The sequence below is a fragment of the Solanum dulcamara genome, chromosome 12, assembly GCF_947179165.1.
Source record: "Solanum dulcamara chromosome 12, daSolDulc1.2, whole genome shotgun sequence".
Taxonomy (NCBI): Eukaryota; Viridiplantae; Streptophyta; class Magnoliopsida; order Solanales; family Solanaceae; genus Solanum; species Solanum dulcamara.
Genome location: NC_077248.1, coordinates 57,445,802 through 57,517,890, shown reverse-complemented (window position 1 = coordinate 57,517,890; position 72,089 = coordinate 57,445,802). Strand labels below are relative to the sequence as shown.

The 72,089-nt window shown below is 35.4% G+C and overlaps 2 protein-coding genes and 1 long non-coding RNA gene across 4 annotated transcripts; 2 read left to right on the top strand and 1 right to left on the bottom strand.

Moving 5' to 3' along the window:
• Positions 1 to 35,455: 35,455 nt before the first annotated feature.
• Positions 35,456 to 36,692, top strand: LOC129877049 (uncharacterized). Its single transcript, XR_008763462.1, has 2 exons — positions 35,456 to 36,150; positions 36,251 to 36,692. It is a non-coding gene; the product is annotated as an uncharacterized LOC129877049 (long non-coding RNA).
• A 10,582-nt stretch (positions 36,693 to 47,274) lies between these two features.
• On the top strand, positions 47,275 to 57,793 carry LOC129876890 (LOB domain-containing protein 19-like). Its single transcript, XM_055952369.1, has 4 exons — positions 47,275 to 47,369; positions 51,854 to 51,865; positions 54,046 to 54,262; positions 57,617 to 57,793. The coding sequence occupies exons 1-4, from the start codon at positions 47,275 to 47,277 to the stop codon at positions 57,791 to 57,793; spliced, it is 501 nt and encodes a 166-aa protein (XP_055808344.1).
• Positions 57,794 to 58,982: 1,189 nt separating this feature from the next.
• Positions 58,983 to 62,684, bottom strand: LOC129875964 (vestitone reductase-like). 2 transcript variants are annotated; one of them, XM_055951228.1, is made up of 4 exons: positions 62,431 to 62,684; positions 61,151 to 61,342; positions 60,498 to 60,696; positions 58,983 to 59,246 (listed from the first exon to the last, which is right to left on the bottom strand). In XM_055951228.1, the coding sequence occupies exons 1-4, from the start codon at positions 62,570 to 62,572 to the stop codon at positions 59,102 to 59,104; spliced, it is 678 nt and encodes a 225-aa protein (XP_055807203.1). In that variant the 5' UTR covers positions 62,573 to 62,684; the 3' UTR covers positions 58,983 to 59,101. The 2 variants fall into 2 exon arrangements, with proteins under 2 accessions (XP_055807203.1, XP_055807204.1); XM_055951229.1 differs by having other exon boundaries at positions 61,304 to 61,342.
• Positions 62,685 to 72,089: the final 9,405 nt, after the last annotated feature.

Here is a 72,089-nt window from a genome sequence, read left to right as displayed (position 1 = left end):
GATAACTTTGAGCCATCTTCAACCTTTCTCTAATGATCTTCACCTTCTCTAAAGCATCAAGTACCAAATCGGGGCCCAACAAGGTCATCTTGCCTACTTCGAACCAAACAACTGGTGATCTACATTATCTCCCATACAAAACCTCAAACGGCGCCATCTCAATACTTGAGTGGTAACTATTATTATAGGCAAAATCGATGAGAGGTAGATGACCATCCCAATTTCCTTTAAACTCCAACACACAAGACCTTAACATATCCTCTAGTATTTGAATCGTCCTTTCGGCTCGCCCATCTGTTTGAGGATGGAATGTTGTGCTCAACTTTACCTTAGTACCGAGGACTTTCTAAAATAATCTCCAGAAGTGAGAAGTTAATTGGGTACCACAATCCGAAATAATGGATAACAGCACACCATGCAACCTCACCAACTCCCAAATATATAACTTGGCATAGTCTTCGGCATTATAGAAAGTCTTAACCGGTAGGAAGTGAGTTAACTTAGTCATTCTATCAATAATTACCCAAATTGAGTCATGACGCTTCCGGGTATGAGTCAAACCCACTACAAAATCCATATTCACATCTTCCCACTTCTAAGTAGGGATTTCAATGTCTTGGGCTAGGCCACCCGACCTTTGATGTTCGGCCTTCACTTGTTGGCAATTCGTACATTTAGACACAAACCTTCCTATGTTCTTCTTTATGCTACCCCACCAATACAACTCCTTTAAGTCTCGGTACATTGTCATTGAACCAGGATGAATAGAGTATGTAGAATTATGAGCCTCCATCAATATCAAACTCCTTAGGCCATCAATATCTGGAACACATATCCGACCTTGGTAGTATAGCACCCCATCTCCCCCTTGGGAAAAGACCTCTATCCTCTTTTCCTTTACCAACTTCTTTACCTCGAAAAACATTGGTTCAAGATCTTGCTTTGATTTAACATCCACCACCAATGAGGATTCAGACCTATTTTGAACAACCATACCACCATCGTTAGTACCACATAACTTCACCCCTAATCTAGCCAATCGGTGAACATCTTTCACCAACTCCCTCCTCCTTTCATCCACATGGGCCACACTCCCTATAGACACTCTACTAACTGCATCAGCAACTACATTGGCTTTACCCGGATGATAGTGCACACTCATGTCATAGTTCTTAAGAAGTTATAGCCACCTCTTTTGACTTAGATTAAGGTCCTTTTAGGTGAACACATATTGAAGACTTTTATGATCAGTAATGCCTCCAAATCTTCAGAACAAAAACAATGGCCGCTAATTCAAGGTCATGGGTAGGGTAGTTACGCTGATGCATCTTTAATTGCCTAGAAGCATAGGCTATGACCTTGCCGTTTTGCATTAATACACTACCTAAACCAATCTTTGAAGCATCACAATAAACTACAAACCCTTCTAATCGTTCTGGGAGAGTCAAAATAGGAGTGGAGGTAAGTCGATCTTTTAAAGTCTGGAAACTCTTCTCAAACTCATCTGTCCATATGAATTTGGATTTATTTTGGGTCAATTTTGTCATAGGAGATGAGATTGAAGAAAAACCTTTGACGAACCTTCTATAGTACCCGGCTAGACCTAAGAAGCTCCTAATGTCTAAAGGAGATAATGGTCTAGGACAATTTTTGTCTGCCTGTATTTTCTTAGGATCAACCTTGATCCCATCCCCGGATACTACGTGACCAAGAAATGCCACCTTCTTTAACCAAAATTCACACTTACTAAATTTTGTAAATAATTGCCTATCCCCCAACGTTTGAAGCACAACTCTCAAGTGATTTTTATGTTCTTCCTCACCCCGAGAGTAAATCAAAATATCATTAATGAAGACCACCACAAAGGTATTAAGGTAAGGTTTGAACACCCTATTAATCAAGTCCATGAACACCGCTGGTGCATTCGTCAAACCAAAACTCATCACCATAAACTCAAAGTGACCATACCTTGTTTGGAAGGCTGTTTTGGGAATGTCACACTCCCTTACCCGTAGTTGGTGATAGCCGGACCGAAGGTCAATCTTGGAGAAGTGACTTGCCCTTTGCAATTGATCAAACAAGTCATCTATTCTAGGGAGTGGGTACTTTTTCTTAATGGTCATCTTATTTAATTGTCGGTATTCTATGTACATTCAAAGCGACCCATCCTTCTTTCTCACAAATAACACAGGAGCACCCCATGGTGAAATACTTAGTCTTATGAACCCCTTCTCTAATAAGTCTTTTAATTATTCCTTCAACTCTTTCAATTCTGCTGGGGCTATACGGTAAGGAGGAATAGAGATAGGTTGGGTATCGGGGAGGACATCAATACAAAAATCAACTTCCCTTTCAGGAGGGACACTGGAAAGGTCATCAGGAAAGACATCGGGGAATTCATTGACTATAGGAACTGACTCAATAGGAGGACTTTTGGAGTTGACATCCCTAACCCTCACAATGTGGTAAATACAACCCTTAGAAATCATTTTGCGGGCCTTAAGATAAGAAATAAACTTACCCTTCACCACCGAATCACGACCCTCCCATTCAATAACAGGCTCATTTGGAAATTGGAACTTGACTCAATGAGTCCTACAATTTATGGAAGCATAAGATGCATGTAACCAATCCATCCCAAGAATGACATCAAAATCTATCATGTCAAGTTCAACAAGATCACAAGGAATAACTTTGTGTACGATAGACACAAGGCAACCCTTATAGACCTTTCTAGCAATAACTAACTCACCAACGGGGGTAGACACCAAATAGGGCTCTAATAACATTTCAGGTAAAACATCAAATCTATTAGCAAAGAATGGAGTAACAAAAGATAAATTTGCACCCGGATTTAATAGTGCATACACATCAAAAGAAAAGACCTTTAACATATTGGTAATGACATTAGGTACATACTCAACCTCTTGTCTCCCATGCAAGGTGTAAAAGCGATTGGTGCGTTGGACACCTCCTTGGACTTGTTTACCAAGAGCAATTTGGACTTGAGTCCTACCACCACCATCTCTACAATCCTTAGCATGGTGGCCTAGCTTGCCATATTTAAAGCATGCATTAGAGCCAGCTAAGCATTCCCCTTTGTAATTCCTTCCATACTTCTTGCAAGTGGGGAAAGTTTGAGTAGCAACATTCTCTTTTAGAATCATTGGTTTACCACTCTTGTACTTGTTGAACCTTGGAGGAGGAGTATTGGTGGAACCTTGTCCCACAAATCATTGCCCACCTTGGCCTTTGCTATTGTTACCATAATCGGACTTTTGAGGGTTAAACCCTCCACTATCCACTCTAGCCTTTTTGAACCCCCTTGATCTCTCTCTAAGCTTTTCTTCTTCAATTTGTTCTACGTAAGTCATTAATCAAGATATATCCATCTCCTTGACCAACATGGCTGTTTTTCACTCCTTGGACACCATGATTAACACCAGAAATAAACTTGTTCATCCTAGATCTTGGGTTGGAGACCATAAAGGGAGCATACTTGGACAACTTAGTGAATTTGAGAGCATACTTCCTGATGCTCATACTCCCTTGATTGAGGTTGATGAACTCTTGGATTTTGGCCTCCCTTAGCTCCAATGGGAAGAAGCGGTCTAGGAAGGCACCTTTAAACTCTTTCCATCCTATCAGCCCTATTTCTTTATCCCTCTCAACAACCCATTGTTCATACCACACTCGAACCACACCTTTGAGTTGATAGGCTACTAGCTCGGCCTTCTCATTTGGTAGCACACCTATGATAGACACAATCCAATACACCTCATTAATGAACTCCATAGGGTCCTCATCTAGTTTAGAACCATCAAACTCGGGAGAATTCATCCTTTGGAAATCCTGAATCCTAGAGGCTGGATTTTGCATTTGAGGAGAAGGAACACCTAGATTCCCTTGGTTGGCTATGACTTGAGCTAACAAAGTAATAACACTGCGAAACTCGGCGTAGGTTTCCCCATCCTCATGATGTTGGGCATTAGGAATCGGAGGAGTTTGGTCCTCATCATCAACCCTTGCTCTTCGAGGTACTCTTCCACGAGTCATTATCTAGAGAACACAAAATGGGTCATTAGTTAAGGGAAAGCTTAGGACACTCTAAGGCACGCCTCATAGTCTCCCCTTCATAATTATGGCGCGCTTCACAACCATGAACAAGTCCCTATTCGACGTGGTATGTTGGACTCCAAGGATCATTCAAACCCTCGGGGTCTGATATCAAGTTTGTCACAACCCAATCCTAGGGCCTAGATGTGACATGGCGAATGAGGAACCCAAAAGAAACTCAAACAAGCCTCTTAGCATTCTTTTAGCCTTTCATAGGTAATAATGATAAATAAACAAGAAAAAATCATAATATTAAATCTTCAACTTACATATGTCCAACAATACCTCTAACTATTAGATTTAACGGGGCTAAGACAAGTCCCTAGCTCACCCTCAATCATAATAGAAGAAATGCCACAGTAAAATATCTTAACATATCATAAGCTAGAAAGATAAAGGAGTATTATTCCCGGAATATGTGAACTCACCAAAAGTAGTCTTCAATGAAATCTGAACTAGCCATGTGGAGGAGAACAAGAAGGAGCACTGATTTCTACATGGTGATATCATGTAAGCAAAAGAGTATGCGTTAGTACTTTGAATGTACTAAGTATGTAAGGATGCATGAACATTGAGAAAACATTAAAACATTTATGTAATATGGAACATAATGTAATGCATGCATAATAAATTATATAGATATCCTTTAAAATATTCATTTTGTGGAAAAATAACCATAACCGACATTTAAGATCATGTGAGCTATTACATAGAATCTAATATAACCCCCTACGTTGGCCGGGGAGACTACTTGCCACGTAGAACTCCATCAACTTCATTCATTTATTTAGCTTTAACTTTAAGGGCTATTTATGGATCCATTAGTCTAAGCCTGCAAGGGCTCCTATGTTAGCATATAGTTAATAAGACAAGAGGTTGTTACTAGGATTCCCTTACCGAATCCCTCCTCAATGCCTCATTCGGTGCTAAATCAATCCCACAGAATAGTTTAATACTTCAAAATATTCATAAAATATAACTTGAGAATTCAACATCATATTCACTAGAATAGCTCATTAAAATATTTGATAATTCAAATATGCAAGAATTGTTCTTATTGCATAAAGAATTCATCATTCATATCATTTCATCATTAGTTTAACCATGATTCATTCTATTAAGAATAAATAAGAATTACCCATAAGAAAATATTACTTTAAATCAAGAGGTTTAATTGAAAGAGTTTTTGGACTACATGGGTGGAAAAACCCATGGATAAACATCCACATAACTTAGAGTAAATCTTAAAGAAAATAAACATAGTTTATCATATAATTAAAATACTTTAGGCATGAGAGTGGAAGGAATACTCTCATTGAAGTCTTACATACCTGGAATCCGAAGTTTTAGTCGTAATCGAAGGACTTAATGAACACTCTTGAGTCCTAGCTTTTCTCCCTGCTGGAACGTTTTGTGTACTACCTGGAGTATATGAATCACTAGAATAGTATTTCTTCACTAGAATAAGGTGGATATTTATAGGTGTAGAAGAGGGACTTAACAATAAATAAAATAATTATAAAGAAAAAATCTAAAAATTTAATGGAAAATTGTGATGTTATGGGTGATGTTAAATGGAGGACAATTGATGTCATGAGTGATGTTAAATGTATCTAGATCTTTTAATGGTAGGTGGGATGAGTTCTTTTTAACAGAATATGCTTTTTCGGAGTTGCGTTTGAATACGATAAATTCCTTATTAGGATTTGGTGTCTGTATAATAATTGTAGATATGGAAGTCTAGTTTCATATCGTTTAAGAATAAACCAATTTGGATAATCCTACAGCGAGATATGAGTTTTTTTCTATAAATACTCCATTCCGTCACAGCATCTTATCTTACAATAATTAATTTATTTAACCACTTAACCTCCGAAACTTAAATTATGATCTTCATAAAGGTTGTAGGTAATGATCCTATGGTTACTCAGAAATTTGAATCTCCCAAGTTGGACAATCCTATGGAAAGTTATGTCTATAATACAGAGGCTAAATCATTTTTAGGCGAGAATTGAAACATCGTATACAACGTTTTTAGGGGATATTACAGTTATGACTTAACAGATTCCAGGTCAAGGAGACCTTGAGTTTAAATTTTGTTAGTTACATTGAGTCCGGAATGTCGAATTTAGTAGGAGTGCATATATAGTTTGTGTGTTTGGGATTTCGAACAAATTCTGAGGGTCTGTTTAGGGAATTTTCTTAAGTGTTGGACTGCTATCTAGTGTAATCACACTTCCTTCTCCGCATTCGCTGATTGTGTTCGCATTCGCGGTGTACAGCTGTAACACCCCGAGAGGATATCCTAGGCTTGGCCAGCACTCAAAAACCATCTCTAGCCTCCAAGAGAACCACTTGGTCTCATCACCCATTCATCCATTAGCAGAAGACTTAAGTGAAAATAAGAATACTTATGTGGGCCTGCCATTATCAACATCCAATGAAAGAAATAATCCTTAGAAGAAGTAGTTTCAAAAGAGAACTACTCCAATTACATCATCAAACTAGTCTCTGAAGCCTCAAACACTATCAGACGGTGTCAATGACATATCCATGGCTACCTCAAAGGAAACATAATACTCAACAATAATAAAAGGATAAAGAGTTCCTCCGAATACAAGAAGGACTCACAAAATAGCTAGAAAGTAATGATCTTCAATGACGCATCTATTGAGGATCTCTAACACCTGTATCTGCATCATTAAATGATGCAGGTCAAATGACGCCAGTACATAGAATGTACGAGTATGTAAAATGGCAGGAAAGTAAGGACAGCTATCAAGAAACTCCTCTCAGGAAGACTCGTCTTAGAACTCAATATCATCTTAACATCAATATGTAATGCAAGTTTAAAAATAATATTAATAAGCAATGATTACTCAGTTGGGAGTTTCTCTAACCGACAACCATCACTTATGAGCTAGTGATGATACAACGAAGTGATGTCATTGCCACATCCATCCAATACCTTTATAGGGTAAAGGACATCACCATCTTGGATCTAATCATCAAAGTCCTCTTTTGGGGAATTAAGAGATATAGCCTTCATCCTACGCTGGCTACGTAGTTCTGGGGTTTGAGTCAATTAAACTCTTACCCAACTCGGTGCTTAATACTACTCCCAAAATATGTACTCATATTAACATCATCATCTAGTCTTATTGGAAAAATATCAAACTCATCTTATTACCTCTTCATCAATCATTATATTTCAGAACATTATTTACATCTCATTAAAACATCTTGCTCAAAACATCATTTAAACTCAATTCTTTTGCTCTTTCAAAACTCAATAAAATACATGTATAGTATTAATTCAAATCACTATTTTTGTCAGTAAATATTAAAAGCCAACAACTTTACTCAAAACACGTGTAATAATATTCATAAATATTAAATCAATTAGGGTTCAAGGGAAAGTAACCATGAACAATGATTCCAATAATATGAGAGATAAAAATAATAATAATCTCAATGCATAAATACATCTAACTCAATATAAGAAGAATTTGCTCATTTAGAATTTAAGAATTAGGGTAAAACTCAACTATAACTCAATTATGATGAATTTAATTATTGGGCGCATGGACGAACCCAATCCAATATTATGAATAGCCTTACATACCTGGAATTCGAAACTTTACTCCGAATTGAAGAACTCAATGACCACTCTTGAACCCCTAGCCTTTTCTCTCCATCGAAGCATTTTGTGTACTATCCGAAGTATAAGAATCACCGGAATAGCATTTCTACACTACTAAAAACTAAAACTATATTTGAAAATGAGTAAAGAAGTATATAGAGAAAAGAGTTGCTTGAGAAAGCTTGATGAATAAAATGAGGAAATAAGGTGGGTATTTATAGGTGTAGAGGAGGGACCTAACAATAAATAAAAATAATTACAAAGAATGTTCTTGAAAATTCAATGGAGGATTGTGATCCTATGGATGATGTCAAATGGAGGACTATTGATGTCATGGGTGGTGTCAAATAGATCTAGATCTTTCCATTGTTGGTGAGATGAACCTTCTTTTAACTGAATACCATTTTTCGGAGCAGTGTTTGAACAAGATAACTTCTTAATTAGGATTTGGTGTCTTCATATGAATTGTACATGTAGAAGTATACTTTCATTTTATTCAAGAATTAACCTATTTGGAGCAACCTACCGTGAGATATGAGTTTTCTTCTATAAATATTTAATTTCGTCACAACACCATGTCTTGCAAAAATTAATTTATTTGACCTATGTATCCTCCAAATCTTAAGATATGGTCTTCATGAAAGTTGTAGGTAATGCCGTTTAAGTTATTCAAAAATTTGAATTACCTAATTTGGACTAATATATAAAAAGTTATCCAAAAATTAAGTTACAGTGGCTTTTCCCTTCTCTGCGTTCGTGGAGGGTCTTTCCAGTGAGATCCGCGTTCATGGAGTTAAATGTCCGCATTCGCAGAGAGCATTTTAGACCTAAAATAGTAAAGGTCGGGAAAACCTCTATTTTTCACCATTTTGAGTTCTTAAATCTTGGTAAGGCGATTTGAGAAGGGATTTTGGAGGAAAGTGTAACAACCCCTAAAATGTTGTATGTCGGTATTTCAATTCTCGACAAAAATAATATAGCCTCTGTATTTTGGGCATAACTTTTCATAGGTTGGTCCAAATTAGGTGATTCAAATTTCTGGATAATCACAACATCCTTACCTACAACTTTCATGAAGAACATAACTTCAAATTCGGAGTATAAGTAGGTAAAATAAATTAATCTTGGCAAGATATAGTGCTGTGACGGAATTGAGTGTTGATAGAAGAAATTTCATATCTCACTGTAGGTTGCTCCAAATTAGTTGATTCTTGAACGATATGAAACTAGACTTCCATATCTACAATTCTTATGAAGAAACTAAATCCTAATAAGGAATTTATCTTATTCAAACGTAGCTTCGAAAATGAGTATTCTGTTAAAAAGAACTCATCTTACCTACCATGGAAACATCTAGATGCATTTGACATCATGCATGACATAAATTGTCCTCCATTTAACATCATCCATGACATCAATATATTCCATTAAATTTTCAGATTTTTCTTTATAATTATTTTATTTATTGTTAGGTCCCTCTTTCCCACCTATAAATACCCACCTTATTTCCTCATTTTATTCATTAAGCTTTCCTAAGCATTTCTTCTCTCTATATACTTCTTCTCAAATATAGTTTTAGTTTTAGTAGTATAAAAATACTACTCCGGTTATTCTTATACTCCGGGTAGTACACAAAATGCTCCGGCGAGAAGAAAAGGCTAGGGATCCAAGAGTATTCCAATTCGGAGTAAACCTTCGGATTTAAGGTATGTAAGGCTTTCATAGCATCGAATTGAGTTCGTCCATGCGCCCAATATTTAAATTCATTATAATTGAGTTATAGTTGAGTTTTATCCAAATCTTGAATTCTAAATGAATTAATTCTTCTTCTATTGAGTTAGATATATTTATGCATTAATATTATTATTATTATTGTTATCTCTCATATTATTGGAATTATTGTTCATGGCTACTTTCCCATGAATCCTAATTGATTTGATGTTCATGAATATTTTTACATATGTTTTGAGTAAAGATGTTGGCTTTTTATTATTTTCATTGATAAAAAGAAAGTTATATGAATCAATACTATATATGTATTTTATTGAGTTTTAAAAGAGCATAAGAGTTGAGTTTGAATGAATTTGAGCAAGATGTTTTCATGAGATGTAAATGATGTTTTTTGGAAGTATAATGATTGATGAACATGAAATGAGATGAGTTTGATGATTTAAATTAAAGTCCAATGAGACTAGATGATGAGTTTAATATGAGCACATATTTTGGGAGTAGTATTGAGCACCGAGTTGGGTAAGAGTTTAATTGACTCAAACCCCAGAACTACGTAGCCAGCGTAGGATGGAGGCTATGCCTCTTAAGTCCCAAAAAGAGGACTTTGATGAATGGATCCAAGATGGTGATGTCCTTTACCCTGGCAAGGTATTGGATGGATGTGGCAACGACATCGCTTCGTTGTATCATCGCTAGCTCATAAGTGATGGTTGTCGGTTAGAGAAACTCCCAACTGAGTAAGCATTGCTTATTACTATTATTTTTATTATTATATTTTAAACTTGCATTACATATTCATGTTGAGATGATGTTGAGTTCTGAGCTGAGTTTTCTTGAGAGGAGTTTCTTGATATCTGTCCTTACCTTCCTGCCATTTTACATACTCGTACATTCCACGTACTGACGTCATTCGACCTGCATCGTTTTATGATGCAGATACAGGTGTTAGAGATCCTCAACAGGCGCATCGTTGAAGATCATTTCTTTTCAGCTATTTGGTGAGTCCTTCTTGTATTCGAAGGAACTCCTTATCCTTTTATTATTGTTGAGTGTGATGTTTCTTTTGAGGTAGCCATGGACATGTCATTGGTACCATCTAAGAGTATTAGAGGCTTCATAGACCGTGTCTGATGATGTAATCGGAGAAGTTCTCCTTAGAAACTACTTCTACTAAGAATTATCTATTTTTCCTTTGATTATGACAATCCCACATTAGTATTATTAAGTCTTCCGCTGATGAACAAATGAGTAATGAGACCAAGTGGTTCTCTCGGAAGCCAGAGATGGTTTCTGAGTGCCGGCCACGCCTAGGGTACCCTCTCGGGGCATGACAAAAAGTATTGGGTAAGTGATTTTTTGACCTCAAATATTCTATTCTCATTAATTATTGGGTGATTTCAACTCTTAAATCTTTAGTTTCAAATCCCAAATTTCTCTGTTTTTCTCTAACCCAAATTTAAGGAAAATAGTGATTTCTAACTCGTTTTGAACTCTATTTTTATGGGTTTTTCAACCATGAGCTCCTAATTACTAGTAAAGCATGATTTTGCAAACAATTTCTAGATTCGACCTTTTTCAAAACTAATCAATATTTTGGGACTATTTTACCCCTATTTTCAAAACCCATCAATATGGGTGTCATTGGACTCCTTATGACACATATATTTCATTCTTGCTAGTAAGTTGTCATTCCAAACATTGAATTCGAGAGTTGATCTTCCAGTGGAGGTGTTCGAGTGTGGTTTCGACTATTGAGGTAGACTTAACTATCCTTCTTGGAGTTGAGTCGAGGTAATTAGTCAAATTCTTTGATGTAGACTTTGAGATGGCGTCGTAGTGTAGTTTGAAACTGATAATTAATATTGTGATGCCCTTGTGGGAGCTTATATATATTGTGTAGCCTGTGTGGGGGCCTTATATGATATTTTATTTTTGATTGAGACTGTGTAAAAAAGTAACCCATGATTTAGCTGAGTTAGAGATGTGAAGAGGTTATTTGACTTGGAATGCCCGCCTAAAAGTTTGAGTTGGGAGATTTGAGCGTGTCTGAGTATTGAAATATTGTTGAGTAAGGGGTGAACACTTAATTTGAGGCATTTCCTTCCCATTACTGTCTATTATGGGTGAATATCATATTTAGGTTAAGTTTTGAGAAATTTGAAACTTGTTTTACATGTTGATTTGTAAATTACCTCCATGTGGCATTCATCCTCATTCATATTATCATCGATCATTGGAAAGTTGAGATCTTTGGAAATTCTTTTGAGAAAGAAATATGATACCCTTAAACCCTTGTATCTTGAATCCCTGACTGAGGCACTTTTGCGATAGGGTAGTGAATACATTGTGATCCCTTGACCACGAGTAGGTTTTGAGTGGAAGAGATATTAGTATCATGAGTCCTTAGCCACAAGCTGGGTGGTGAGGTAGTTAATACATTTGAGATTGTGATGACGTATATGGTCTGCGAGACCCTCATGGGTCCTGCTTGGTAGCACAGCTCAGCAGATGTATACGACAGGTTGTGCAATAACATTGATCCCACCATACCATCATATCATTGCATCATCATAGTGCATTGCATTGCATTGATACCTGTGATAATTGTTCTATATGTTTAATAGTGATATTGAACTGTAATTATGTGTTTACTTTATTTGTGCAGTTCAATATAAATTGGCGGCAACATAGCCGGAGTGAGACTTTTTTATATGCAGGTGAAAGCGTTCTTAGCTTATTTCATAGTTTTTGATTAATTCCTTATACTCACTCGATTAAACCTACTGAGTACATGCAGATTGTACTCACCCCTATTTCTGTGTCCCTTTTTTATGCACATCCTACTCAAGGTGTCACGCCTCGAGAGGGTACCCTGGGTGTGGCCGGTACTTGAAAACCATTTCTGACCTTCAAGCGAACCACCTGGTCCAGTCACACTTTTATTCAATCACATTCTCTCTGTGGAAGACTCAATCATAGTAATACTATTCATAATTTAGGGTCGAAGGCCAAACAACTATCAAGTCAACAAACAACTTTAATAGAACTACTCAAAAGAACAATCCAACATTCCCACACTCTAGTCTATGAAGACTCTATCAATAATCTAGGAGGTGCCCATGACAAGTCCATGGCTACCAACAATCAAAACAAAGGCACAAAACAAACCTATAAAGATAATTTTGGTATCCTCCGGAAACTAGGAGGAGTCACCAACTGGCTAGAAGTAAGGGGATCTTCAACGGTGCGCTGGTTGATGATCTTGAGTACCTGTCTCTGCATCATGAAATGATGTAGGCCAATTGGCGTCAGTACATGGAATGTATGAGTATGTAAAATGGCCGAATGAAATAAACACCAAGAAAGTATCAAATCAACTCGGAATCTCGACTTAAGAGAAATAACAACTCAATCAAGTGCCCTAAGTATAAAAAAGAGTATGGTTTAGACGGGACCAATCATATATCATTCAACTCAATCCGACTTAGAGTACTATCAAGACCTATATGGGAGTTTCTCTTATCCGACAACCATCACTTATGAGCCACTGATAGTACAATAAACCGACGTTGTTGCCACGTCCGTTCATACTTTTCCAGGGTATGAACGAATCAACCAATTATGGATCCCATCGATCAGTCAAGTCCTATCATTTCAGGATAATAAAATGGGAAACATCTGACTTTAACAGTTTGATCCCATGGGAAGATCCAACTTTAACGGTTCAATCCCTTCCTATATTGGCGGCGTAGTTCATGGGGTTCGAGTACAGACTATACTCTTACCCACTCGGCGCTCGATACTCCTCCCAAGACTCAATGCTCATAAAACTCCATCCAATCATCTCAATCAAATCATATCGACAAGTCTCATTTACAACCTTGTCAACTCATCAACTCTATCACAATCAAATCTCTCCCAATCATACTATTCGATCAATCCCAATCACGTCTTTCAAGAGTAGATTAAATATGCATTTATAACAACATATAAACCTATCCAATCGTTCCTCTATTCATTGAACAAATCGTTTGGGACTCAACACAAATCCAAGGTTTTAAATCAACAAATTCAAGAATAAGCAACACATTTAAGAAAATTGACATTTTTTATCATAATCAACATAGTTAAGAAATTAACAATATATGTTCGACCTCTCATCTCCATCAACTCATAACAACATGAAGCACATTACTTTCTTGACTACACAACATCCATATAATAGAAATTAGGGTAATAGATGAAAAAGACCTAGTTGGACATAAATCTATCATTAAACTCCATTCTTATGAACAATAAATCTCAAGGAAGATGTAGGGCACATGGGTGGACTCAACCCATGTTTTGGGTAGCCTTACATACCTTATTGAAGACTTTAAAGAAGACCTTGATGCTGGGTCTCCAATGGAAGGCTTCAATTCTTGAAGCTCTTAGAGGCACTCTTTGTTGGAGAAGGATTTGGAGAAGAAGAAGAAGAAGAGAGGGAAATGTTAGGACTTTTAGAGAGAGAGAGAGAGAGGGACTAAAAATGGTCCCAAAAATGTCCCAAGGCAGATATATATATAATTTAGAAAAATTCCCAAATTGCCCTTTCTCCAAAACTCTGGAAAATAGGCCAAAAACACTCTTGGCGCGATAGTGGCGCATCGCGCCACTACAGCGCCAAGTCAAATAGGCTTAAAAACTCTGCAACCTAATAGTGATGCGTCGCGCTAGGGATCAAACTATTGAGGCTGTTTTATAGCATGATAGTGGCGTGTCGCGCCCTTACAACGCCAAGCCTATATTTTATGAGTTCTGGAAAATAGGCTTGAAAACCCTACATATCTCGTAGTGGCGCGCCGCGCCAGGGACCAAACTACTGAGGCTTGTTCCGGGCGCAATAGTGGCGCATCGCGCTACTGCGGCGCCAAGCCCAGGTTTCCAGCAGTTGTCACCCAGGCTTGAAATTCCTGTAGTACTAGTCCGTCTTAGGATAGTCATAACTTTTGACTCCGAACTCCAAAAATTACCATCTTGGCGATGTTGGAAAGAAGACTCGAAGACCTTTAATTTAATAGGCCGTGGTCTACCCAGATCATCATATTTCAAATAATATAGCCATTAGAATTCGACCCTTATACAAACTCCCTCAACAACTTACCCAAGACGAATCCTTTTGGACTTAGCTTGGCTCTAAGGATCCCTTATGACCGCATATCACCTCTAACACTCTTTAATTACTTAGGAACTCATCCTAACTCATTCATATGCTTCATAATAATCGAGTTTGACTCTACACGTATATAAGAAAGGTCCGAATCTTAGGGAAAAATTTTGGGGGGTGTTATAATATCTCGTCCTTGGGATCATTCATCTTTGAATGACGAGTAAACCAAGAATAGACTCGAGGTACAAATCACAATCAGAATTCAGTCATGCAACCAATCAAATTCTCAAAATAATTACTATCCAAACTTAAAATGCACAAACGAATTCAAGTCAAGAAAGTAAGCATTACCTCCAACATTCTCATCGGTAGGCACGAATAGATGGGAATATTTAGACTTCATATCTTCCTCTGCTTCCCATGTGCCTTCCTCAACAAACTGATTTCTCCATAAGACTTTGACTGAGGCGATCTCTTTGTTCCTCAATTTGTGAATTTGGCGATCAAGAATTTGGACCGGAACCTCTTCATAGGATAAGCTATCCTTAATTCCAATACTATCAATGGGGAATACCAACGAGGGATCGCCTAAGCACTTCTTCAACATCAAAACGTGAAATACCGGATGAATAGAGATGAGCTCCAAGGGTAACTCCAACTCATAGGCGACACTTTCAATCCGCCTCGCAATCTGGTAAGGACCAATATATTGGGGATTAAGCTTCCTCTTTCTTTCAAACCTCATGACACCCTTCATGGGTGACACTTTCAAGTATACCCAATCATCCACCTCGAACTCTAAGTCTCTCCTCCTCACATCAGTGTAAGATTTTTGGCGGCTTTGGGATGTCTTTATCCAATATTGAATAACTCTAACCTTCTCCATGGCTTAGTGAACAAAATTGAGCCCAATCAACTCAACTTCACCAACTTCAAACCATCCAATTGGTGATCTACACCTCCTCCCATTTAAAGCTTCATAAGGAGCCATTTGAATGCTTGCATGATAGCTATTATTATCTGCAAACTCTATGAGAGGTAAGTGATCATCCCAATTTCCTTTGAAGCCAAGCACACAAGCTCTCAACATATCCTCCAATATTTGAATGGTGCGCTCCGCTTGGCCATTCGTTTGGGGATGAAAGGCCGTACTAAGGTTCACCTTTGAACCCAGTCCCTTCTAAAAGGATCTCTAGAATTAGGAGGTGAATTGAGCTCCTCTATCTAAAATGATAGACAAGGGAACCCCATGCAATATGACGATCTCCTGAATGTATTACTTTGCATAATCCTCTGCGGTGTCAATAGTCTTAACTACCAAGAAGTGAGCTGATTTCGTCATTCTATCCGCAATCACCCAAATCGAATCATGTTATTTTTGAGACCTTGACAAACCTATAATAAAGTCTATATTGATCATCTCCCACTTCCATTCCGGGATTTCTATATTTTGAGCTAACCCATATGGCCTTTGATGCTCAACTTTAACCTGTTGGCAATTCGGGCACTTGGAAACAAATTTCGCGATATTTCTCTTCATTCCACTCCACCAATAAACTTCTCTCAAGTCATGGTACATCTTTGTAGAGCCAGGATGAATAGAGTATCTGGAACTATGTACTTCGGCCATAATCCTCTCTCGAACACTATCGACATTTGGTACACATAATCTATTTTGGTACCTCAACATACCATCTCCCCCTTTGGTGAAAACCATCACCTCTTGTTTGTGAACAACTTCCTTCAGCTAGAGAAGGATGGGATCTTGGTCTTCCTTCTCTTTTACCTCTGTCACAAGTGAGGATGCAGACCCATCCTGAATATTAACTCTGCCTTCATTGATCTCTTCAAGACAAACTCCCAATCGGGCTAGTCTATGCACCTCTTTAGCCAATTATTTCCTCCCCTCCTCTATATGGGCAGTGCTACCCATAGACAACTTGCTAAGAGCATCAGCAACAACGTTAGCTTTACCTAGATGGTAGAGGATGCACATTTCATAGTCTTTGAGTAGCTCGAGCCATCTCCTCTTCCTTAGATTGAGTTCCTTCTGGCTGAAGACGTATTGTAAACTCTTATGATCGGTGAACACATCAATGTGCACTCTATACAAGTAGTGGTGCCAAATATTTAGAGCAAATACCACAGCGGCCTGCTCAAGGTCATGAGTTGGGTAATTCCTCTCATGATCCTTAAGCTATCTTAAAGCATAGGTTATCACCTTTCTCTTCTGTATCAACACACAGCCCAAACCGATCCTAGATGCAGCAAAATAGATCATAAAACCCTCTGTTCTATTGGGCAAAGTTAGAACAAGAGCAATGGTTAGCTTGGTCTTCAATTTCTGGAAACTCTCCTCACAAGCATCGGACCATTGGAACTTAGCCTTCTTTTGGGTCAGCTTGGTCAATGGTGATGATATGGATGAGAATCCCTCTACAAATCTTCGATAATAGCCGGCCAAACCCAAAAAGCTCCTGATCTCTGTCGGGGATATGGTTCTGGGATAATTTTTCACTGCCTCAATCTTCTGAGCATCAACCCAAATACCATCTCCAGATACAATGTGGCCTAGAAAAGCCACTAACGTAAGCCAAAATTCACATTTGGAGAACTTTGCATACAATACCTTATCTTTCAAAGTTTGTAAGATAACTCTAAGATGATGGGCGTACTCCTCCTCATTCTTGGAGTAAACCAAAATATCATCTATGAATACAATCACAAACATATGAAGATATGGTTTAAATACTCAGTTTATGAGATCCATAAAAGCTGCGGGGGCATTAGTCAACCCGAAGGACATCACCAAGAACTCAAAATGGCCACAGCGGGTCCGAAAAGCTATCTTTGGGATATCATACTCCCTCACCTTCAACTGATGGTAGCCCAACCTTAGGTCTATCTTTGAGAAACATGTGGCACCCTGAAGTTGGTCAAATAAATTATCTATCTTGGGAAAGGGTATTTGTTCTTTATGGTGACCTTGTTCAGCTGCCTGTAGTCAATACACATTCTAAGGAACCCATCTTTCTTTCGCATGAATAGGACCGGAGCACCCCATGGTGAGACACTCGGCCTAATGAATCCCTTATCTAACAAGTCTTTCAACTGTTCTTTCAACTCTTTTAACTCAGCCAGAGCCATTCTATATGGAGGGATTGAGATAGGTTGGGTATCAGGAAGAACATCAATCCCAAAGTCAATCTCCCTATTATGAGGGACTCCGAGCAGGTCTTCAGGAAAGACTTCGGGAAACTCATTGATAATCGGAACCGACTCAAGGGATAGAGACTCAACCTTGTCATCTTTCACTCGGACAATGTGCTAAATACACCCTTTTGAGATTAGCTTTCTGTCCCTAAGGTATGAAATAAACTTACCCTTAGGCACGACAGGACTACCCTTCCACTCTATGACAGCCTCATTTGGGAATTTGAACTTGACAATCTGAGTCCTACAATTAATAGAGGCATAACAGACATAAAGCCAGTCTATGCCATGGATCACATCATAATCAACCATGTCTAACTCAACCAAGTCAGCTAAGGTATCTCTGTGATGAATTGACACGGTGCAATATCTATAGACTTTCTCAGCTACGACAGAATCACTGATAGGAGTAGTTACGCAGAAAGGCTTACGAAGACATTTGAGAATTTTATCAAATTTACTTGCCACGTAAGAAGTCACAAAAAATAGTGTGGCACCCGGATCCATCAAAACATAATAGTCAAGAGAAAGCACTCAAATCATACCTGTCATGACATTTGGAGAGTTCTCCTGATCTTGGCGACTACCCATGGCATATAGATGGTTTGTGACTCCGCTCAAACCTAAAGTAGTGCCCCTCTGATTACCTCTAGCAGGTGGTACGGTGGTAAAATACTAGGCTCTGTTCCCCCCTGTTGGACACTCCCTCTGAAAATGGTCTATTTGGCCTCATTTATAACAACCAACCCTTCCTTCTCTACACTCTCCCAAGTGGAGCTTACCGCACTTGCCGTATGGTGGCTTCCCTTTCAAACCTTGACCCATGCTAACCTGAGATTGAAAATCTTGGGGTCTAAAATTCTGGCGACTATATCCCTGCCGATCATACCTGTTCTGCGGCATAGGTGCACTGGCGGTAGATGAGGCATAGTTGGAAGGCCTCTTCTAGAAGAAGGACCTATTGCCCTTGTTTTGCCTCTGTTCATTCTCATGCCCCGCTGAGTTTGCCTTCTTGCTCAGATGCTCCTCTCTGTCTTTCCTCTTCTCATCCTCCACCTTTTGAGTATACACCATTAATCTTGAAATATCCATGTCGGAGATCAACAATGCCGCCTTGCACTCCTTCTTCACATGTCTTCCCAATCTGGAGACAAATTTTCTCATCTTCGATCTCATATCTAGGATCATCTCTGAAGCATATCTGTATAGCTGGATGAACTTTAGACTATACTCCTTAACGGTCACACCCTCTTATTTCAAATTCACAAACTCTTCCACCTCCGCTTCCCTCAATTCTTTGGGAAAGAAATGGTCAGGAAATGCTCCCTCAAATTCATCCCACATAGAAGGTTTAGCATCCTCACCTCTACCTTGTTCCTATTGGTTATACCAAATGTTTTCCACATCTTTGAATTGATAAGACACCAACTCAACCCCCTCAATATCCGTAGCATACATAGCTTTCAGGATTTTCCATATCTCATCAATAAAATTTTTGGGGTCTTCATCAACCTTAGACCCCGTAAATGCCAGCGGATTCATTCTCAGAAAGTCTCTAATTCTGGTGGCAGCAGATGACTCTTGGGAACTAGATCTAAGAGTTAGCGAACTCTGGTTACCATTTCGGGTAGCCACTAGTTGAGTGAGAATAGCAATCGCTCCTCTAAAGTCTGCTTCCGAAGTTGGTGCAGGCGGAGTAGTAGGCATTTGAGGTGCCTCCGCATACCTCGCAGGTCATCCCCTAGCCCTCGATGGGCGTACCTCTAACTGTGGCATCTCTGTGTTATTAGTATTCCTCTGGCTAGCAGTACGCTTAGGAGGTATTATCTGTAACGTATAAATGAACGAATTAGAAAGAAAGTTTATAGAGTGTAACTCTATTGCACAAATTAAGAGTATGAAAGAAGTGAAATAATTTTTAATGTCGTATAGCCTCCTGATTATAAGTGTGGTGCACAACACACCCATAAGAAAGACTCTACTAGACACGGCTTCATAGACTCCCTAGGACTCTTGAACTCTATGCTCTGATACCATGTTTGTCACACCCCAGGAGGGTACCCTAGGCGTGGCCGGCACTCGAAAGCCATTTCTGACCTTTAACTGAACCACCTGGTCCAATCACACTTTCATTCAATCACATTCTCTCTTTGGAAGACTCAATCACAGGAATACTATTCATAATTTAGGGCCGAAGGCCAAACAACTATCAAATCAACAAATAGCTTTAATAGAACTACTCAAAAGAACAATCCAACATTCGCACACTCTAGTCTATGAAGCCTCGATCAACAATCTAGGAGGTACCCATGACAAGTCCATGGCTACCAATAATCAAAACAAAGGCACAAAACAAAGCTATAAAGATAATCTCGGTATCCGCCGGAAACTAAAAGGACTCACCAATTGGCTGGAAGTAGAGGGATCTTCAATGGTGCGCCGGTTGATGATCTCGAGTACCTGTCTATGCATCATAAAATGATGCAGGCTAATTGGCGTCAGTACAAGGAATGTACGAGTATGTAAAATGACCGAATGAAACAAACACCAAGGAAGTATCAAATCAACTCGGAATCTCGACTCAAGAGAAATAACAACTCAATCAAGTGCCCTAAGTCTAAACAAGAGTATGGTTTAGATGGGTCCAATCACATATCATTCAACTCAATCCGACTTAGAGTACTATCAAGACCTATATGGGAGTTTCTCTTATCCGACAAACATCACTTATGAACCAGTGATAGTACAAAAAAGTGACATTGTTGCCACGTTCATTCATACTTTGACAGGGTATGAAAGAATCAACCAATCATAGATCCCATCGATCAGTCAAGTCCTATCATTTCAGGATAATAAAATGGGAAACATTCGACTTTAACCGTTCGATCCCATGGGAACCAACCGACTTTAATGGTTCAATCCCTTCCTACATTTGTGGCGTAGTTCATGGGGATCGAGTATGCACTATACTCTTACCCACTCGGCGCTCGATACTCCTCCCAAGACTCAATGCTCATAAAACTCCATCCAGTCAACTCAATCAAATCATATCGACAAGTCTCATTTACAACCTTGTCAACTCATCAACTCTATCACAATCAAATCTCTCCCAATCATACTATCCAATCGATTCCAATCACGTCTTTCAAGAGTAGATTAAATATGTATTTAAAACAACATATAAACCTATCCAATCGTTCCTCTATTCATTGAACAAATTGTTTGGGACTCAACACAAATCCAAGGTTTTAAATCAACAAATTCAAGAATAAGCAACACATTCAAGAAAATTGACATTCTTTATCATAATCAACATAGTTAAGAAATTAACAATATATGTTCGACCTCTCATCTCCAATCAACTCATAACAATATGAAGAACATCACTTTCTCGACTCCATAATATCCACATAATAGAAATTAGGGTAATAGATGAAAAAGACCTAGTTGGACATAAATCTATCATTAAACTCCATTCTTATGAACAATAAATCTCAAGGAAGATGTAGGGCACATGGGTGGACTCAACCCATGTTTTGGGTATCCTTACATACCTTATTGAAGACTTTGAAGAAGACCTTGATGTTAGGTCTCCAATGGAAGGCTTGAATTCCTGAAGCTCTTGGAGGCACTCTTTTGTCACGCCCCGGGAGGGTACCCTAGATGTAACCGGCACCCGAAGGCTATTTCTAACCTCCGAGCGAACCACCTGGTCCAGTCACACATTCATTCAATCACATTCTCTTAGAGGAAACTCAATTAATGAAATACTATTCACAATATAGGGGCCGAAGGCCAAACATTCATCAACTCGACAAACAAATATAATAAGACTCCTCAAAATAACCATTCAACCTCCCCACACTCCAATCTATGAAGCCTCTATCAAAGTCTAAAAGGTGCCAATAACAAGTCCATGGCTACCAACAATCAAAATAAGGGAAATGACAACAAAACTGTACAAGAAGGCTCAACATCCTCCGGGAACTAGGAGGACTCACCAACTAGCGGGAAGTGCATGTGGATCTTCAACGGAGCGCCGGTTGATGATCTCTAGTACCTGTCTCTGCATCATAAAACAATGCAGGCCAACTGGCGTTAGTACATAAAATGTACGAGTATGTAAAATGGCCGAATACAACGAACATCAAGAAAGAATCAGTCAACTCAGAATCTCAACTCAAAAGGGATAACAACTCAATCACATGTCCTAAGTCTAAACAAGGATATGATTTAGACGGGACCAATCACATACAATTCAACTCAATCTAACTCAGAATACTAGCAAGGCCTATTTGGGAGTTTCTCTTACCCGACAACCATCACTTATGAGCCAGTAAAAGTACAACAAACCGACATTGTTACCGCGTTTGTTCGTACTTTTCCAGGGTATGAACGAATCAACCAATCATGGATCCAATCCAACCAAGTCCTATAATGTCAGGACAAACATCTTGGGGAAGCATCTGACTTTAACGGTTCAATCCCCTCCTACATTTGGCGACGTAGTTATTGGGTTCGAGTATGGACTATACTCTTGCCCAATTCGGTACTCGATACTCCTCCCAAGACTCAATGCTCATAAAACTCCATCCAATCAACTCAATCAAATCATATCGACAACTCTCATTACAACCTTGTCAACTCATCAACTCTATCATGCTCAAATCTCTCTCAATCATACTATCTGATCACTCTCAATCATATCCTTCAAAAGAAATTTAAAAGCACATTTACAGCAACATATAGACATAACCAATCATTTACTCCATCCATTTGAGAAATCCTTGAGACTTATCATAACTTCAAGACTTTAAATCACACTTTAAAATAAGACACACTTTTTAAGAAAATAATATCTTTTATCATAATCCACATAGTTAAGAAGATCAATAAAACATATTTAACAACTCATTTCCCTCAACTCATACTCATATAAGGGCTTATCTTAGGAACTTCCTAGCTCAACAACATCAACACATATAGAATCAAATAAATTGGGGACACGACTCATTCAAACATAAACCATACCAAGAAATTCCATTTTCATAGACATCTAACCTCAAAGCAAGAGTAGGGCACATGGGTGGACTCAACCCATGTTTTGGATAGCCTTACATACCTTAGTGAAGACTTGAAGAAAACCTTGATATTGGGTCTTCAATGGAGAACTCAAATCTTGAAGCTCTTGGAACTCTTCTTGTTGGGAATGGGGAAGAAGAAGAAGAAAGAGAGAGAGAATCTCCTAGGGCTTTTAGAGAGAGAGAGGCTGTAAAAATGTGTTCCCAAAAGACCAAGGGTAATACATATATAATTTGGGTAAGTTCCCAAATTGCCCCTCCCAAAAGTTCTGAAAATAGGCTAAAATGCTCCTGGCACGATAGTGGCGCGTCGCGCCATTGCAGCGCCAGGCTGATTTCGCCTAAAAACCTACATACTTCGTAGTGGCGCACCGCGCCAAGGACCAAACTACTGAGGCACATTCTTGGCGCGATAGTGGTGCGTCGCGCCCTTACAGTGCCAAGGCCATTGCTCCTAGGTCCTGGAAATTTGGCTTGAAAAACCTGCACAACTTTCAGTAGCGCACCGCGCCAAAGCCCAAACTACTGAAGCATGTTTCTGGCACGATAGTGGTGCATCGCACCACTGCAGGGCCAAGCCCAGTTTTCCAGCAATTGCAACTCAGGCCTGAAAAACTCTGCTGTGCTAGTTCATCTTAGGATCGTCGTATCTTTTGACTCCAAACTCCAAAATGTACATTCTTGGTGGCATTGGAGAGAAGACTCGACGACCTTTAATTTGGTGGGTCATGGGCCACCTAGATTGTTGTCTTTCAAAAGATAGGGTCATTAGAAGTTGACCACATAGACGGACTTATCCTAAAACTTAGCCACGACGAATCTTTTGGACTTAGCTTGGTCCTAGGGTCCTTCATGACCCCACATCACCTCTAATGCTGCTCAATTTCTCAAAGACTCATCTTACTCATGCAATTGCTTCACTATACTCGAGTTCGGCCTTACACGTATACAAAAAAGGTCCGAATCTTAGGGAAAATTTTTGAGGGGTGTTACATTATCTCCCCCTTTGGATTATTCATCCTCGAATGACGAGCAACCAAGAACGGACTCGGGGTACAAATCACAATTAGAATTCAGTCAATCAACAATCAATTTCTCAAACAATTACCAATCAAAACTCAAAATGTACAAATGAATTCAACTCAAGGATATAATCATTACCTTCGACATTCTCCTTGGTAGGCATGAATAGATATGAATATTTAGATTTCATGGATTTCTCCGCTTCCCATGTGGCTTTCTCAACAAATTGGTTCCTCCATAGGACTTTGACTGAGGCGACCTATTTGTTCCTCAACTTGTGAATTTGGTGATCAAGAATTTGGACCGAAACCTCTTCATAAGACAAGCTATCCATAATTCTAACTCTATCAATGGGGGCTACCAATGAGGGATCGCCCAAGCACTTCTTCAACATCGAAACATGGAACACCGGATGAATAGAGGCTAGCTCTGAAGGTAACTCCAACTTAGAGGCAACACTCCCAATCTGCCTCGAAATCTGGTAAGGACTAATATATCGAGGATTAAGCTTCCCTTTCCTTCCGAACCTCATGATACCCTTCATGGGTGACACCTTCAAGTATACCCAATCACCCACCTCAAACTCCAAATCTATCCTCCTCACGTCGGTGTAAGATTTTTGGTGGCTTTAGGCTGTCTTTAGCCTATCTTGGATAACTCTCACCTTATCCATGGCTTGGTAAACAAAGTCAGGCCCGATCAACTCAATCTTACCAACTTCAAACCACCCAATGGGCAATCTACACCTTCTCTCATACAAAGCTTCATAAGGAGCCATTTGGGTGCTTGCATGATAGCTATTGTTATATGCAAACTCTATGAGAGGTAAGTGATCATCCCAATTTCCCTTGAAGTCAAGCACACATGCCCTTGACATATCTTCCAATGTCTAGATGGTGCGCTCTGCTTGGCCATCTGTCTAGGGATGGAAGGCTATACTCAAGTTCACCTTCGAACCTAATCCCTTCTGAAAGTATTTCCAAAATTGGGAAGTGAATTGGGCTCCTCTATCTGAGATGATAGACAAAGGGACCCCATGCAATCTGACGATCTCTTGTATGTACAACTTTGCATAATCTTCTGCGGTGTCAGTAGTCTTACCCGCCAAGAAGTGAGTTGATTTCGTCATTCTATCCACAATCACCGAAATGGAATCATATTGCTTTCAGGACCTCGACAAGCCTGTAATAAAGTCCATGTTGATCATCTCCTACTTCCATTCTGGAATCTCTATGTTTTAGGCTAAACCACATGGCCTTTGATGCTCAACCTTCACCTGTTGGCAATTCGGGCACTTGGAAACAAATTCAGCAATATCCCTCTTCATCCCACTCCACCAATAGATTTCCCTCAAGTCATGATACATTTTTGTAGAGCCTGGATGAATAGAGTATCTAGAACTATGCACTTCGTCCATAATCCTCTCTTGAACATCATCGACATCAGGTATACACAATCTACTTTGGTACCTCAACACACAATCTCCCCCTTTGGTGAATACCATCACCCCTTGTTTGTGAACAACTTCCTTCAATCGAAGGAGGATGGGATCTCGGTCTTATTTCTCCTTTACCTCTGCCATAAGCGAGGATGTAGACCCATCCTGAACAGTAACTCCGCCTTCATTGTTCTCTTCTAGACGAACTCCCAATCGGGCTAATCTATGTACCTCCTTTGCTAATTCCCTCCTCCCCTCCTCTACATGGGTAGTGCTACTCGTAGACAGCCTGTTAAGAGCATCAGCAACAACATTAGTTTTACCTAAATGGTAGAGAATGCTCATGTCGTAGTCCTTGAGTAGCTCAAGCCATCTCCTTTGCCTCAAGTTGAGTTCCTTCTAGCTGAAGACATAATGTAAGCTCTTGTGATAGGTGAATATGTCAACATGCACTCCATACAAGTAGTGCCACCATATTTTAAGCGCAAACACTACAGCTGCCAGCTTAAGGTCATGAGTTAGGTAATTTCGCTCATGAACCTTAAGTTGTCTCGAAGAATAGGCTATCACCTTCCCCCTTTGCATCAACACACAATCCAAGCCAATTATGTATGCATCACAGTAGACCACAAAGCCCTCTATTCCATCGGGCAATGCTAGAATAGGAGCAGTGGTTAGCTTGGCCTTCAATTTTTGGAAACTCTCCTCACAAGCATCGGACCATTGGAACTTAGCCTTCTTTTGAGTCAGCTTAGTCAATGGTGATGATATGGATGAGAATCCTTCTACAAACCTTCGGTAATAGCCGGCCAAACCCAAGAAGCTTCTTATCTCCGTCACGGATGTGGGTCTGGCCCAATTCTTCACCGCTTCAATCTTCTGAGCGTCAACCTGAATGCCATCTACAATGTGGCCTAAGAAGGCCACTAATGGAAGCCAAAATTCATATTTAGAGAACTTCGCATACAATACCTGGTCTCTCAAGGTTTGTAAAATAACTCTAAGATGATAGGTGTGCTCCTCTTCATTCTTGGAGTAGACCAGAATATCATCTTTGAATACAATCACAAACATATCAAGATACGGTTTAAATACCCGGTTCATGAGATCCATGAAAGCTGCGGGGGCATTTATCAACCCAAAGGAAATGACTAAAAATTCAAAGTTGCCATAACGAATCCGAAAAGCAGTCTTCAGAATATCATATTCCCTCACCTTCAACTGATGGTTGCCGGATCTCAAGTCTATCTTTGAGAAACACGTGGCACCCTGAAGTTGATCAAATAAATCATCTATTCAGGGGAGAGGGTATTTGTTATTTACGGTGACCTTATTCAGTTGCCTGTAGTTAATACACATTCTAAGGGACCCATCTTTCTTCCTCACAAATAGGACTGGAGCTCCCCATGGTGAGACATTCGACCTAATGAACCCTTTATCAAACAAGTCCTTCAACTGCTCCTTCAACTCCTTCAACTCAGCTGGAGACATTCTATAGGGAGGAATTGAGATAGGCTGGGTATCAGGAAGAACATCAATCCCAAATTTGATCTCCCTATCATAAGGGACTCCAGGCAGATCTTTAGGAAAAGCATCTGGAAACTCATTGACCATCGGAACCGACTCAAGGGACGGGGACTCAATATTGTCATTTTTCACTCGGACAATATGATAAACACACCCTTTTGAGATTAGCTTCCTGGCCCTAAGGTATGAAATAAACTTACCCTTAGGCATAACAGGACTACCCCTCCACTCTATGATAGCTTCGTTTGGAAATTTGAATTTGACAACCTGAGTTCTACAATCAATAGAGGCATAACAGACATAAAGCCAGTCCATGCCAAGAATCACATCAAAATCGACCATGTCCAACTCATCTAGGTCGGCCAAGGTGTCTTTGTGATAGATTGACATAGTGCAACCTCTATAAACTTTTTCAGCTAAGATAGAATCACCAATAGGAGTAGCTACGCAAAAGGGCTCATGAAGATATTCAGAAACTTTATTGAATTTACTAGCCACATAAGGAGTCACAAAGGATAGAGTGGCACCTGGATCCATCAATACATAACAATCAAGAGAAAAGACTCGAATCATACCCGTCACGATGTTTGAAGAGTTCTCTTGATCTTAGACTACCTATGGCATATAAACGGTTTGTACCTCCCCTCGTGCCTGAAGTAGTGCCCCTCTGATCATCTTTTGCCGGTGGTGCGGTAGTAGAGAACTGGGACCTGTCTCCCCATGCTGGACACTCTCTCTAAAAATGGTTCATTTGGCCACATTTATAACAACCGGCCCTCCCCGCTCTGCACTCTCCCAAGTAGAGCTTACCACACTTGACGCATGGTGGCTTCCCTTGCGAACCTTGGCCCACACTAGCTTGTAATTGAGAACCCTGGGGTCTGAAATTATGGCGACTCTGACCCTACCGATTGTACCTGTTCTACGGCATAGGTGCACTGGCGGTAGATGAGGCGTAGTTGGAAGGCCTCTTCTGGAAGAAGGACCTGTTGCCCTTGTTTTACCTCTGTTCACTCTCATGGCCCGCTGATTTTACCTTTTTGCTTAGGTGTTCTTCTCTGTCTCTTCCTTTCTCATCCTCTACTTGTTGAGCATAAACCATTAATCTAGAAATATCCATATCCGAGATCAACAATGCTGCTTTGCACTCTTTCTTCACATGCCTCCCTAACTTGGAGACGAACTTCCTCATCTTTGACCTCATATCTAGGATCATTTCTAGAGCATACCTGGATAGCAGGATGAACTTCAGGCTATACTCCTTAACAGTCATGCCTTCTTGTTTCAAATTCACAAATTCCTCCACTTTCGCTTCCCTCAATTCTCGGGGAAAGAAGTGGTCAAGAAAGGCTCTCTCAAATTCATCCCACCTAGTAGGTTCAGCATCCTCACCCCTACCTTACTCCCATTGGTTATACCAGATGTTTTCCACATCCTTGAGTTGATAAGACACCAACTCAATCTCCTCAATTTCCATAGCGTGCATAGCTTTCAAAATTTTCCATATCTCGTCAATAAAGTTTTGAGGGTCTTCATCAACCTTAGAACTCGTGAATGCCGGTGGATTCATTCTCAGAAAGTATCGAATTCTGGCGGCAGCAGACGGCTCTTGGGAACCAGAGCTAAGATTTGGCGAACTCTGGTTACCATTTCGAGCAGCCATTAGTTGAGTGAGCATTGCAATCGCCCCCCTAAATTCCGTCTCTGATGTGGGTGCAGGTGAAGTAGCAAGCACTTGGGGCAGCTCTGCATACCTCGCAGGTCAGCCCCTAGCCCTTGCTGGGCGTACCTCTGACTGGGGCATCTTGGAGTTATCAGTATTTCTCTGGCTAGCCGTATGTTTAGAAGGCATTATCTGCAACGTACAAACGCACGAATTAGAAAAGAGTTTTATAGGGTTTAACTCTATCGCACGAAGTCAGAGCATGAAAGAAGTGAAACAATTCCTAATGTCCTATAGCCTCATACTCATAAGTGTGGTGTACAACACACCCATAAGCAAGACTCTGCTAGACACGGCTTCATAGACTCCCTAGGACACATGAACTCTGTGCTTTGATACCATGTTTATCACACCCCGAGAGGGTACCGTAGACGTAACCGGCACCCGAAGGCCATTTCTGACCTTCGAGCAAACCACCTGGTCCAGTCACACATTCATTCAATCATATTCTCTTAACGAAAACTCAATTAATAAAATACAATTCACAATATAGGGGCCGAAGGCCAAACATTCATCAACTCGACAAACAAATATAATAAGACTCCTCAAAATAACTATTTAACCTCCCCATACTCCAGTCTATGAAGCCTTTATCAAAGTCTAAAAGGTGCCAATGACAAGTCCATGGCTACCAACAATCAAAATAAGGGAAATGACAACAAAACTGTACAAGAAGGCTCAACATCCTCCAGGAACTAGGAGGACTCACCAACTAGCGAGAAGTGCATGTGGAACTTCAACGGAGCGTCGGTTGATGATCTCTAGTACCTGTCTCTGCATCATGAAACGATGCAGGCCAACTGGCGTCACTTCATGGAATGTACGAGTATGTAAAATGGCCAAATACAACAAACATCAAGAAAGAATCAGTCAACTCGGAATCTCAACTCAAAAGGGATAACAACTCAATCACATGTCCTAAGTCTAAACAAGAATATGATTTAGACGGTACCAATCACATACAATTCAACTCAATCTGACTCAGAATACTAGCAAGGCCTATTTGGGAGTTTCTCTTACTCAACAACCATCACTTATGAGCCAGTGAAAGTACAACAAACCGACGTTGTTATTGCGTCCGTTCATACTTTGTCAGGGTATGAACGAATCAACCAATCATGGATCCAATCCAACCAAGTCCTATAATGTCAGGACAAACATCTTGGGGAAGCATCCAACTTTAATGGTTCAATCCCCTCCTACGTTTAGCGACGTAGTTATTGGGTTCGAGTATAGACTATACTCTTGCCCAATTCGGTGCTCGATACTTCTCCCAAGACTCGATGCTCATAAAACTCCATCCAATCAACTCAATCAAATCATATCGACAAGTTTCATTACAACCTTGTCAACTCATCAACTCTATCACACTCAAATCTCTCTCAATCATACTATCCGATCAATCTCAATCATATCCTTCAAAAGAAATTTAAAGGCACATTTATAGCAACATATAGACATAACCAATCATTTACTCCATCCATTTGAGAAATCCTTGAGACTCATCATAACTTCAAGACTTTAAATCACACTTTAAAATAGGACACACTTTGTAAGAAAATAATATCTTTTATCATAATCCACATAGTTAACAAGATCAATAAAACATATTTAACAACTCATTTTCATCAACTCATACTCACATAAGGGCTTATCTTAGGAACTTCCTAGCTCAACAACATCAACACATATAGAATCAAATAAATTGGGGACACGACTCATTCAAACATAAACCATACCAAGAAACTCCATTTTCATGGACATCTAACCTCAAAGCAAGAGTAGGGCACATGGGTGGACTCAACCCATGTTTTGGATAGCCTTACATACCTTAGTGAAGACTTGAAGAAAATCTTGATGTTGGGTCTTCAATGGAGAACTCAAATCTTGAAGCTCTTGGAACTCTTCTTGTTGTGAATGGGGAAGAAGAAGAAGAGAGAGAGAGAAAGAAGCTCTTAGGGCTTTTAGAGAGAGAGTGAGGCTGTAAAAATGTGTTCCCAAAAGACCAAGGGTAATCATATATAATTTGGGTAAGTTCCCAAATTGCCCCTCGTCGAAAGTTCTGAAAATAGGCTAAAATGCTCCTGGCGTGATAGTGGTGCGTCGCGCTATTGCAGCGCCAGGCTGATTTCGCCTAAAAACTTGTACACCTTATAGTGGCGCGCCGTGCCAAGTACCAAACTACTGAGGCACATTCTTGGCGCGATAGTGGCGGGTCGCGCCTTTACAGCGCCAAGGCCATTGCTCCTCGGTCGTGGAATTTGGACAGAAAAACCCTACACAACTTTTAGTGACGCGCCGCGCCAGAGCCCAAACTACTGAGGCATGTTTCTGGTGCGATAGTGGCGCATCGCGCCACTGCGGCGCCAAGCCCAGTTTTCTAGCAATTGCAACCTAGGTCGTAAAAACTCTGTTGTGCTAGTTCATCTTAGGATCGTCATATCTTTTGACTCCAAACTCCAAAATGTAAATTCTTGGTGGTGTTGGAAAGAAGACTCGATGACCTTTAATTCGGTGGGTCGTGGGCCACCTAGATTGTCGTTTTTCAAAAGATAAGGTCATTAGAAGTCGACCTCATATACAGACTCATCCTAAAACTTAGCTACGACGAATCTTTTGGACTTAGCTTGGTTCTAGGGGTCCTTCATGACCCCACATCACCTCTAACGTTGCTCAATTTCTCAAAGACTCATCTTACTCATGCAATTGCTTCACAATACTCGAGTTCGACCTTACACGTCTACAAGAAAGGTCTGAATCTTAGGAAAAATTTTTGAGGGGTGTTACATCTTTGTTGGAGAAGGATTTAGAGAAGAAGAAGAAGAAGAGAGGGAAATGTTAGGGCTTTTAGAGAGAGAGAGAGAGAGGGACTAAAAATGGTCCTAAAAACGTCCCAAGGTAGATACATATATAATTTGGGAAAATTCCCGAACTGCCCTTTCTCCAAAAATCTGGAAAATAGGCCAAAAACACTCTTGGCGCGATAGTGGCGCATTGCGCCACTGCAGCGCCAAGTTGAATAGGCTTAAAAACCCTGCAACCCAATAGTGGCGCATCGCGCCAGGGACCAAACTACAGAGGCTATTTTGTGGCGCGATAGTGGCGCTTCGCGCCCTTACAGCGCCAAGCCTATATTTTCTGAGTTCTGGAAAATAGGCTTGAAAACCCTGAACATCTCATACTGGCGCACCGCGCCAGGGACCAAACTACTGAGGCTTATTCCTGGCGCGATAGTGGTGCGTCGCGCCACTGCGGCGCCAAGCCCAGGTTTCCAGCAGTTGTCACCCAGGCCTGAAATTCCTACAGTACTAGTCCGTCTTAGGATAGTCATAACTTTTCACTCCGAACTCTAAAAATTACCATCTTAGCGGCGTTGGAACGAAGACTCAGAGACCTTTAATTTAATAGGCCGTGGGCTACCCAGATCATCATATTTCAAATGATATGGCCGTAAGAAGTCGACTCTTATACAAACTCCCTCAACAACCTACCCAAGACGAATCCTTTTGGACTTAGCTTGGCTCTAAGGATCCCTTATTACCCCACATCACCTCTAACACTCTTTAATTACTTAGGAACTCATCCTAACTCATGCATACGCTTCACAATAATCGAGTTCGACCCTTCACGTATACAAGAAAGGTCCGAATCTTAGGGAAAAATTTTGGGGAGGGTTACACAAGGTATCCCCTGTGGCGGTTGATCTTTTTCTATCACAGATATTTTATCTTTCAGATTAGTGTTTAGGTCTTAGAATTTGGACTGCACTTTTATTTATAGTCTTTACTATTATTCGAAGACTTATAATGTATATCAGACTCGATCATTGTACTAGATGTTCTTTACACTTATGACACCAGGTTTTGAGATATTTTATTTGTGTCTAGCTTTTTTTTATTTGGTGGCCTGACTTCCCATTTGCGAGTCTCGTATGATTTTACTTTAAGTCTTACACATCGGGGTGGGGTTTGAAATGTGTGCCATCATGACCTCTGTTTTGGATCGTGATATTATTCTAAGGCGACAGAGGAGAACTTTCGAAAGTAAATATTTTTGGTGTTTCTATATTTCTAGTGTTTTATAGGAGTAGGTTTTAAGGGCTCGAGAACTTTCAATGACAATCGATAAAGCAGTTGTTGAGGCATCTAGTGAGGTATGTTGAAGTCGAAGGGGTGAAGACACGGTTTGGATCTCTATATCCATGTGTATCAACTATAGAACATAACCTCATCACATAATTTTACTGTGTTTAATTAGAATGTTCATTTAAAAAACATTCTATTTTTAATTAGAATGTTCATTTAAAAAACAATGCAGCAGGCGAGGTTTTCTTGAAGGATTGTTTTTTCAAACAGTGGTCAATATTTATTTATTTTTATCTTTGAAACGAGCATTATCATAATGTGTGATTCGTCTACTATAATCGTCAATGTAATATTTTATAGGCATAAAAATTAATATATATTAACTCGATATCGTAGTAGAAATCAATCATAAACAATTTCTCTATCCTTTAAAAATATAAATAAAAATTGTGTACACTTCATTCTCCTCAAACCCTATTTATGAAACTATACTGAATCATCCTCCCCAAATCCTATTTATCGTTATTAATATCATTATGAAAATCTATAAATTTTAAATTAAAGATCTTATTTTGAGTCACATGGAGTAACATCTAACACACAAGCATAATCTTCTCCTTTTTTTCTTAGGACTCTGTATGTGTGAAGTGATGGAAATGACTAAAGAGAAGGAAGTTAGGCAGAAGAGTGAAAGAAGGAGCTAGCTAGAAATGGATGATTGATGTAATTATGGGATGGATATATGTCCCACGTGGGAGTGTGCAGTAACACACTGTTTTTAATCCACCTTATCGGTAAGTTACCTAACAGAACTTGATTTGAAGAAATGTTTCATAAAAAAGGGAAAGAAATTAGTTATTCTATCTTAATTTATGTGATATCATTTGATATAACATAAAACAAGATCCAAAAAACTTGTAAAATTTATGGTCTAAATTCTTTTTGATCATTCCTATGGCTATATATTATTTCATTGATGATTAAAGTAAAATTATTGTCAATTATAAAACAAAATATTTGTTTTGAAATAAACTAAAAAAATGTAACATAAATTGCGACATGATTAACTTAAAAAGTAAGAGCTAACTATTACTGTCCAGTGTCCACTTACCGCATGAATGTTTGCTTCACGCTAACTGCTGCTTGTTTTCCTCCCTTTTTTGCTTCAGAGTTTTCACCAGTATGCACCCGTAATTAGTAAAGAAGATTTAAAACTTAATGTGAGTGTATTTGGTATGTTTGAAAGTATATTTTAGAATATGTTTTATAATTTTTTTTATGTTTGATTTTAAGTTTTTCTTTAGAAAAATAATCTTAAAAATAAAAAATAAGTACTTTTTCCTAGTGGTAGTTAAAGTTGCATAAGTGACTATTTAAAGTTATTGCCTCCCACCTATCTATTCCCCCCCCCCAACCCTTGAATTTTCAACTCCCCCTTTTGTTCCGTCTCCATAATATTTGTGTTAGATAACATATAAATTTTAGAGATATTATTTTCTTGTTTAGTTATCAAATATTAAAAAAATAAGTAAAAAATTAAATAATTTTTTTAAAAAAAAAACTTTTTACTTTTTAGAAACTCATTTTTTATGGAAGAAACAGTTTTCTTCTTACAAAACACATCCGTAGTATATTTTTTTTTTGGTAGTGGGTAAGTTCGGGAAAATGAGTTAAAAGAGACTCTCAAGTGTTGCAATGAAGGATGAGGAATTTTTATTTTTTTAAAAAAAATTCTTTTGTTATAATATCTTAATTATGTAAAGATGGAGTGGATTAAAATATTTGAAAGTTTAGGATTAAATTTAAAAAAACTAAAAAAATATTAAATCCATCAAAAACCCTCACTTTTCTCTTCATTTTCTTGACTTTCTTCGCCTGTTCCCTTCTTTCCCATTCTTCAATATTTTTCCACTCTCTTGTTCTTCTCCCTTCTCTTCTATTTCACAAGTACAAGGAACAAAGAAGAAGACTACCTCTTTTTTGCCTCATTTTTCATCTCTTCACTCTAATTTTTTAAGATAATTTTACTTTTTATTTTTATCAAATCTTTTAGATTTTTAAAATTTGAAGTAAATTCACTTATTTGAAGAAGTTGATTCACTAATTTTGTATACTCAAGTTCTTGTTTCTATTACTAAGCCCCACAAAATAAAGTAAATTCAAAAATCAGAAATCTCTCTTTTCCATCAGAAATATAGAGAAGAAAAAGAATAAAAACTTTATATATTTTGGTTGTTTTTATTTTATGATTGTGCCAATGTAGGTTGCACTACAATTTCATTTTTATTGATGATTCTTTAATTTAAGAAGCCTTTTTTACTGTTGAATTGATCTTGTTACTGTGTAAACAATTTGATGTCGTTTGAATCGGTACTCAATTATTGTGTAAACAATCTGTTGTTGTTTGAATCGGTCTATACAAATGTGTGTTGCTTCAACACTGTTGTTTGTAGCTTGTCTAATGAATTAAGGATCATTTATCAGTTGATTCCACTGCAAGTTGATTACTTCAAGTTGCTATAAATTTTCAAGATTCATCAGTACATTTCTATTTAAAAAATTGTGGCCTTTTAACAAAGATAGTGAGCTTGGAGACATTAGAAATAGAGCTAGAAATTATCCCAATAAACTGATTCAACCCAAGATAAAGGCCCTTAAGTTTTGTGCAAACACATAAGTCTTGTGTAACATATCTCTGCTTCTTATTTTCCTCCAGATATAACTCATACATTTTGTATTATATAATCTATTGTTGTTGTGTAAATAACTATTATTGAATTAAACAATCTGTTGTTGTTTATACAATAATTTTTATTTAGCTTTTTTTTTTACTTATTATATTAATGATAGTGTTGAGTTGATTTATATATGCAGATAAAATAAAAATATGACATTTTCAAGCCGTTTATAATAGAAGGCCTAGAAAAAAGGCCAAGACAATAGAAGAGGAGCTTTCTATGGCTAGAGGAAAAAATGAGAATGATGATAGAGAAGACAATGAAAAATACCGTGAAGAAGAAGAAGAAATTGAAGAAAAAGGTGAAGATGAAAATGATAGTGAAAAAGGTGAAGATGATAATGATAGTGAAGAAGAAGGTGAAGATGAAAATACTAGTGAAGAAGAAAGAGAAGAGGAAAGTGAAGAAAAAAATGAAGAAGCATGTGATAATGTACTATCCCTAAAGAAAGTGAAAAAGCAATTGAAGAAGAAGATGAAAAAATAAGTAATGTGTCATCCAAAAGAAGATCAAAATTGTTACATGATTGTTTCTAAAGTAATAAAATGAATATTTATTTGTTTAAACAACCTGATGGAGTTTGCACTAAAATATAATACAGTAAGTTTGATTGTTTCTAAAGTAATTAAAAAATATCTGATTGTTTAAACAACCTGATGGAGTTTGCACTAAAATATAATAAAGTAAGTCTGATTGTTTTTTAAGTAATTAAACATCTGATTGTTTAAACAACCTAATGGAGTTTGCACTAAATAATTTTTATTTTTTATTCTTTTTATGCAGGTAGTACACCTTATTCTGATTCCTACAAGTGCTGGAAAAAAAATTACATGAAAATCTTGAAAGCTTTGTTGATGAGATAGCAGATGAAACAAATGACAAATTAAAAGTTGATTTAGTTGGGGTGACAGCTATAACAAATGATGTAGGATATAAAGATGTTGATGGTGAAGATAGGGTGATTACAAAGATTAGATATAATGAGAAAAGTCCATCAAGAGGTGAGAATGCAGAAAGAAACACTTCAAGAGTGAACAAAGTAGCTTATGGAGTCCTTTAAAAAATTATGATAATCGAACGGCTGATAATCCTATGGACTTTGATTTTGATGGTCAATATACTGATGGAGGTGTTGGCTATAGTATAGGCAATTAGAATTTTTTTGATTATCAACAATAAGTGTTGGTTTATATGATAATATAATATATTTGTTTATTAACTTTTATCAAGATGTTAAATGTTTAAGTTGTTTATTAATAGAGTAAAAGAATTTGTGATTAGTGGTGATCAAATTATTATATTGAAATTAATCACTCATTAAAATACTTTTTTTTATCAAGATGTATCAATACTTTTTCAAATGAGATCAGTTAATTAATATCCAATTAAGGTTTTTGAATAAACAATTTCTAGTTGTTTAAACAACCTCCTGTTGTTTATACTAAACAATCATGATATGCTTTTAAGCATTTACTAGTTGTTTAACTATTTTATACGAGATATGAAGTTATAGTATAGGCAATTAGAAATTTTTTGATTATCAACAATAAGTGTTGATTTATATAATAATATAATATATTTGCTTATTAACTTTTATCAAGATGTTAAATGTTTAAGTTGTTTATTTATAGAATCAAAAAATTTGTGATTAATGATGATCGAATTATTATATTAAAATTAATCACTCATTGAAATACTCTTTTTTATCAAGATGTATCAATACCTTTTCAAATGTGATAAATTAATTAATGTCCAATCAAGGTTCTTGTATAAACATATTCGAGTTGCTTAAACAACCTCTTGTTGTTTATAGTAAACAATCATGATATGTTTTAAATATTTACTAGTTGTTTAACTATTTTATATGAGATTTGAAGTTACAGTATAGGTAATTAGAAATTTCTTGATTATCAACAATAAGTGTTGGTTTATATATTATATATTTGCTTATTAACTTTTATCAAGATGTTGAATGTTTAAGCTGTTTATTAATAGAGTCAAAGATTTGTGATTAATAGTGATCGAATTATTATATTAAAATTAATCACTCATTGAAATACTCTTTTTATCAAGATGTATCAATATTTTTTTAAATGTGATCAATTATTTAATGTCCAATTAAGATTTTTGTATAAACAATTTCTAGCTTCTTAAACAACCTCCTGTTATTTATACTAAACAACTATTTCGTGTGTAAACAATCACTAGTTGTTTACCTTCAGTCTAAAAAATTAGGCCAAATCCATCGCTGACCCCTTAAAGTTGGCGTCAACTTTCACTTAGACACCTAAACCAAGATATGTTCATTTTAGACACTTAATGTAAGGGTATATTGTGTCATTTTGACACTTTTTAATCAATCTGAAGTTTGAGCGTAGAGCGTGTATTACACTTTCCTGCACATAAATTAATTGACCAATTAAATTCTGTCAACACTACCAACTTTACATGTCATATAACTTTAAAATTAAATACTCAAAAGTTGATCTTCACCAGTTCAGTGTCTCTTCAGTTCAAAGAAACCCTCTTTTCCTTCTTCACAGATCAAAACCCACGCAAATGTATGGAAGTTTAATTTTTATTGATTTTCATTCAATGCCCAAAACTTGAACTTCAACACAGTGTGTCCATTGTCTCTTTAGTTCAAACGAACCATTTTCCTTCTTCACTGATCAAAACCTAGGTAAGTGTTTGAAAGTTCAATCTTTCTTGATTTTCATTCAATTCTTAGTTCGTATTAACTGTTGTGTTTGTTTATGTTGCCAATTTCCAGGTTTAAAAGTTGAAATCAAGTGTTGGAGATTGCATTTTTATTGGGTGTTTTGATATTTCTATCAACTGCTTCTTGAAGTGACATTAGTTTGTGTTTACATGTTTCATCCTTGAAGAAGAAGGTGTATGTTATGGTTTGGTTGTGTCCACTCTGTGTTAACATTTTGTAACTAGGTTTTTTTTTTTGGAAATTGCACTGATAAAGCAAGGAGCTTTTTAGGTATTTTCTTTTTGAGATATAGACGACTATATATTGACATATTTTCATCATGGGGGTCATGTGATCGCAGACCCTAATCCTACTTACAGAGGAGAAGTAGATGTATTTGCCGTTGCCATTGATAAAGATCATTTTAGCCTTGTCGAGTTTCTTTCATACATTGAAGACCTTGGGTACACAAATGTGAAGGGTTTTTACTGTCAAAATGAAATTAACAATGAATTTGTCCAAGTTACTTCTGATATTTAGTTGTTAGACTATGTGAAAGACTTAATAGATGGTGATGACTTTCATGTTTATGTGGTCCATGAAATTGATGAGTTAGAGGAATTGCCAACTCCAGCTGGTCTTTTGCCATGGCCAGGCTCTATTGATGTTGGAAATGTGGAGAATGAGGTTGTTTCAGATGTGAATGAGACTGAGGATGTTTCAGATGTGAATGAGTCAGATCTGCATAGTAGTGACTCAAATATAAATACCATTCCTAATGAAGATGGTTCAAATGTTGATAAAGAATTGAGATCTTTTAGATCTGAAAGGAGGAACAAAAGAAATCCTAATCCTAAGAGAAAAAAGAAAGTACCTAAAGAAATACCAATAGGTGAAGCTGGTGTTGATAGAGGCTTTGAAGATATTGGAAGAAATAAGAAGGATAGATATATTGGCAGATTAGTAGGAGATGAAGATTATATTGATAGCTCAGACTGTGATAGTGATAATAGCACAGATGTGATAGATGTAGAAGCTGTTAGGGGTGTTGATCAATCAAGAAGAAGGAAGAGTAAAAATTTCAGGTATGATGCTGAATGTGAAGTCTCTATTTTTGAACTTGGAATGATTTTTGAAAATGCTAAACAATTTAGAAAGGATTTGGCAAATTTTGCAGTAGAAAATAATTATCAGATTAAGTTAAGGCCTAATGAAACTCATAGAGTGAGGGCTACATGTCAATTCAAAGAAAAATGCAAATGGTTGTATTATGGTGCAACTGATAGAGATTCTGGTAACTTTTTGATCAAAAACTACCATCCTATACATAAGTGTTCTCCATCAAATAAGAATAAAATGTGTACAAGTAAATTCCTAGCAAACAAATTCAGGGATGAAATAACTAAACAATCATCCATAAAGATTTGGGAAATACAAGAGTTGTGCAGGGAGAAGTTAGGATTGTATGTGGGTAGGACCATCTGTTACAAGGCAAAGCTAATGATTCTTAGAGAATTCATGGGTGACTGGAATATGAAATTTGCAAGATTATGTGATTATGCTGATGTTATAAAACAGGCCAATCCTGGTAGTTCTATTTTTTTAAGAATGGATGGAGAAACTACATCAGGAAAGAATTTGTTTGTGTACTTCTATGTGTGCTTGGAGGAATTGAAAAGGGGGTGGAAGGAAGGATATAGAAGAATAATAGGATTTGATGGATGTTTCTTAAAGGGTGCTTGCAAGGGTGAACTTCTAGTAGCAGTTGGCAAGAATGGAAACAATCAGATGTTTCCTATAGCCTGGGCAGTTGTAGATAAGGAAACTAAGCATAGTTGGAGTTTCTTCATCAATTACTTGAAAGAGGACCTGCAGTTGGGTACTTGACAAGGTCTTACTGTGATGGCAGATATGCAAAAGGTAATAACATATTACATTTGCTAAAGCTATCAGATTATCTATTAAGTATTGACTTGCATTTTGTTTTCTTTGCAGGGTTTTCATGCAACAGTTGCTGAACTGCTACTAAATGCTGAAGTTAGAATGTGTGCTAGACACATTTGGTCTAATTGAAATCAAACCTGGAAAGGAGAGGAAAAGAGAAAACAATTTTGGAGATGTTCAAAATCAAGTTTTGAAGTGAAGTTCAAAGATGAGCTTCATAAAATGAGCAAACTTGGTAAGAATATTTGTGCTGACTTATTGCATTATCCAAAAGTGTCATGGGTTAGGACATTCTTTCAAGAGCATTCCAAATGTGATATAGTTGAAAATAAAATGTGTGAGACCTTTAACTAATGGATCATATCATGTAGACACAAATCTATAATAACCATGTTGGAGGAAATTAGGAGAAAGATAATGACAACAACTGTGGACATGATTAAGTTTTCCAACACCTGGATATCTGATATTGCACCTATGGCTAGACTTATCTTAGAGGAGAATAAGGACAATTTTAGGACATGCAAGGTGCTTTGGAATGCTGATGTTGGGTTTGAGATTGGAGAAGGGGAGTACAAGCATATAGTTAACTTGGCTGATAGAGTTTGTAGTCGTAGAACTTGGCAACTGAGAGGCATTCCATGCCAACATGCTATTGCTGCTTTGTGCCACATAGAACAGGAGCCTAAACCTCTTGTGGAGCATTGGTATAAGAAGGATACCTTCTTAAAGGCTTATTATCATTTTATCCAACCAATTCCAAATATGAAGATGTGGCCTGAAACTAACAATCCAAGGATTGAACCTCTTGAATCTAAACCATTGCCTGGAAGACCTGTAAGAAATAGAAGAAAGGTCAAAGATGAACCAAGAAAGAAGTATGAAAAACTTTCTAAACAAGGGGTGAAACAGACTTGTTCCATGTGTAAACAACAAGGTCATAATAAGAGATATTGCAAGGTAACATAATTTATACTTGCTTGTGTCTTTTTTAATCACTTGTTGAATTTTTAATGAACATATATTTTGTGGTTAAATATTCAAGTTGTTGCTCAAAACTCACAATTTACAGGTCAAAGATCACAAGGAAGTATCCAACCTCAACCAAAAAACTTCAGTCAACCTGAACCAACAACATTCAGCCATCCTGCATCAACTACATCGAGCAAGCATACTTCTTCAACAACAGTTTGTGCTGATACAAGTAGAGTTAAGAGGGTGAAAGATACAAGTCAAGCCAACCACCATCATATGTGGATACAAGTATTCCTTTTACAAGAGGAATAACAAGTCAAATACATCAGAGGAGAAAAGAGATTGTTGGAGAAAATAGAGGAGTTGCAGCAACTGGAGAAGATTATGCAGGAGGGAGGACAAAGAAGCCATCATATGGTGGATCAAGTAATGTTGGATTTGGCATATTGACAAGTGCAAGTGGACCCAAATACTCAATGTATGTTGTTTTGTCCTTTGGTTACATACTAATCTTCAGTAAAGTGCAGCATACTAACTAATTTTGGTTTCTCTTTTTTTGTAAAAACAGCCAGGGACTTCAATTCAAAGGATTCTGCCAACATGTTCAAATTATAAGGATGCAAGTTCAACAGGCATAGACCTTGGTTTTAAACCTAGAGGCTTGAGATGGAAAATAGAGATGCTATCACTACCAACCAGTTGTAGAAAATGGCAAACAAAAAGAAGTAACAACAGCTTGAAGGTTTGAATACTAACTGTGTGTAATGTATGGATTGTGTAATGTATTCAGTTGTGAGGATTGTATAACTTTGTTAAACCAGTCCACTGATCTTCGTATTTAGCATAATGCTAATTTTGAGTTCATTGTTGATTATATTTTTGTAGTTGCACTGTGATATTGTTAAATATTTTTGGTATTAAATTTGTGAAGTCTCTATTTTTGTTGTTGGTATTAACCAGTCCACTCAATTTGACTTACATTGTGCAGAGATTTTGAACTTTTAATAAGTGAAATGTGATATCAACAAGATGTGAATTGTATACAACAATAACATCAAAATACATAGAAATGTGGCCTACCTAGAAATTAACAACAACAACAACATGAAGATTATTTCTTCACAGCAACAACAACATCACCCATACATTAACTTTACAGCAACAACAATATCAACTTTATAGCAACAACAACATCAACTTTACAGCAACAACAACATCAAAATAATACTGTAAAACATAAGTAATTTTACAGCAGATTTTTGAACAAAACATAATGTTACTTTAAGGCAAATACACAACACATTTTAACAATTAGGCTTCAATCTCCATATTTCAAACACTACCAACCCAGCAATGATCACACCAACAATAAATATATTTCTTGCTTGGTTTATTTTTTCATCAAAAACCTTGACTTTCTTCAACAAACTCCAGATCACCTTATTTGCTTGAGGAGGGTGTCGATCTTCATACCAATAAAAAAAATCACATCCACCCATTTTCTACAAAATCAATCAGAAAAAAAATTAGAAGCCCACAATTAACAGAAAATACTTATTCTTTTTTTTGTACTTACACGAAATAAATGGAGATTTAACATTCACATTGAATAAAAGTTGCAACATATGAGTAAAAATATCAACATAAAGAATTACTTTACCTTTGAAAATTTACAAGTAAAAAATCTATGACTTGAATTTAGTTGAGTCCAAGAAGTCTTTAATAGTGCTTCATTACCACATTTATAATATCGACATTCATCCAAAGAGGTCATGAAAGCGTTGGAGAAGCTCGACATGGAAGTGTAGGAGAAGAGTGAGAGAAAAACAAAGAAGAAGAGACAAAAACAAAGAAGAAGAGAGAAAAACAAAGAAGGAGAGAGAACTGATTTTTACCCTAAATCAGAGAAATAATCTAAGAAATTAGGGGCAACAATGAAGAAGAAGATGCATAAATATATAGATAAAAGGGATATGACCGTTATAGGCCAAGTCTGATGCCACATCAGCTGAAAAAATAGCTTCTACGCGCCTCTAGTAAGTGCGAAATATGTGAGGGTCCAGCTGATTAAAAAGTGTGAAAATGACACAATATACCCTTACATTAAGTGTCTAAAATGAACATATCTTGGTTTAGGTGTCTAAGTGAAAGTTGACGCCAACTTTAAGGGACCAGCGATGGCTTTGGCCAAAAAAATATGTCCACATATAAACATCACTAGCCAAAACAACACAAAATAATCCAATCATAGGTACAACACAAAATGATTCAATTACAACAAAAAATTCAACCAACTATACTTTTGCCCTTTCACCCCCTATGGTGTTGCAATTAAATTCGGATATCTGTGAAGTATTTGTTGCATCTTCTCCTGCTTCTCCTACCTCTTCTATCTTTACCGTATTATAATCAAATTGGGGCACTTCTGAAGTATCATCTATCCTTATTGTATTGCAGCCAAATTTAGAAAACATTACAGCTTCTTCTACCTGTATTGTATTGCCAACAACTTCAGAAAACACTCCAGCTACTTCTCCAAATTTTGAAACTTCTAAAGGCTCAATTTCAATCACATTTATTTTTAAAATGGGTCGAAGACCAGCGCTATCAATGTCAGATAAATATAATAGAAGCCCAAATCATCATCATTCTTTGTTTCAGAAAAAAGAGCTTTTTGCGAGGCAACAGTATTGAGCATGTAAGTTACTAAAATATTCTTCGTCTTACAACTTAACTTACACCTACCAATGATGATATTAACAACGTCATCATATGTAACATTCCTCCTCACTAGTATCGATAATGTACGACTGCCCTTCGACTTCCAACTATAACACTTATCAATTTCTATCCATTCACCATGTAAATCAATTCCTAGTAGTAGGGCTGTACAGGACAAATCGATAAACCGCACCAAACCGACAAACCGAACCAAACCGGAAAAAAAACCCGACTAGTGGTTTGGTTTGACTTGGTTTGGTGTTTGAAAAAAAACCCGACCATTATAGGGTTGGTTTGGTTTTAACTAAAAAAAGTCAAACCGAACCCAAACCGACCCGATTATAGATATACTACTTTTAAATTATGTTATACATAAAAATATTTATTAAAATGTAATTTATAAATATTTTTTAATTTTTTTTCATAATTTTTGTTTTCTTCCTTACATTTAGATTTGGACTTGAGTAGCCCATCTAAATAATATATAAAAAAACTTATGTTATAAAGTTATATTATAAAGTTAAAACTTCAATAAGTGTTGTGTCTCCATCTTATATGTTGATATTTTGTACTAGAACTCTTTTTAAGAAGCACTACTCTGTGCTTTTTATAGATACTATGAGAAACCCAAAAAAATCCGAAAAAACCCAAAAAACCCGAGAAACCCGAAAAAACCCAAAAAACCCGAAAAAAATTGATATTAAAAAACTCGACTTTTATTGGTTTGGTTTGGTTTATAGATTTAATAACCCGACACAAATGGTTTGGTTTGGTTTGTAAAAAATCCGAACCAACCCGGTCCATGTACACCCCTACCTAGTAGTATTTGATCCTCCATTAGTTGTCACAATTCCTGCAAGTATTATAAAGATGCATAAATTAAACAACATGCAGATTTTTTTATAAACAACTTGTGGATGTTTAAACAAAGTACGATTATTTACATAAAACGTATTTGTATAGTGGAACTCTTAGTATAAACATCATGAGGTTGTTTAAACTACATATAAATATTTATACGTCAGAATATGCATTTTTTAAATGTAACAATCAGGATATTTAAAGAATTGTGAATATTTATGTAAACACCATACAGTTGTTTAAACAACATGCAAATATTTAATGTTTTTATGTAAACATTTCACGCTTACTAAAAATAACTAGGCGTTGTTTATTAAAAATACAAAAAAATAAATATTTATTTAACAAAAAAATACTGAACAATGTTACCTCAAATCAGAGTAATGAACAATCTTTTTCTCTTAGGATAACGTCCAAACAATGTATCCACAAATCACTATAAAAAATAAAAAAATAAATACATTTTAAAAAAATAGTTGAATGATAAAGAAAAAAGATAAATGCAAATTTATTATAAAGAAAAATGAACCCTAATTTAAAAATTTCAAGTTGTTTAGAAGATTGTGATATGCTAAGATTCAAACAACAAAAAAGCAAAAAAGGAAGAAGAAGAGACAAAGAATTTGAAAGAGGATAAAGATCCCAAAATATCTACCTGAAAAGGCCTTGAGTTGAAGAAGATGCTGGGATGGAAAAATGAGGAAAAATAAGCTAATTTTACTTTTTATATGTTAGATTTTTGTGTAAATACCCAAACTTTAGGGGTATAAAAATTTATGTTTTACATAAACATAATCTTAATTAAAAAGGAGTCTTTTCTACTATATTTTAAAGACTTATGTCCTATTTTTTAAAAATTTACACTCAAAAATTCCTATTAATTCACTTCCCTGGGTAAGTTGATAGACCAAGCAACAGAGTTTCTTCAATCATATTAAACTATTTATTTCAGTGCACGGATAGTATAAGATATTTCATACTTTCTCAGCTTCATTTTACGTGATACTATTTAATTTGGCATGATGTTCAAAAAAAATACTTTAAAATTTATGATTTAAAATAATTGTTAAATGTTTATGTGATTGTATATTATTTCATTAAAAATAAAGGGAGATTAATTATAGTAAAAAAAAATTATGACAGACTAAAAAGAAAAGAGTGTCACGTATAATGGGACGAAGAGAGTATTTATTTATTTTTGGTTAAATTGACTTATAATAATAGATAATTAATTGTTTATAAAAATAACATATTTCTTTGTTTTAATTTAATTATGTGAAATGTTTTGCTTATAAAAAAATTAACTTGTCTTATCTTCGAAACTAAATTAAATTAAAAGGGCAGCCCGGTGCACTTAAGCTTCTGCTATGCGCAGTGTCCGGGGAAAGACCCGACCACAAAGGTCTATTGTACGCAGTCTTATCTTGAATTTCTGCTATATATTATTTCTGAGGCTTGAACCCGTGATCTTAGATCGACTAAATAATTTAAAATTAAGATATGCAAAAGTTATGTATGGTGTATAAAATGCTATTTTCCTAATGACAATATAATGAAAAATACCCTTAAAATATTAAGCAAAAGTCATATAATTCGAACAGAAAAATAAAATAAAATAAGTCACACGAATCAGAAAAGGAGTAACGAGGACACTTTCCATTAATTAAATAGGTCTTAGCGACGTAAATTCAAATTAATTGGTTCAAACAAACACCGGCCGATTAAGTAACTACAGGTTCCTCGTTCAGTTATAAAATAAAATAAATAAGTAACTACGGATTCTTATAAAATAAAATAAATAAGTAACTACGGGTTCCTCGTTCAGTTATAAAATAAAATAAATAAGTGGAAATAGCCAACTTAATACTCTCTCACTTACAATTTATCTGTGTAATTTTGATTTGAAACAAAATTTAAAAAAGTAAAGAATATTTTAAAATTTCATAATGTTAAACTAAAGATATATAAAATGTATTATTTTTTTTTAATATTATGATCTAATAAATATGTTACTAAAAAAGTTAAAATTAAAAAGATTTTTTTAAAAGGAAAAAGATATTTTTAACTTAAAAAGGTACATTAAAACAAGTAAAGGATTTTGCAGCAATTATTTAGCGGTAATAATATAATTAACGTCACATTATATTTAGCGGCAATAATACAATTGACGTCACATTACATTTAGCGGCAATAACATAATATGTGTATTGACGACTCTGAATGTAATGACACTAACACAATTATCGCTAATATTTTTGTGATAATGAATATTAGCCCCTAAAATGAAACTTTATTGTCACTAAATATTTTATTTTTTTATAGTAATAAGACAAACAAATTGAAATAAAGAGTATACTAATAATAACAAACATTAACTATCAACAAAAATTAGTGATGAAGTAATAAGTATTATTTCATTCTTAACCAAGAGTCTTAGATTTTAGTACAAAATCCACTCTCTTTAAATAAATACCCATCTCTCTCTTTCTGCTTCTTCTTCCATTTTTGCCAAGACCACACAAAGCTCAAAAACCCTTTTAGGCAATTGAAAAACACAAGACCACATACACACATATATACATACGTACACACAGAGAGAGAAAATATGAACGGTGATTGTGGTGGTGGTGGTGTTCAGTACTATAGCAATAGTAATAATAATTGTGGTCCTTGTGGTGCATGCAAGTTTCTTAGAAGTGTGTAAAAGGATGTATATTTGTTAGTAAACTGTATTGGAAAATATTAAACAGTAACAAAAACTTCTGAAAATAATAAAAAAACAGAATCTGAAAATATTAATGCAGAAACAGAAACTTCTGAAAATAATAAAAACAGAATCTGAAAATATTAATGCAGAAACAGAATCGAGCCCACTGAATGCACAGTGTGTCCTTAAGGAAATTATTCCCCTCAAAGTACCCGAGGTTTTTGGAATCTTTCCTCCCAGGATAGAACGATTACTCACCAAAGTAGAGGTACTGCAAATCTTTGATGACAGCGAACCACTTGAAGGATGTATATCACACGATTTTAGGAAGTGCAGAAAGAAGAAGAAGAAGAGGGTATGTTCAGAATTTCGTATTGAACATTCTGAAGATTTACAGATATATATAGATTGTTTATACCTTTTCAGAAAAGGCACCTGTTGGGAAAAGGTTTGCCTGTTGAGAAGGTTTGCAACTTTTCGGACAAGGTTGCAACCATTCAAAAATCCGTTGGAAAAAACGGAGGGAAATTTTAAATTAATCCGGGAAAAAACGGGTCGCGGGTCGCGGGTCAGGATTTTTTTTTTCCACTTAATTAATTAATTAATTAAATAATATTAATTAATTAAAATTTAAAGAAAATTTGGTCCAAAAAGATTATCAATCAATCATATCAATTGACCAAATCCAAATCCAAATCCAAATCCAAAGCCGAAGCCGAAGCCGAAGCCGAAGCCGTAGCCGTAGCCATAGCCGAAGCCGAAGCCGAGCGAGCGACGACGACGACGGCGCGAGGGGAGACCCTCTTCTTGACCCTTTAGCAACATGAAGGAGTGCTTCTATTTTTAAATAGGAGACTTTTCATTTCCACCACCTATGTGGGACCAAAGCTTATTTAATAAAATAAGAGAGAACATATCATTTCCTCTCCACTTCTTTTTCCCTCAATTTCCCATTCAACCTATCAATTAAACCCAACAATCCCCCACATGAATGGGGAATGTCTACAAGATAAAGGAATGCACGGATAAGTGTGTGATATACAAGCGAAGATTAATTGCATCTGGATAAGTAGGTTTCCCTTTGAACTTTCCATAGTGAACTTATATAGGATATACTCGATCAATCGGTAGATGCGATATCTTTGAACCGTCGAACTTTGTTGTATAACTAGACAACATAAGTCACACAATCAATCATCAACCATCTATGGTTCTCATGGTTGTGTTCGTTTTAGCCATGAACACCGCCTGGTTTCGTGAATGCATAGAGAATGGGCCTTTACTGTCATTCCCCTTGAAGCGGCTTATACTTCACATTCACATAGGTGATTTCTAAACGTGTAGTCCTATAGACACACTATCTAGTTATTTTCCGTCAGATTTAGATAATCATTAAAAAACCTTTAAAGCTTTATTAACTCATTAAAAGCCTTAAGGTTTTATCCTTTGTTTCTGAACATTGTCATCATCACGAGAATGGGTTGAGTTATTTGACAATGTTGAACCGTCAATCATAACTTTGTTTGATCTCTTTGAACCTAGTTCTTGGGATCTCCAGTCTACTAGGTAGAGTTACCGCCATGTTGACTTGTCCTAGGCCTTAACCCCATTCCCCTCGATGATCTTTCAACAGCCTCTCTAGATAAGCCTTTTGTTAGTGGATCCAATATATTATCTCTTGACTTTACGTAGTCAATAGTGATAACACCACTAGAGAGTAGTTGTCTAACAGTATTGTGTCGCCGTCGAATGTGACGCGATTTTCCATTATACATAACATTTCCTGCCCTTCCTATTGCCGCTTGGCTATCACAATGTATACATATGGGTGCCAAAGGTTTGGGCCAAAATGGAATATCTTCCAAAAAATTTTGAAGCCATTCAGCTTCTTCACCAGCCTTGTCTAAAGCTATAAATTCAGACTCCATTGTAGAGCGGGCGATGCATGTCTGTTTTGATGATTTTCAAGACACTGCTCCTCCACCAATGGTGAAAACATATCCACTTGTGGATTTAACTTCAGATGATCCGGTGATCCAGTTTGCATCACTATATCCCTCAATTACTGCGGGATATTTATTATAATGCAAAGCATAGTTTTAGGTGTGTTTCAAATACCCCAAGACTCGTTTCATTTCCATCCAATGAGTTTGATTAGGATTATTCGTGAATCGACTCAACTTGCTAATAGCACATGCTATATCTGGTCGTGTACAATTCATAATATACATCAAACTTCCCAAAACTCGTGCATAGTCCAATTGTGAGTCACTTTTACCTTCATTCTTTTGAAGTGCAAAACTTACATCAATTGGAGTTTTTGCAACATTGAAATTTAAATATTTAAACTTATCAAGTATATTTTCAATATAATGTGATTGTGATAATGCTAGACCTTGTGGAGTTTTATGGATCCTAATTCCTAAGATTAAGTCAGCAACCCCTAAGTCTTTTATGTCAAATTTGCTAGCAAGCATACGCTTCGTAGCATTTATATTGGCAATGTCTTTACTCATTATCAACATGTCATTAACATATAAACAAACAATGACTTCATGATTTGGAGTATTTTTAATGTAAACACATTTGTCACACTCATTAATCTTAAATCCATTTGCCAACATTGTTTGGTCAAATTTTGCATGCCATTGTTTAGGTGCTTGTTTAAGTCCATAAAGTGACTTAACAAGTTTGCACACTTTCCTTTCTTTACCTGGAACTATGAAACCCTCAGGTTGTTCCATGTAAATTTCTTCCTCCAATTCTCCATTTAAGAAAGCCGTCTTAACATCCATTTGATGAATTTCAAGACCATATACAGCTGCAAGTGCCACTAACGCCCGAATAGATGTTATTCTTGTTACCGGCGAGTATGTGTCAAAGTAATCAAGACTTTCTTTTTGTCTATAACCTTTGACCACAAGTCTTGCCTTATATTTATCAATAGTGCCATCAGCTTTCATTTTCCTTTTAAATATCCATTTTGATCCTAAAGGTTTATTTCCAGGAGGAAGATCAACCAATTCCCATGTATGGTTATTCAAAATTGATTGAATCTCACTATTGATTGCCTCTTTCCAAAATGCTGAATCAGAAGAAGACATTGCATCTTTAAATGTTTGAGGCTCATTTTCAAGCAAGAATGTCACAAAATCTGGTCCAAAGGAAGTAGATATCTTTTGACGTTTGCTACGCCTTGGATCCTCTTCGGATGGTTTACTTTCCTTTTGAACTTCTCTTGGTCGTTTAGATCTTTCACTTGAGGATTCACTTTTAGTTTTATACGGATAAATATTTTCAAAAAATTCAGCATTGTCTGATTCAATTACCGTATTAACATTAATTTTAGGATTGTCCGATTTGTGAACCAAAAATCGACAAGCTTTGCTATTTGTAGCATAGCCAATAAAAACACAATCCACGGTCTTTGGTCCGATTTTTACCCTTTTGGGCAAAGGAACTTGGACCTTTGCTAAACACCCCCACACTTTGAAGTATTTCAAGTTGGGTTTTCTTCCTTTCCATAGTTCATATGGAATAGTTTGTGTTTTGCTGTGGGGTACTCTATTGAGTATTCGATTAGCTGTAAGGATAGCTTCCCCCCACAAGTTCTGCGGTAAACCGGAACTTATTAATAAAGCATTCATCATTTCTTTTAATGTTCGGTTTTTCCTTTCCGCAACTCCATTTGATTGAGGTGTGTAGGGGGCAGTAGTTTGATGAATAATTCCATATTCTAAACATATCTTTTCAAAAGGAGATTCGTATTCTCCACCCCTATCACTTCTAATCATTTTTATCTTTTTATTCAATTGATTTTCTACTTCGTTCTTGTATTGCTTAAATGCATCAATTGTTTCATCCTTACTATTAAGCAAATATACATAACAATATCGAGTGCAATCGTCAATAAAAGTTATAAAATACTTCTTTCCACCACGAGTTAGTGTAGACTTCATATCACAAATGTCTGTGTGAATCAATTCTAAGGGACTAGAATTCCGTTCAATAGATTTATAAGGATGCTTAGCATACTTAGATTCAACACATACTTGACATTTTGATTTATTGCAATCAAAGTTAGGCAATATATTTAAATTAATCAGTTTTCGCAAGGTTTTATGATTGACATGTCCTAAACGTGAATGCCATAAATTATTTGACTCAAGTAAGTAAGAAGAAGCTTGAACTTTATTATCATCAACAACCATTACATTTAGTTTGAAAAGACCCTCAGTGAGGTAGCCTTTTCCTAGATACATTTCATTCTTACTGACAACTACTTTGTCTGAAACTAGAACACACTTGAATCCATTCTTGATAAGAAGGCCGGCAGACACCAAATTCTTTCGTATTTCTGGAACATGATACACTTTGCTCAGCGTCACCACCTTGCCGGATGTCATTTTCAGAAAAACTCTCCCATATCCTTCAATCTTTGCAGTTGCAGAATTTCCCATATAGATCGTCGCATCAGGTGCTGCAGGGGAATAAGTAGAGAAGGCTTCTCGGACTGCACACACATGCGAAGTAGCTCCTGAATCAAGCCACCATTCTTTGGGATTACCTACTAAGTTGCATTCTGATAGCATTGCACACAGATCATCAATAGCTTCTTTATTTTCCATCATATTGGCTTGTCCCTTTCTCTTGTCCTTTTTCGGAAGACGACAATTTGGAGCTTTGTGTCCAACTTTCCCACAATTATAACAATTGCCCTTGAACTTTTTCTTGTTCTGCTCCTGATTCTTTCCAAAAAGGTTGCTTCCTTTTATTATTCTTTGGAGCAGTATCTTCAACGATGTTCGCTCCCATAATTGCTGAATTTCCACGCAACTTCTTTTCTGCTGTTTTGTTATCTTCCTCAATCTTGAGACGAATCACAAGATCTTCCAATTTCATTTCCTTACGCTTGTGCTTTAGATAATTTTTGAAATCTCTCCATAAAGGAGACAACTTTTCTATTATCGCAGCCACTTGAAATGCTTCATTAACTACCATGCCTTCAGCAATAAGGTCATGAAAAATAAGTTGCAGTTCTTGAACCTGGGTTCCAACAGTCCTGCTATCTATCATTTTATAGTCTAGGAACTTAGTAACCACAAACTTTTTCAAGCATGCGTCTTCAGTCTTGTACTTCTTCTCAAGTGCATCCCACAATTCTTTAGAAGTTTTTATAGCACTGTAGACATTATACAAATCATCATCCAAAGCACTTAGGATATAACCCTTGCATAGAAAATCTGCCTGTGTCCATGCCTCAGTAATCATAAACTTTTCATTGGCCGGCATATCAGCAGCGGGCACAGGAGGGTCTTCATTGGTGAACTTCTGCATACCAAGAGTGGTAAGCCAAAAGAACACCATTTGCTGCCATCCTTTGAAATTGGCTCCAGAAAATTTTCCTGGTTTTTCTGCCGGTGGCACAGAAGTGCGGCTTGTTGCAGCAACAGTCGCAGAAGTAGTAGCAGTATCACTTGTCATTTTATTTCACTGTCAAAATAGACAAACTGTCTTAATATTTCAGAATATCAGACCTTTTACAAAAAAACAACGATGAAGTTTTTATACTCTTCAAATCGTTGTACAAGTATGAACTTTAATATTCCAACGAAGTTTTTATACTCTTCAAGTCAGAATATTTATTTCATACGGAGTAGAAAACCACACAGGTTTTAGTCTCCAAAAGTGTAATACAGTTTAATCAAAAAACAAAATAACGATAATTTCCTTAAGATTGTTAGTAAACTGTATTGGAAAATATTAAACAGTAACAGAAACTTCTGAAAATAATAAAAAAACAGAATCTGAAAATATTAATGCAGAAACAGAAACTTCTGAAAATAATAAAAACAGAATCTGAAAATATTAATGCAGAAACAGAATCGAGTCCACTGAATGCACAGTGTGTCCTTAAGGAAATTATTCCCCTCAAAGTACCCGAGGTTTTTGGAATCTTTCCTCCCAGGATAGAACGATTACTCACCAAAATAGAGGTACTGCAAATCTTTGATGATAGCGAACCACTTGAAGGATGTATATCACACGATTTTAGGAAGTGTAGAAAGAAGAAGAAGAAGAGGGTATGTTCAGAATTTCGTATTGAACATTCTGAAAATTTACAGATATATATAGACTGTTTATACCTTTTCAGAAAAGGCACCTGTTGGGAAAAGGTTTGCCTGTTGAGAAGGTTTGCAACTTTTCGGACAAGGTTGCAACCATTCAAAAATCCGTTGGAAAAAACGGAGGGAAATTTTAAATTAATCCGGGAAAAAATGGGTCGCGGGTCAGGATTTTTTTTTTTTTCACTTAATTAATTAATTAATTAAATAATATTAATTAATTAAAATTTAAAGAAAATTTGGTCCAAAAAGATTATCAATCATATCAATTGACCAAATCCAAATCCAAATCCAAAGCCGTAGCCGTAGCCGTAGCCGTAGCCGTAGCCGAAGCCGAGCGAGCGACGACGACGACGGCGCGAGGGGAGACCCTCTTCTTGACCCTTTAGCAACATGAAGGAGTGCTTCTATTTTTAAATAGGAGACTTTTCATTTCCACCACCTATGTGTGACCAAAGCTTATTTAATAAAATAAGAGAGAACATATCATTTCCTCTCCACTTCTTTTTCCCTCAATTTCCCATTCAACCTATCAATTAAACCCAACAATATTTGCACCTTATTTTGATTCAGATCAAGGCACTGCACATTTTGCTGCTGTACACAAAGTGTTTGGAGCTAGTAATGCCTCTAAATTGTTGCTTACAATTCCAACACATAAGCGTCTAGACGCTGTCGTTACACTTTGTTATGAGGCACTTGCTAGAGTTAGAGATCCTATATATGGCTCTTGTGGTCACATCTTTACTCTTCGACAACAGGTACGTTTTGTCTCAATTTATGTGGTATATATCATTTTTTAAAGGTTAATTTGATAATTTTTAAGTTAGATGGAGTTAAATCAATTCAATATGTTGATGATTGCTTTGTCTGACATTATCTCAATTAGTTTACGAATTACGAATTATTCCCTTGTGTTCATGGGTAATTCGATTAGTATTTTTTATTGGTTAGTTTTATTTTAGGAATGTTTTGTTATCTTTTCATAGTATTTTGTTATGATTTCTTTAATTTCATTATTTCTTTTTCGATACGCCTTTCCTTGGTTCAAGACACAAGGGTCTATTGAAAACAATCTCTCTATCTCCCAAGGTATATAGGGATAACTGGATAAGGTATGCGTACCTTGTACCCGCCACCCCAAACCTCACCTACGAAAGTTGTTGTTTTTGTTGTTGTATCGTTCTAATTTAATTTATGTGAAGGTCAGAGTATGATAATCAAAATACTTAATTAGACTATGAATTCAATCGGGTATAGATTTTTAAAATATTCTTAAAAATATTTTTTAAAATACATTTAATTATTTAAAACTATATGAAAAGTAAAAAAAGTCAAAAAAAATAATAATTTTTTTAAAAATAAATTTGTTTAAGTCAATTATAATTACAAAAAAAAAACGTATTTGTCTCCTCAAACCATAACACTTTCACTTAAAATCAGACATGAGAAATATATATAGTCAGATAAATTATACTGGTGTAAATTTTTTATCTAACTATTATATTTTCTACAAGAAAGATTTTTAGCTTGGAATAGAATAATTGATGGATGGTGGACTTTGAAATGTTTTGTCTTGCTTGCGGGGTCTAATAAGTAACCCTAACCAACTTTAGCAGCTCGAGAAATATTTCACTGTTCAATAATTTGACTTTCTTCTTTCTTTGTTTCCTAGCCGCTTCATGGAGGAATTAAATACTTACAACAAGTGTTAATAAAATTAGTAAAATAATGTTATGTTATTTTATTTTATTTAATATCTTTTATTAATCATTTTAATAGTAAGATAAATTTAAAAATAAATAATTAATATCTTCTTAAATTTCTAAAGTAATACTTATTTTAAACTTAATTTATTTGGTTAAAAAGACATTTAAAATGGACGGAAGAGAGTAGTGTATCTGATATTAATTAATATATAATTTTAGGTCTTGAAAAAATGAATTGCGAAATAAGTAATTAATGTTGAAGAATAAAAAATATTAATTATCTTTTTTTGATATGATAAAATTGAATAGAGAAAGTAAAAATAAAAATTATTTTTAAAATAATGAACAAGTAAAAATGGAATGAGGGGAGTGGTACTCGTTCACCTTTTTAATTTCTTTCTTTACAATGAATTTTGCGCACCATTTAAACTATACAAATGAAGTGTAATATTTTATTATGATACTCATATTTATTGATACACCCTCCAAACCACTTTACTTATCAAATTTTTGGCTTAAACGGCCCATAAGAAATCAGTTTCATGCCTTTATTTACACTTATCTTTAATCTTTTAAAATGGTAATCCCCTTTTAATAAAATTCTCTCTTTAATCTTTCTTCAATAAATGAAATGAAAGTTAATCTAAGCAATCACAATATTAGAATATATGTAATTATTTTTCACTTAAATTTTCTATGTTAAGCCAATGTTTATTACTTTCAAGAATAATATTAATGCAATATGAGAGGAATAAACTTATAAATTATATTTTAATTTTCTAATATGAAAATAATTTTGACCATCTATTTTTAGTAAGGACGACAAGTAAAGTGATATGAAGAGAGTATTTGATCTTTAATAAATGTAAAATGAGTAGTTAATATTAAGGGCAAAACATAAAAAAAATTGTATTTCTCTTGATATGCTAAAATAGACAAATAAAAATTATTTTTAACATAATAGATAAATAAAAGTGAATGAAAAAAATAATTCTAACCATTATAATTGGAGATAACACAAATGGTTGAACTTTCCAAGACCAGAATTAAACTTTCACTTTTATTAGTCCTTTTTAAATTTTGACCATACCTTAAAAAGCAATGATTAATATAAATATTTTAGACAATATTTATATTAATTGATGCATAGTTTAGGTTCTAGAAAATGATTTAGGAAATAAAAAATTATTGTTGAGAATAAAGTAAAAAATATATAATTATCTTTTTTGATATTTGAAAAATAACAAATAAATAAATTATTCTTAAAATAATAGACAAATAAAAATGAATGGAATACTTACCATGTTAACGGAACATAATACATTAAGGTGAGTTATCTGGTCGAAAGCGGGTGGAAGCAGCTTCAAAGATTTCTTAATTCAATAATCATGAATATTATTCAATTATTTATCAACCATAATGATCTATTTTGTTGGAGGATCAGTGTTAAAACAGAAGAAAGTAGTACTTAACTTATATTATATCTTCTTCTTTTTTTAGGAAAAAAACTAAATGCTTCACTTTCATTATATTGGTTGGTTTTAAGTTTTATACAGTGTTAGTGTAAAAGAACTTTTACATGCATATCAATACTTTAATATGTTGTAGCACTTGTTTTATTTTTCCATTATTAATAATTTCATTTTGTAGGAATAGTTACTTGTAGGTGTAGCTATCTTTTATGTGATCAAATAATGTAAAAATGAAATTACATTATTTATATATAGAAAAACTCAGATAGTCCATTAAAACATTGGATTAGCTAGTAATCAAAAAAATAAAATATGTTACATGTTATTATATGTAAAGATACATTGATTATGTAAATACTAAATATTAACAAATATTTACACATTACATGAAGGAAAAAGATCTTTTATGACCACTTATAAATTGAATAAAAGAAAATGATATTTTCAGATCTCTTAATTATATGAAAAAATTAACATTTCTTGTAAAATGACATAAAACTTCAAATTCTAAAACAAGTTTGTAAAGGTCTACAAAACCAAATTATTATTATCATTTTGTGTTGAATTAAGTAGAAAAAAGTTTCATTCAGTGGCGAAATCACATTTTTTATTAAGGGCATTCAAAATATGAAGAAGTAAATACACAAAGAAGTTGAAAGGGGTTCACATATACTAAACCAACAACAAATCCTACTAAGTGGGATATGAGGAGGGTAGAGTGTACGCAGACCTTACCACTAGCTCGTGGAGATAGAGAGGTTGTTTTGAAATGACCCTTAGTTCAAGTGTATAAGACTCAAGTAGAGGAAGAAGAAAACAATAAAGAAAGCAAATAAACAATGTAATTTTTCACCGCAGAAAATTGGGACCGGCCTGAATCCTTACTAGCTCCACTTCTAGTTCCATCTTCAGTGTTTCAATTTTGTACTTGTAGGTTGTAACTTTGCAAGCTGAGTTATCACATGTTCAAGCACACCTTTCTACCTTGGCGCACCATTTCCCTCTGTCTCATATGCCGCAACCACAAAGTCCAATTACTCCAACAGGACTGCAATCAAGCACATCATCCAGTTCTATGGAACAATATCATCAATTAGACATAATAGGTTAAAGTGACGCGTTGGATCAAGAACTAGAGAGTTGTGACCTCCACACATTAGGTCGGGAGTTTGTTTCAAGACACCTACCTGGAGTTAGATTTCGGCCTTCACCATGATTGTGTGGATTTTGCTGAACTTTAATCTTGATTAGTTAGTGTAATTGCTTGTTTTTTCTTGGTGAAGATTTTTTTCTTTGCCTAAGTGAGTGAAGAAAATCAAGATAAAATAGTTAAGAAGCCATTGCTCCTATTTTCATATCTGTGCAAGTTACATATGCATGTGATGTATATACATCTCAGGTGCCAAAGTCCTACGTGCGTCTCCTACACTAGTTGATGTACAATTAAGTCTTTTCATGTCAAGACTTAGGAGTGGTTGATTGAAAGAAACTAGTACCAACTGCTCGACTTAAGGAGCTAGGTTCCTTAGGACTGACTGAAAAGATCAAGGTAAATAACACGAGTTTTACTGTCGAAAACCTCCTTGTTCAAGAGAGGAAAAATCAACAACATTGACTGACTATAAGGAGCAGTTTAAGATTACAATTCTATGTTACGAATCTCGTTTGGCCTAGTTGCTCTTCCCTTACGCATATTATGGATAACATCCTTAACATCCTCAATCTTAATATACCTACAACACCTAAAATTTTGATGCCTCTCCGAGTGTTCCAACCTCCCAGCACAATGTCTATGCCCCCTCTTTGTTCAAAATTTTATGTAAGTATAATTGCCACCTCTGTCCAATGAGTGTCTCCTCCACTAGAACCTTATCGTTTTCGTCTTTGATGCACTTCACTTGATTCAGGTCATAGGCCCTCAATTCTTTCATCTTATCTAGCTTATACAACTTCTTATCCCCGCCATTGTCCTTTAATTCAGCATACACGCATTACAAAATTATTGTCTTTTCCGGCTTAACCTCTCTTCGCCTCCTTCTTCACCACTTTATCTTTTCCCCATTCATCCACTTTTCCTCCTCATTCTTACTTTCCACCAACTTTGTACGCTACCTTCTTAGCCTCTACCTTTTCTTAGACTTTTCCATTCCATCACTAGTTCCCTCGATGTCATCCCGATCTACCTCTCGAGACCCCCAAGTACACCTCGAGAAGTACTATACTATTGTCAAAGCAAATGTAACTACGTACTCTTTCTCTCCACTGATCATTTGAACCATTAACAGATTTAAGAGCACAAAATGTTGATTCCTTTATTTTGGTCTGTGAGTGGAAACTGGAAACAAAGAATAAAAGAAGAAAGGAATTAAAAAAGCTTCATATAATATGAAACAAATTTTATTTGTCACAAAGGGATTAATTAGAGTATGCTTCTTTGCTTGCAACATGCAATAGCTCCATCATACATTTCCTCAAGGCCATGCTTGTACTTGAAGCCAGTCTCCAAAAGCTTTTTGGATGAATATCTAGGGAATTTAACTTCTTCACTACTTGCCCATGTGTACCTGCAAATTAACTGCAAATTAAATAAAGTATATTTTTTCCATTTTTCCAAAATAAACATTTCCTAATTAGACTTATAATATCTAGATATAGGAAATGAAATACTATGTGTTTTCTTTAGCCAAAAAAAGAAGTGTGAATTTTTAGCTTATCAGAGCGGTATCACGTTCTTTTGGCTACTCAAAATTAGAGAAAAAAAATATTAGGATAGTTAGCATAGATCATACATTTAACTTTTTCCAGTACATTATGTTTTGATGATTACTTTTAAGAAAGATGGTAGTGTAATCATTTAAAATTGATTGAATATAAATTCATTAACTGATTCAGAATATATTTTAATTCAAGATATATTAATTCAAATAAATATTATAGATTAATATAATTGAGTTGATTATTTAAGTCCAATAAATATGAATTTAATTAAATTTCAATTTTATTGGACTAGTTTATTGATTTGAGCTACAATAGATGAACTCATTTTGCTAAGCTCATTATCATCTCATACTAGAGGTCCATTTTGGTGTCGAGATGATGTGGCATGTAAAGTAAAACAAAAAAATCAATAAGACCATGTCATGTTGCTTAAATATGATTGGCTGAAGAAAATCTGTTATTTTTACTATTCTTCTAATATGTCACTTAAATCTGATTGAACGAAATGAAATCTGTTCTCATCATGATAACTCCTCTATTCTACAAATATAAATAGAGATCCTCATAATTCAGAAATCACACCAGAATTCTAACAAAAAGTCAGAAAGAGCTCATGGATCAAACGTTGGTTTAAGAATTCAAGCACTCAAACATTCAAGTTCAAGAAACAAAACCACCAGATTCAAGAACAAACTCAAAACCCCTTGAATTCAAATACAAGTCAAGATTATGTTCAAGAACAAATCAAGATAAAGTTCATCCAGATTATCAGATCCACCAATCAAGATCAAAACCACAAGATTCAAGATCAAGTCCATCAGATGATTTATAGAGATTATAACACTAATATTTGAAATCAAATACTACGATTGTTACGATATTTTTCAGTCTTGATTATTATTTTCACGACATGAATTTCATTGTCTACAGATAGTACTATAATAAAAAAAACTAAAAAGAAAAGAAAGACACTCAATTTTTAAAACAAGAAATAATTACTTAATATTTTCTTATTTCCTTTCCTTTCCTTATAAAAGAAAAGAAACTTTTTTAAAAGAAGCAACAATATTAATGATAAGGCAAGCATTTGTACTTACTCATTAATTTGATTTTGAAATTCAGGGTATCTAGTCGAAAGAAACTCAGCTAGCTTTACACGTGTTATTTCAACAGCTGAACAAATATATCTCCCTTTTGCATTAGGATTTTCAAGAAGGAAAATGTGAGCATCTATCACGTCATCTACATGTACAAAAGGTACATATGGAGGGTAACTCATGTTATAGTTTTGATGACCTGCACAAATTTTCAACTACTATTTAGCAAAATATACATTGATGTTTTGGGACAAAGTATATGAAAATTCACACCCTAAATGAGAATGGAGTTCAATAGTTAATTTCACATATAATTACTGAATTTTATTCATTATAATAGTAAAATCAATAAATTACTATCTCTGTGTCACCTTAAATAAATTGAATTTACCTACTAAAATAATTAGGTATAATACATACACACGTCCTTCAACTTGACTCCAGCTTGCATCTACATTCTTCAACTTTGAGTGTGCTCTAGTATGCACTTAAATTTGTATAAAATTGAACAAATACACACATTCTTCTTACGTGGCATCCTACATGGAAATTATGTGTCCTATGTGGTGCCTACGTGTATTATGTCACATAAGACATGTATGTTTTAAGTGTCTACTTGTGCAAATTCAAAGTTGAAGGACATATATTTCAACCTGTTAAAACCAAGACAAAGGACACATATTTATGTATTATGAAATCAATTGGATGTGCAACATGAAATACCCCAATGCATCCTTCAATTGCTGCATTGAAACCCTCTGGTTTGTCTAAATCAACATAAAAAATATGAAGCCTTTCTTGTGCACCTGGAAGATTCGTGACGTAGCTCACATCCTTCTTGCGATCTACCAATGAATTAAAAAAATAAAAAATCATTGTTAGAAACTTGAACGTATTTATTTGGCAAAATGGCCTACCCGACTCCTAAACTTGCACTACTTTGTCAAGACGATTACTTATAAAAATTTCATCCTAACACCTCAACTTAACGAAACCATTATTAATAAGTTCCTTGACTTTATAATCGTGCTTATGAGGCAATGAAGTGGCCTATGAAAATTTTCATTTTAACACATCGTTTTGGGAAAAATGGTCTACTGACAGAATTAAATTTTTTATTAAAGAATTCAAAATACAAACAAATCAAAAATTTAACATTTATTTTATATATATAATTTTAATTATTTATGAATAATGTAATTTTCGCCTAAAGGTGTTTGAAGCCGCTACTTGGCTGAACACCTGTGAAAAGGAGGAAAAGGAATAGAGAAAAACAATAGACTTTTTCTGGGGGTTTTTAGGTCGGGGAAGTGCTCATGGTGGATTAAACTTGGGATGAAATGCAGGTCATAACCCAACATACCCAATTCTGGTTAAGATTTAATTACTTTATTTGCTCTTTTATAAATTCTTAGTATCGAATATAATTACTTTTTTTTATTGTGACTATATATAACATATCAAAGAAAAAAATATCTTTTTAAAAATATTTTTAAAAAAATTCTCATTAGTCAATTTGACCTACATATCAACTCAATTCTTAACAGGCTGAAATAAATTGAGATAATAAATGAGTGAATTTTAACGTGCCCAAACTTGAATGGATTGACAAATTGAATGGATTGAGTTTGATTTTAACACTCCTAATCACTCCGCACACAACAAAAAATTGAGATCTTGACCACTCAAAAAACAAATAAAAAAATAGCCTTTTCAAATATATTTTATACATAATATTTCTTATAAAAATATCATAAAATTAAAAAATATTGATAATTAATCTACAAAAATAATTCATCTTCATCAAAAACCAAAATCTAATGAATTTTATTATTTTGCCTTTCTTCCTCTGAGGGCTAAAAATGATGTACATCTTCACATAGAACAGAAATAAAAGAAAACAAATTCAAGGATTAATGTAATAGTAACAAACCAGGATGAGATCTAATAGTTGTGTTGACAAAATAACCAAATTGAAGAAGTCTCATAACCATCCATGATCCAAGATAACCACTTCCTCCTGTTACACATACCTTTCCCTTCTTTTTCACTCCTTCCATATCCCCTCTATTCATCTCTTTCTTTCTTCTCCTCCTCCTCTCTCTCTATATATACTATCAAGTATCAAGTGGTTTAGGTTGTTTATATCGACAGCTCGGCTCATCAATATTGAGGGCCTAAAGTCAAACTTCATACAGAGATATTGATTTTTATATTAAGTTAGCATATATAAACTGAATAACAATAAATTTTATGAGTGAAGTTTGGCGAAGGTGGAATGTAAATAAACCTTATAAAGTAAAAAAGTACACAATATAATTTTCAATGAGAAAATATAATACACTTTTACTTGCCCATTATTTTCAAAAAAATAATTTTTCATTTTTACTTGACATTTTTAACCTATCAAGAAAAAACAATAATTTTTTTTCATATTTTATTCTTAGCATTAATTTTTTATTCCCCAATTATTTTTCAAAACCTAATACTAAATATCCATTAATAGAGATAGTGTGGTAAAATAACAATGTCAATAGTTATTTTCTTAATAGGAATGCCAAATCCAAATGTGACAAATAAAAGTGACCAAATAAAGTATAAAGTTAGAATAATATAACATGGCTCAAGAAATTGAGAAGTTGATATAATGATATCAAAATAGTATTGCGCTCTTCAAAATGATGGTAACTTTTGTTGCAGTGCTTGAAATTTTGAAGAAGAAACCAACAAATAAATTGTGATCTTTTTGTAAATAAACAACAAAATTAATTATTTGGAAGACTCCAGAATATTCAATAATAAGATAGTACAAATATTGAAACAGAAAATAAAATAAAAGTATAGAAATAATAATATGTGTTCATGTTAATTGTAAGGACATAAACAAGATAACAAAATAGATAATAACGTAAAAAATGATACACATAAAAACTATTTCATTTTCCAGTTATTACAATAATTTCACATTAAAAGATAAAAAAGCTATTATACATATTTTCAAATTTAAAAGTGGGGGGTTGGGGTTAGGGTTGGGGGGGGGGGGGGCAAACGAGTGTTGTAATTGTCTTACAGTTGAGCCCACCCAATAGTACCAATTGCTTTCATCTTTAAAATTGGAAATACATCCAAGTCATGGGATATATGGATAAGTTATTGTTATTTATTACCAATTGCTTTGATCTCTTACAATTGGCCACACATTCAACTAATGGGAATATGAACAAGTTATGGTATAATTTAAATTACGGTATTTATTGTAATTTAATAATTTTATATATATAAATTTATACTTTAAAGTAAAAATATTGAGTTCAAATGATTTAGTCACAAAATAGTGTGCATATGTCCAACTCTCAAGTTCTAAAAATATTAAGTTCATATGATTCAGTCATGAAATAGTATACATACGTCCTGCTCACAACTTGAGAAACAAAATGAGGAAAGCATTTCTTAAATTTTTCTTATATAACATAACCTAACTGTAACTTTCACCCTCACTCCTCAGTTCATTCATTATATTAAAACGTATATGAAAAGCCATCCAAACTAGGATCCTTACTATTTACATTATGTATGCTGATTAATGCAATTTAATAGCAAATTACAATCAAAATAAAATTAACAAACAACAATCGAAATAGTATATTCATCTTAGATGGCAAATTATTTTGAAATCAATAACTTTTTATTAGTCACTTTAGATCGAGGTACACATATCTTGAAAATTTTAAAATTCTTAAACTTATATATATATGACCAACATTAAATTTTCTAATAACAGAATGAGAACTAGCCAACTTATCTTAAATTAAGATGTAATATGTGAAAATTAGACAACATGTTCTTTCGGTCAGAATTTCTTATCCACATTTAATTACTACTAATTATACAAGCTGTTTTCAATTACTTTGAATTTCAAGCACAATGCTTTTTCACTACAGATTTACCTTTCTGCTTTGTCTTCTTCCAGCCATGCTATCAGAATAAGTACTCAATGTTAATACAGTTGTTTTGTCATTAAAATTACTAAAATCAGAGACAGATCAATTTTGTAGTCAAAAATAGAAATGTGGGATTCGCTCTAAAAATTCTGGAATTAACTTCGCAAAAAGGTCTTAAATCTACCCTTGAACTTGTGTTCCAAAATGGAATACAATTCGGGGCTCGAATCATTGAAAAACACAACATGCAATAAAATCACATTGTAAGCTTCAATTAAAGCATGGACAATAGGTATTTATGTGAAGTTACCTAAAACGAAGGGTGTCCAACACTCTCCAATCACCAACCCAAGTAGTCACAACAATTATGAACACACCAGACTTTGAATCACCAAATTCAGACTTATATCGGAGGAAAAATCGAGTTCTAAATTTTGAAAAATGGTTGAAATGTGTCCTTGGTCTTGATAAAAAGGCCAAGACTTTATTCTTTGTGAACACAGCCCAAGTGGCCAACGAATGTGAAGTCCCAGTAGAGGTACCCTTCGCGAATACGACCAAGGGCCTGCGATTGCGAAGGCTAAGGATACAGAGGTCTACGATCGCCAATGGCCCGTGAATGCGAAGGTCAAGCTGGCCATTGCTTCGGGAACGCGGCCATGAGGGACCGCGAATGCGAAGGCCACAATTGGATTGCACCACATCAACTACAATAACTGGTGTTTTCAATTTCCTCGAAGGGGTGCTCAGAATTCATTCGGAACCCCATGCGTACAAATGAGATATGCTTCCCCAACAAATTTGACATTTCAGACTCAATGAAGCTTTTGAAATTCCCATATGAGGTCATTTTAATGGAAAGTGGGTCCCACACCATGTGTCATTTTAGCCCAATTCTACAAGGGGCCTCGGAATTAGATCGGAAGTCTCGAGAAGTGAAGGAAGGGTCATCCTAGACAAAAATTGATAATCCAGAACTAACTGAGCTGATAAAATTTTTATCCGAGTGCATTTTTCAAGAATGTTTACCAAAGTCAACCTTACGCCAAATTTAAAAAGCTAAAGCGCTAAATAGCCCCATACTCGTACCGATTGCCGCGATACTCATTCTTACTATGCTACTAGCATAATTTGGTCATTTCGGAGCTGATGAAACTGTCAAAATTCTGTTCTGAGGTATTTTACCTACTGTTTTGATCGAAGTCAAATTTGAAGTTATAAAAACTCCAAAACAGAAAAACGGGCCTAAATCCCAAACGAACGACCAGGAGACCAAACAATCAGTGCCAGAAAGCCATAAATGAATTGGGGTCGCTATAAGAACGCTCTAAAAAATTAAAAAAGAGACAATAAGGCAAAATAACTTGGAGGGTCATTACAATTAAACTCTTCTTCTCAATAAAAAAAGAAGAAGAAGTGTATTTCATATGTGCTACTTGGTGGATGATTATTCTGGTCCCGATTAGTTTGAGTACTCGCAAGTTATGGTATTGATGAGAGCTTTGAATTTGGAAATAAATAAAATTATCAGAGATCAAATAAATAAAAAGGGAATTTTCGTATGTTAAATTGTTCAAAAAAAAGATAAAAAAATTCAAGGCACAAGATGAGGTGGTATTTGAAAGTATCAAGGATAAACAAATATAAAAAGAACAAAGCCAATACAATGTGCAGTGAAATTAATTCTATCATATATTTTTAAAAAATAAATAAAGAGGGCACCAAAAGACGAAGGATATAAATGCTATTAAGAAAGCTTGCCACATGCTCTTAGAATTTACTGCCACATGTTTTTTTGGAAGTACATTTTTGATATTTATTTTTTAAAAATTCCTCAGTCTTACTAGGAGTGGCTCATTTCATTCCATAAAAGGTTCATATTAGAACACAAAGGATATAGACTATCCTGTAAAAACTTGAGCTATTAGCAAAAAACTTATTTCTCAATTTCCAACTTTTAATCAATTAGCCTAGCTAATATAAAAGTTTACTTTGTCAAATTTTGATCTAAGATTTGGGATCTGTCTCTTATCCATGAGGAAATTTCCCTTTGCCTCTTAGGAAGTTGTTGAGATGAAAGATATGTGTTGCTAGCCTGAGAGTTCATTATTATTTTTCCCAGCCAATCTGCAAGTTGATTGGTTTTTCTGTAGGAATGAGTGAACCTGATTGTTGCTTGCCTAAGCAGTACAGAAGTGCTTTTGATAACTTAATTTAATTTGTAACTGCTAGCTTTACCATATTTGAGCATTGCTATGATTAGCTAAGAGTTCAGTTCGATGTTGAGGTTAGTGTAACCATTCTGGATGCACCATTTGCAATCATACCATGATGCCTTTGTCATTGTTACATTGTGACTCGAACACTCTATCAGGACTGAAAAATCCATGATCAACTCTCTCCTTCTTCGTCTCTAAGAACCCCACCAAGTCCAGCCTTCTTATGTTGAAACTTCTATCAGTGTTGATCTTGAGAAGTCCTTGCTATAATTTTTGCCAACATACCACCAGTAATCTAGGAATAGGCTGCAATTTAACAATATTGTAACAAAATTCCTTCCACGGAAAAAAAGTTTGCATGAAGGGAAAGACTTGATGGTGGCCGCTTGAACTGTCCAGTTCACTTATTGCTCAAGCTTGTATCTACTAAATTTCTTTTGATTTCCATAGCGCAAGTCGCTTTCCAAATGACCCAACAAATAATAATAGGAGTAATATGTAATATCAATTTATGCACATCATTCTTTGTACTTTCCTGCCACCAAGAATTTAAAACATATCTAATTGGGAGATTAGAAAGCTTAATACCAAGAGGATAACCACAAAGATTCCAACTATGACTAGTTACTTTTCCCTCGCTGAAAACATGGTTCAAAGTTTGGTCATGCTTAGTTGGAAATCAGTTACATTTGAAATCCAGATGTTTTCCAAATTTCATTAGAACATCCTCAAAAAGCAGTTTCTCTTTCAAAATTTTCTAAATAAGAAAAGACATTTTAAAAGGAATAGAAAAATGTCATACCTTATTGATTAAAGATTATTTACCTTTTTTTGTTCTTACCAAATTCCAAGCAGTACTGCTAGAGAATTTACCACTCTATGCGAGATCCCAAAAAACTTGATCCTACTTCTCAGGGTTGCCAATCTCAATTGTACATATATGTGCACAAATATGGCTTGGAAAAATCATTCCATGTTTGTCAATGTTCAAATTTCCATTGTGGATGAATATCTGGACATGCAGCTTTGAATTTTTGTGTGAATCTGGGGCTTGATAAGCTAGAGGACCCTTATCGATCCAATTATCCCACCAAAAAAGACATAGTACTTGAATTAACCTGCCAAATAATATGCTTCTCTGCATCTTCTCTAACCTGAAGCTCTTCCAGGCATGAGAATTACTTGGATCCCATATTTTACCTACCACATGAGCTTTGATGCAATACGTTTGTTTGTCAAAGGAGGCCCAAAGAGAATTTGAGGTTCTTAACATCCACATCTCTTCATTGCTAAAGTCTTCCATACTTTTGACATCAACAAACCCTTGTCACATGGAACACATAAATTTAACCAAGAACACCAATGATAGTTATTACGACTTTGGCACTATCCCAAAATAATTAGCTAAATGCTTCTCAGTTAACTTAAGGGTAACTTTGAGAGGGGTCAAGGTAGAGAGAGTATAGATAGGAAGTGATTGAAGAAAGCTCTTGATCAATAAAATTTTCCTCCATAAGAAAGAAGCTTACCATGCAAACCATTCAGCCTTTTGACAACCTTACTAACCATATAATCAAAATATTTTAACTTCTTTCTACCAACATATGAGGGAAAACCAGGATAAGTAAAAGGAAAGTTCTTGTCCATGAAATTAGTACATCTCCCTATCCTATTAATCCTTCGAGCTGAAGTTTTAGGAGCAGGAAAAAAGAAGCTTTTATCTCTATTAACTAGCTGACCAGAACTTGACTCAGAGTCTTTGATTCGGTTCATGATGAGTCGCATAGAAGGAGTATAGCCACTACTAAAAATAACAATATCATCAGCATAAGCCAAGTAATTTATATTACGACAATTAGGAGGCATGGAAATGGGGATGAATCTATTATGATCATTCAGATTATTTAAAGATCTAGAGAGGACCTCTGCAACCAAACTAAAAAGAGAGGGAGAAAGGGGATCACCCTATCTTAAACTTTAGGAAGAAGAGAAAAACTCATATCTAGTGCCATTAATAATCATAGAGTATCAACTTTCAGAGATAAGATTAAAGATCATGTCCGTCTATTGTTTAGAGAAGCCAAACTTAGTCAAAATAGTTATTACAAAGTGCCAAGACATTCTGTTATATGCTTTGGCCATATCAAGTTTTAAAACAACATTGTCATCCTTGTTAGTCTTTCATATATTCTGAATAATATCCTGAGCTAAAAGAACATTCTCTGTAATTAGTCTCTCCTTGACAAAGTCACTTTGGTTGGGAGAGACTAGATTTTTAAACATAAGATTTGATCTCAAGAAAACTATTTTGGAAACAAGTTTGCTAGTAAAATTTGACAAACTTATAGGCCTAAACTCACCAAAGCAACTAGGGGTGTCAATTTTAGGAATTAACACTAGGCAAGTGTGCGAAAAGTACTTGGTCAGTTTTTTACCTCTAAAGAAGTCTTGAACATAGGCAATGATATCCTCTTTGATAATATCCCAGCAGCTTTGAAAGAATGTTCCATTATATCCATCTGGCCCTGCAGCACTTAAAGTTAGAAATTAAAGACTAAAAACAGCCTCTTTAATTTCTTTTTCATTAGGTATAATACACAATCTATTACTATCTTCCAAAGTGATCAAGTTAGGAATACATTGAAGAGTATTAGAATCAGGAGAAGGTTGTGGAAGATTAAAAAGAGTCTGAAAATGTTTTACTTTTGCTTGGAGATTTTTTCATCTCCGCTGATCTATTTTCCCTTTTTGTTCTTGATTCTGGATAGATTCATCTTTCTTCTCTTTTCCCTTAGCATGCTATAAAAGTTGTCACATCCCGGGAGGGTACCCTAGATGTATTCGATACTCGAAGATCATTGTTGATCTTCAAGTGAATCACTTGATCCAATCACACCTTCATTTAATCACATTCTATCAGTGGAAGACTCAACTCACTAGAATACTGCTCATAAATAAGGCCAAAGGCCAACCATCTATTCAATCAATATCTAGTAAGAATGAAATTAGTCAAATGAAACAAATCAACATCATTAACACTCTAGTCTATGAAGCCTCTATCAATAATCTAAGAGGTGATAATGACAGGTTCATGGCTACCACAAATCAAATAAAGGAAAGCTAACTCAAAGCTGAAAAGATAACTGCAGTATCCTTCGAAAATAGGGAGGACTCACCAACTAACTGAAAGTGAATAGATCCTCAACGATGCACCTTTTGATGATGTCTAGTACCTATATCTACATCATGAAATGATGCAGGACCAAATGGACGTCACTACATGGAATGTACGAGTATGTAAAATGGCATAATGAAACATGCATCAAGGTAGAATCAAATCAACTCAGAATCTCAACACAGAAGAAGGAACAAGTTAATCAAGATGTCCTAAGTCTAAACAAGAATATGATTTATACAAGATCAATCATATACATCCAATCCATTTCAATCTGACTCAAAGTATTATCAAGACCTATATGAGAGTTTTTCTTAACTGACAACTATCACTTATGAGCCAATGATAGTACAACAAACCGACGTTATTGACACTTCCGTTCATACCTTGCCAGTGTAAGAACGAATCAACAGTCACGGATGCATAACTAATCAAGTCCTATCATGTCAAGATAGTAATTTGGGAAACATCCGACATTAATGGTTCAATATTCTCCTATGTTTGGTGACATAGTTATTGGGTTTGAGTTATTACTTACTCTTAGTGTAACATCCCCTAAAAATGTTATATATGATGTTCCAATTATGAATGAAAATAATATCGCTTCTGTATTTTAGGCATAACTTTTAATAGGATGGTCCACATTAGGTGATTCAAATTTCTGAATAACCCGAACATCATTACCTAAAATTTTTGTGGGCCATATTTTAAGTTTTGGAGGTTAAGTAGGCCAAATAAATTAATTATTGCAAGACATGGTGCTGTAAGAAATCAACAAATCGAAAGTGCTACATGGAAAGTGGAAGCGGATATGATTAAGAGATACCCTCATCTTTTCCCTCTATCCAAACCTAAGGTATTAAGTTTTCCTTGCTCAATTACTTGAAATCCTTGCATTTCAACTTTTTTTGTCATATGCATGCAAAATTATGAAATATATTTTGAATGATGTTTTAAATTGCACTATTGCATTAATGATGGGTTGTTGGTTTACACTCTACTCTACTCAATCTATGTCTTTCCTCATTCGAGGATGAGTGTTCCCAAGGGGGAGATAATGTAACACCCTTAAAAACATTGTATATGTTATTCCAATTCTTGATAAAAATGATATCATTTATGTAATTTGGGCATAACTTTTAAATGGATGGTCCAAATTAGGTGATTCAAATTTTTGAATATCCGAACATCATTACCTACAACTTTTGTGAGACCATATTTTACGTTTGAAAGGTTAAGTAGGTCAAATAAATTAATTATTGCAACACATGGTGCTGTGACGAAATAGAGTGTTTGTAGAAGCAAAATCATATATCACTATAGGATGCTCCAAATTGGTTGATTCTTGAAAGAAATGAAATTATCCTTCTAGAGCAACAACTCATATTAATACATCAAATCCTAATGAGAAAGTTATCTTTTTCAAACGCAGCTCCGAAAAAGGATATTCCGTTAAAAGAAGGTTCATCTCACCAACCATGACAAGATCTAGATCCATTTGACATCACTCATGACATCAATAGTCCTCCATTTGACATCGCTCATGCCATCACAATCTTCCATTAAATTTTCAGATTTTTCTTTATAATTATTTTAATTATTGTTAGGTCCCTCCTTCACACCTATAAATACCCATGTTATTTCATCATTTTGTTAATCAAGCTTTCTCAAGCAACTCTTTTCTCTATACACTCTTTTACTCATTTTCAAAATATAGTTTTAGTTCTTAATAGTGTAGAAATACTATTCCGATAATTCATATACTCCGGGTAGTACACAAAATGCTCCGGCGAGGAGAAAATGGTAGGATTCAAGAGTGTTTATTAAGTCCTTCGATTCTGAGTAATACTTCAAATTCCAGGTATGTAAGGTGTGTGGGTATGAATTCATGGATCCTTTCATCCATGAAGTTCAAATAAATTATCAAAGTCTTCTATTTAATTTAAGTATAAAACTTTATGAGTTTTCATATTATGATTTCAAATGCATATATTATTAAGTATTTAAAGTTTAATTACCTATCTTATATTAGCGTATGTAAGGCTTCAATGAGAGTATTCCTTCCACTCTCATGCCTAAAGTATTTTGATTATAGGATAAATTATATTTATTTTCTTTACTCTAAGTTATGTAGGTGTTTATCCATGGGTTATTCTACCCATGTATTCCAAAACTCTTTCATCTAAATCTCTTGATTTCAAGTAATATTTTCTTATGGGTAATTCTTATTTCTATTTAATAGCATAAATAATGGTTA

Coding starts and splice junctions, on each gene's coding strand:
- LOC129876890 (XM_055952369.1), top strand. CDS start 47,275: ATGAACGGTGATTGTGGTGGTGGTGGTGTTCAGTACTATAGCAATAGT. Junction 54,263..57,616: donor TCTTTACTCTTCGACAACAG/GTACGTTTTGTC, acceptor TTGTACTTGTAG/GTTGTAACTTTGCAAGCTGA.
- LOC129875964 (XM_055951228.1), bottom strand. CDS start 62,572: ATGAATAGAGGGGATATGGAAGGAGTGAAAAAGAAGGGAAAGGTATGT. Junction 61,343..62,430: donor AACTATTAGATCTCATCCTG/GTTTGTTACTAT, acceptor ATTCATTGGTAG/ATCGCAAGAAGGATGTGAGC. Junction 59,247..60,497: donor TTTCAAAATCAAATTAATGA/GTAAGTACAAAT, acceptor GTTAATTTGCAG/GTACACATGGGCAAGTAGTG.